This window comes from Lemur catta, chromosome 9, assembly GCF_020740605.2.
Source record: "Lemur catta isolate mLemCat1 chromosome 9, mLemCat1.pri, whole genome shotgun sequence".
NCBI lineage: Eukaryota > Metazoa > Chordata > Mammalia > Primates > Lemuridae > Lemur > Lemur catta.
Window position 1 is genome coordinate 62770365 of NC_059136.1, and position 53433 is coordinate 62823797.

A 53433-nucleotide genomic window follows, 5' to 3' on the forward strand; every position below is an offset into this window, starting at 1 on the left:
AATGCAGAAAAATCACAGCAGGGAAGCCTTGACTCTGCTCTACAATGTCTGAGTCCTCAGCTGGGATTATTTGAGTGCTGGAGCCTGAACAGCTGAGTGCTATTTGGCACTTTTCTCTCTTTCTCTATATAGTCAGGCCTCTGTATCCTCGAGGGATTAGTTCTAGGACCCCTTTGGATGCCAAAATCAGAGGATGCTTAAGTTCTTTATATAAAATGGTCCAAGCCCCCATTCTTTATAAACTTCTGTACCTCATTGAGGAAGTTGAGTCTTGATTCTGAAGGCTCCCATGTACACATGTTAAATAAATTTGTATGCCCTTTTGTCCTATTAATCGATCTGCTTCATGCCAGAGATTTCTCAGTGAACCTTTAGGGGCCAAGGGCTTAGTCCCTACAGTAGTCTGCTTTGGCGGTGTAGGACTCAGGGATAGTGTAGGGGGGTGGAGGGGAAGGTATTCTTTCTTGGAGATTGGGATCAAATTATGACAGGTCTTATTTATTATGCTAAGCTTTAGGGAGTAATAACTTTTTTAAAAAATGTAAGTGGCATTTCAAATTTGGTAGACTTTTATGAGCATTGACAAACAAAATGAGTGACTGAGGCAAGGATCTCAATCAATAGAGGTTTATTAAGCCAGCTTTAGGGTATGTCCAGGAAAAACATGAGCCACAGATGTATCTGTGATTGTTTTTCCAAAGAAGTTTTCAGTAGTATTTATTTATTTATTCTCCACACCAGCACACCCCCCCACCTTAGTATTTATACATTTCCTTAAGGGAGGAGGGAATGTAGGAAGAGGGGCAGGTAGGCAGTAAGGGAAATGGTTACAGTCTTGTGAGACTTTAGTGAGTGCCCAGGAAATCTACATTTTATATAAGGTAGGGTAAATGTTTGAAGAGAAAAAGAGAGTAACTTGGAAGAATCAATCGTGCAGCTGTTTCTGGGTAGGTGGAAGAATGATTGATCTTGTCTGTGTTCTGCACCTGGAAAGATAAGCTTCTAATCAAATTATCAGTGTGGAATCAAACAGATTTTAGTTCTAGGAGCTAGACTTAGACTGTAGACCTGAAGTTACAGTGGTCATGTCCTTGTTTATGAGAGGCTAGCTAAGAATTTCCTTATGATGATCTGTAGGTGCAGTCCTTCATAGATGGCCAAAGCCTTTTACCTTTCCATGGGGTTCTGGCTAATGCATAATGTTAGTAACAGCTATTCATTTGGAAGAGGACGTTGCATGACTCAGTCTCCAGGCTTGACCTCCCCTTTTGCATAAGGAGTTTGGGGGAGCTGGTCCTGCGATCTCTGTTTTCCTTTATAAGCTTATACTTTGGTTTTAAGACAACTTGGAATACCATCAAATTCATGGAAAATTTCTCAAGCCTGTATTCAAATGCCACCATTATAACTGTAGAGCAATAGCAAAGTGGGTCAAAGCTTCACTCTGGACACTGATGTTAAAAGGGAAGTTGTTGCCAGAGAGAGAAAGCCCCTTTAAGCAGAGGATGTATGCTTACCTAATATAAGGTCCCTCTTTTACAAGTAAAACTGGAAGGTGTGTGCAAAATGCCTGAGTTTTAACACAGACTAGAGATAGCTTTCATTCTTGTAGCACCAAAGGTTTTTTTTTTTTAAGATAAACATAGCAATTAATTCAGTTGCAGCTGGAAGGAAGCATTAGCTATCTACCTAGCATTTATTGAGTGCCCTTTCTGTGCCTGGTACTGCAACATGACATGTAGTTTAAATAAGTTATCTTTTATCCTCATAATATAGTAATTTCTATTGAGTCCAGAGTCTGGCTCATTCTGAAAAACTTGAAATTGCCACCTAATCAAGACATCGCAATATATCTTCAAGATCTCATAAGAGGGTAGTTATTTTTTAAAAATGCTAAAATAAGTTAAAAAAACAGGTACAACCCCATTGTCTCATTAAATTCTCACTTAATCACAAGACAGTAGACACTAAAAATGAACAAACAGCAAAAACAAAACATACAGAAATCCAAAATGCAGAAACCAGAGAAAAGGTAATTGGCCTTGAAAAATGATCCCCGGCCTAAGTTATTAACACTTTTTGTTTGCTCAGACTTTACCAGTCAAGCCTAACAACCAGACTAAACTAGCTTCTCCACAGGACTCACCATCCATCACCAACAGCTGATTCTTGAATCAGACCACCTGAAGACCCTATGACTTCAAACCCCATGCAACCTGACCTACATTCCACAACCCACTATAAAAGCCCTTGCCCTTGGTTGGTCAGGGAGACAGATTGGAGTTTATTTCTCCCAACAGGTATCTTTTGCATTAAAATTCATTTCTTGGTAATCCTTCTTGTCTCAATAATTGGTTCTTTGTGTAGTGAGTGATGGGATCTAAGCTGGACCTCCTTTTGGGTTCAGTAACAAAAACCCCTGCCCTAAATGCAAGGAATATATTGGTCTGAGAACAGCGAAGGCTGGAGGGTCCCTGCCATGTCCACATATATGAGAAAAAGGAATCTTCCTTGCTGTCTTATCTTCAGGGCCCGGGTGCAATGGGGGTGACACTCCTGGTCAAACAAGGCCACTCTGACATGCCAGGTTGCAATTGGCTTTGGCCTGGGGCCACCCTCAGTATCCCTTCCTTTCCCTCCTTCCCTGAGGGGTCATGACCTTTGTTGCCACTGGATCAAGATTCAGCTGGACTGCCAGGTGGCAACAATTATGGAAAAGCATCTGTTGTTCTCCCCAGCTAACCCCACCCCTGCCACAGGCACTCCTGACCACCCGAAGTCCTGAAGAACGGCCTAGTATAGTGGTTTCAAAATGTGGTCTCTGTACCAACAGTGGCAACATCCCTGAGGACACATTAGAAATGCAAATTATCAGCTGTCCCAGACCTACAGTATCTGAAACTGTAGGTGGAGCCCAGCCATCTGAACAAGCCCTCAGAGGATTCTGTTGCTAGTCCTGGGGTGTGAAAACCTGGGTGCTAGTCTTCTTCCTCTACTAGGGAGCAGTCAGTAAGACCTGCTGATTTTCACACAACTCTTTATTCAACAAATACTTATTGAGTGCATTCTATGAGACTGATAATGTACTAAACACTTGGGTACAGAAGAGAATAAAGTAAAGATCCTGTCCTGATGTTATATTCTGGGAGGAATAGAAAGAAAATAAATAAGCATATGTTAGGGAGTGGAAAGTGTGATGAAACACTATGAAGCTGGGCAAGGAAGACAGAGTATGAGACAACAGAGTAATGAGCAGTCAGATAAGGCCTCCTTGACAAGGTGACATGTGAGTAATGATTTGGATGAAGTGAGGGAGGAAACCAGGTGCAAAATCTGGAAGAAGATTGTCCCAGGCCACTTTAGCCAAATCTGTTTTAGGCTTTCTGAACTTCCCAGATAACATTAAAGTGGGCTGTAGACACTCTAAGGGCTGGTTTGTTTCTTGGTCACCCTTACTCTTTCTGTGTCCCAGCCCAAAGAAAGGAGTGGTGTGGTTTACTAGGGTGCCCAACCTTGGCAGGCCTCTGATTCCAACTCTTGTAACTCCGGTCCCTGGGAGCCGCCAAAAGCACAACTCAACCTTAAAAGTGGCTCTTTATGACCAGAAAAAGTCCCCAGGGTAAAAGCTCCTTAAGCACATTTTTCCTTTTGCTAAATGTTGTCAAATTACTCTTTTAGATGACTGTACCTATTTACATTCCAATCAGCAGCAAAAGATTTCCCCTTTGTTTCACATCTTCATTAAACCCTTGATATTTTTTAACTCTTAATTTTTGTTAAACTGTTGTGTACAACTCAATGAACAACCTTTGAACATTCTCTTTTCAGACTTTCCTTTCTAATTTAATATTTCTCAGGGCTAGCAGACTGTGTCATGGCCTAGCACTTGGAAGGTGGTCAGTAAATACCCATTGAATAATGTCATGTCCCTGCTTAAAATCCTTTAATGCTTTTCCAATTCCAGAGGAGGCTCCCCCTTTTTGAGAGTCCAATAATTACTTATTTATTTTTATCTTCCCAGAATCTAACACAGGGTTTGGAAAATATCTCGCAGGCAACACTAAATCAATGATTTTTGAAAGAATGAGTATCAGAATAACACGCACCTCTACAATGCACATATTTTTATTATTTGCCCACACCGAGTCATAACTTGTGTATTACTTGTTCACGTAAATGGTGAAGTCTGTAGCCTCAGCGTTTACATCAGTATTTGAGTCTGACTGTAGGCAGCAAATTAGTTAAAAAAACTTTTTTGGCCGGGCGCGGTGGCTCACGCCTGGAAGGCCGAGGCGGGAGAATCACTTGAGGTCAGGAGTTCGAGACCAGCCTCAGCAAGACAGAGACCGCCACCGTCTCTACCAAAAATAGAAAAATTAGCCAGGCGTGGTGGCGTGCACCTGTAATCCCAGCTACTCGGGAGGCTGAGGCAGGAGTTTGGGCCCAGGAGTTTGAGGTTGCTGTGACCTAGGCTGACGCCACGGCACTCTAGCCCAGGTGACAGAGCGAGACTCCGTCTCTAAAAAAAAAAATTATTTTGAGACAGGGTCTCGTTATGTTGCCAAACGGGTCTCGAACGCCTAGGCACAAGTGATCCCCTCCCGTCTCAGCCACCCAGGTAGCAGGAATCATAGAAGCGCAACAGCACTCCCCACAAAAACTACTTTCCCCAACTGAGCCGTAAAGCGGAACTAAACTTACAAGCCTCTCCAGGAAAACGCAACAGCACATGCGCAATGATGCTGTAAGGTCGTCCAATCAGAGTCGGGCTGAGCCAGGCGCCGCTGAGCCAGGGGAGATAGTGCGCACGCGCGGCGTGAACGCCCGCGATTGGCTGCGCGGAGGCGGGAGCCTTGAGCTTTTGCGGCGGCGAAGGGAACTCTGTCTACTCACGGTTCGTGTCTGGGCCAGCGGTTTCTGTCAGATTTTCGCAGGTGTGTCCACGGAGCCGAACGCTCGGGAGGACAGCTTGTAGGCTCGTGCGGGTCAGAGCGGGGAGTGGGCGCCGGAACAGGCCTCCGAGGGAGGAGGGAAGGAAGGCGGCAGGAACGACCACGGCCGCCTGCGGGGCTGGAGCAGTGAAGCGCGAGGGACTCTCTGCTGCTGGCCGCGGGGTGGCCTGGCGCAGAGGGCGGGCGGGCGGTGCGGGTGGGGGCGTGGGTGCTTGCGTGGGAGGCCCCGGGAGGCGGCTCCGGGTGGTGGTGCCTGAGCGCCCGTTTTGTGGTCGGTGCGGGCAGGCTCCTTGGCGTTTGGGTTTCTTTCCCTTTCCTGCACTGTGAAGCTGCTTCCCCCAAGGCCAGGTGGTGAAGGCTGTGCTAGTGCCATGGAGGGGGTCAGTGCAAAAGAACTAGGAGCTCCTATAGGGACTTTCACCTCTTCTCTGGCCAGTGGTTTTCCCCCCATTAACCTTTTAATTAATTAATTAGTCACTTATGGAAGATTTTCTAGGCTGGTACAGGTGCTCCTTGATTTATGAGGGAGGTTACCTCCCCATCAACCCGTCCTAAGTAGAAAATATCTTGTCAAAATGCATTTAAAACACCTAACCCATCTAACATCATGGCTTAGTTTAGCCTACCTTAAACATGCTCAGAACACTTCCATTAGCCCACAGTTGGGCAAAATCATTAAACAAAGTCTATTTTATAATAAAGCGTTGAACACCGTATGTAATTTATTGAGTACTGTAGTGAAAGTAAAAAAGAATGGCTGTGTGGGTACTTGAAGTACAGTTTCTACTGAACGCGTATGGCTTTCTGTACCATGGTTAAGTTGAAAAATGGTACATCTTAAGTCTGTGTTTTGGGGTCACAAAATCAAAGGAGCAACTAAAGGTATGACATGAAATAATTACTACCTAAATGTAGTTAGAAGTCGAAAAGCAGAAACAGCAGGGGTTTCTTAGTAGAGTTTTGTTTAGATTGTGGCATCCTAGAGGTTTGATGGTTGCACAAAGCCCAACCAGACCATAGATTCTGTTTATGATTGTGTGGGTTGAACTACATCCTTCTCTATCGCCCTCACAGGGCCTTTTATCATCTCTACTCTCATGGGACCTTATACATTAAACACCCAATCAATAATAATAATTATAGAATAGTAACATTATAGATAACATTGAATGCTCTTTGTCTAGCTTTGTTCTAAGTGCTTTAAGTATTTCACTTAATCCTCCCAATAGTCTTGTGTGTAAGTATGATTATGGTACCGCCCCCCCGCCCCCCTTCTATAGATGAGAGGAAACTGAGACACAGATCAAGTAAACTCTTTGTGCAAGATCCCTTGCTGGGAAGTGTCAGTGTAGATTTATATCAGGCATTTGCCTTCAAAGCTGTGTTTTTAATTACTGTGCTGTATTGCCAAGTCTTCAGGCTATCTGATGTGTTGCAGTTGACAGCCTGGTCTGGCCATTTTACTTGGACTGAAGCAGATAGGTGTTATATACCCATCATGGAAGTTGTAGCATCACAGCACAGCTGTCAAAAGGCTTTATTCCTAGAGCCTGGGAAAAGGGCCCAAACAGCACTAATTTAAAAATCAATGAGGGTGCTGAGGTATTTAGGGGGAAATGTACTGATCTCTGCTGTATCCTTTGAAATGAGTCAATAAATTAGGTGGCATGATGGATAACCAAGGACATATGTAATAGCAGAGTTAGAATTCTAGCCATGGCAGGCTGGGTGGCTTTGGAGTCTTGTTTCCTTAACCACTACTCTGTGCTGCTTCACAGTGAATTCTCAAATTCACTTTTTTATTTATTTTTGCTATTTATTTATTTATTTATTTTTTGAGACAGAGTCTTGCTCTGTTGCCCAAGCTAGAGTGCTGTTGCATCAACCTAGCTCACAGCAACCTCAAACTCCTGGGCTCAAGCAATCCTTCTGCCTCAGCCTCCCGAGTAGCTGGGACTACAGGCATGCGCCACTATGCCTGGCTAATTTTTCTATATATATATGTTTTTAGCTGTTCAGCTAATTTCTTTCTATTTTTAGTAGAGACGGGGTCTCGCTCTTGCTCAGGCTGGTCTCAAACTCCTGAGCTCAAACAATCCGCCCGCCTCGGCCTCCCAAAGTGTTAGGATTACAGGCGTGAGCCACAGTGCCTGGCCCCTCAAATTCACTTTTTTAAAAATTAGTTTACAAAATAAATAGGGTTGAAAACTTAGAAATCATGTATTAAATGATTTTAGGGTTTGGGGTGGTGATTCGTAAAATTTAGTGTTGAAAAATTTTAATGTCTAGTCTATTCTTTATTTTACAAATGAGGAAATTGGTGTCCACAGAGTTTAAATAGTTTGCCCAAAGTTAATCATCCCTTAAGTAGCAGAATCGGAACTGTACTCTGGTTTCCTTTGTTTCTACTGTTGGTATTTCTAGCTACTGTATTTTTCTAGTGTTCTTTTAAAAAGATGTCAGTTAGAATTTTCACAGCTTTACAGGGGAGTCTGGCTAATGTAGAGAATAGAACCTATTACATTTTGTGATATAGACATTTTTATTAATGCTATTTAGAATTTATTAGTTTAAGAAGGCTCATCATTATCTTATTTTAATTGAGCAATAGTCAACTAAAAGCCTTAAGTTTTCTGTTTGGTTTTTTTGAGGCAGGGTCTCGCTCTGTTACCCAGGCTGGAGTGCAGAGGTGTCATCATAGCTCGCTGTAACCTCAAACTTTTGGGCTCAAGTGATCCTCCTACCTCAGGCTTCTCAGTAGCTAGGACTACCGGCTAAGTTTCATATTTTTTGTAGAGATGGGATCTTGCTATGTTGCTCAGGCTGATCTTGAACTCCTGGCTTCAAGTGATCTTTCCACCTGGATGGAGCTCTCAAAGTGCTGGGATTACAGGCATGAGCCACAGCCCAGCCTAAAAAAGCCTTACTTTTTTGATCTGAACTTCTCATTGTTCTATTTCATTTGACCATTAAGTAACTGAGTCTAAATGCAGGGTCTAACATTCACCTTATCTTGTTTTAGTTAATTTGTGTCAACTTCAAACTTGTGGCCAGGTGTGGTGGCTCACGCCTGTAATTCTAGCACTCTGGGAGGGTGAGATGGGAAGATTGCTTGAGGTCAGGAGTTCGAGACCAGCCTCAGCAAGAGCAAGACTCCGTCTCTACTAAAAAATAGAAAGAAATTAGCCAGGCAACTGAAAATAGAAAAAATTAGCTGGGTGTGGTGGCACACTCCTGTAGTCCCAGCTACTTGGGAGTTTGAGGCAGGAGGATCACTTGAGCCCAGGAGTTTGAGAGTGCTGTGAGCTAGGCTGATGCCATGGCACTCTAGCTCTGGCAACAGAGCAAGACTGTCTCAAAAACAAAACAAAACAAACGTGTCAATTACATATTTAGTGACGTGTAATATTCTGCTTACCCATTATAAAAAGGAAATGAGTTTAATGAAGTTGTTTTGGCATGACTTGTTGAGACAGAATATGTATTGATTTCTGGTATTGGTCAATACTGTTTCAAAAGTGGTCACAAACCATCTGTTTCATAGTTTGCTCTGAGATTAAAGATAATCCTAATAGAGATCTATTTTGTCCTTGAATAAGAAACCGAAGGGTGACTTCTGCTAATCCTTCAACTTATGTAAGGGCTTGTTACTTATGTATTTCATAATTTTAAGATTGCTGATATTGGGAAATGTCTAACCATCGATATCATGGCTGTACTTTTTTTCTTGGATACATAAAATAATGGTACATTTTATAATTGATCGCATTTTAGATTTTATGAAAGATGATAATTAAAAAAGCTAATTGATGACACTTTCCCTATTATTATTATTTTTCTTTTGAGACAGAGTCTTGCTCTGTTGCCCTGGCTAGAGTGCAGTGGCGTCAGCCTAGTTCACAGCAACCTCAAACTCCTGAGCGCAAGCAATCCTTCTGCCTTAGCCTCCCAAGTAGCTGGGACTATAGGCATGCGCCACCATGCCCGGCTAATTTTTTCTATATATTTTTAGTTGTCCAGCTAATTTCTTTCTATTTTTAATAGAGATGGGGTCTCGCTCTTGCTCAGGCTGGTCTCGAACTCCTGCGGTCAAACGATCCTCCCGCCTTGGCCTCCCAGAGTGCTAGGATTACAGGCGTGAGCCACTGCTCCCGGCTGACACTTTCCCTATTATAAAAGTAACATTTTCATTGTAGAAAATTTGAAATACATGGAAAAGAACTCAGAAGAAAATAAAAATTACCAGTTATTCTAACACTTAGAAATAATTAATGTGGCATGTGTTTTTCTCATCTTTTTAAAAGATTGTATATTATAATGTATAATATATATCTACTTTATGATGGTATAATTTACAGTGTACAGTTAGGTATGTACATTTTGATGAGTTTTGATGTGCAGATGTAGATACACTCCTGTAACCACACTATAGTCTTACGTAGTTTATTTCTATCAACTGAGAAAAATTCCTTCATGCCCTTTGGTTTCTAGTCTCTTAAAGTGTACATACTATAATTTTTCTTTTTTTTTCATTTTTTTCCCTGTTTTTTTTTTCCTTTTTTTTCTTTCTTTTTCTGTTTTTCTTTTTTTTTTTGAGGCAGAGTCTCACTCTGTTCCCGTGGCTAGAGTGAGTGCCATGGCATCAGCCAAGCTCGCAGCAACCTCAATCTCCTGGGCTTAAGCAATCCTCCTGCCTCAGCCTCCTGAGTTGCTGGGACTACAGGCATGCACCACCATGCCCAGCTAATTTTTTCTATATATATTTTTAGTTGTCCAGATAATTTCCTTCTATTTTTTAGTAGAGATGGGGTCTCCCTCTTGCTCAGGCTGGTCTCGAACTCCTGACCTCGAGCGATTTTCCCGCGTTGGCCTCTCAGAGTGCTAAGATTACAGGCATGAGCCACCACGCCTGGCCCCCTCTTATCTTTTTAAATACATAGTTGTAGTGACGAGCTATTTTTATATTTGGGGATGATTCTAATCATGCTTATTGATGATTTCTGTTCTGGGTATTTTTCAGGTCACTGCTGCTCAATATGAGACGATCTGCAGCACCAAGTCAGTTGCAGGGTAATTCCTTCAAGAAACCAAAATTTATACCACCAGGAATAAGTAATCCACGTCTGAATGAAGAGATTATAAAACCAAAGCCAGACATAAAATTATTTGAGGTAAGAAAAAAAAGGACTCATAATGTAGAGAAACATATATTTTTTAAAATGCCATTTAAAGAGTTAATAATACTTACTGCCTATGAGAATTTTCAGTATCTCATAGTGTCTTCCAAAGACCTTAGAAATAAAGATTACATGATTTTTTAAAAAAGGAATGACATGGGCCAGGCGTGGTGGCTTACGCCTGTAATCCTAGCACTCTGGGAGGCCGAGGTGGGCGGATCGTTTGACCTCAGGAGTTCGAGACCAGCCTGAGCAAGAGCGAGATGCCGTCTCTACTAAAAATAGAAAGAAATTAGCTGGACAACTATATATAGAAAAAATTAGCCGGGCATAGTGGCGCATGCCTGTAGTCCCAGCTACTTGGGAGGCTGAGGCAGTAGGATTGCTTGAGCCCAGGAGTTTGAGGTTGCTGTGAGCTACGCTGATGCCACTGCACTCTAGCCTGGGCAGAGCGAAGATTCTGTCTCAAAAAAAAAAAAAGGAATGGCATGCAGTTGGGTCTATAAAATAAACTTTTGGTAACAGTAAATAAGTAAATAAATAAATAAAATTTAAGAGAAGGGGTGGAGATTCTTATAAAAATTATTCTAATCAGTGTTCTTTTTAAAGTTATTGCATAAATAAGTGAAAACTTCTTTAGATAAGATGATTTAAAGAGAAAATACATAAATAATGATTTGTATCACTATTTCAAATATTTATTTAAATTTTATCTATAAAAAATGAACACTGGGGGTGAGAGAAGAGGTGGAAGGGGAATAAAATATAAATGTATGTATTACCACTGATCTGTACACTTAAAAATAGTAAATTATATATATATGAAGGAAGAAAACATTTTTTTTTTTTTTTGAGACAGAGTCTCACTTTGTTGCCCGGGCTAGAGTGAGTGCCGTGGCATCAGCCTAGCTCACAGCAACCTCAGACTCCTGGGCTTAAGCGATCCTACTGCCTCAGCCTCCCAAGTAGCTGGGACTACAGGCATGAGCCACCATGCCCGGCTAATTTTTTTTTGTATATATATTTTTAGTTGGCCAGATAATTTCTTTCTATTTTTAGTAGAGACGGGGTCTCACTCTTGCTCAGGCTGGTCTCGAACTCCTGACCTCGAGCGATCCACCCGCCTCGGCCTCCCAGAGCTAGGATTACAGGCGTGAGCCACCGCGCCCGGCCAAGAAAACATTTTTTAATGAGGATTGGGAATTGCTATATCAGCTTGTTTCTGCTGAAGATAAGATGATTTGCTTGCTTTGTGATACTGTAATATTAACATTAAAGAAATTCAGTGCTCATCAGAATTATAACACTTTTGTAAGGACCACAAATATTTTAAATTAGAGGGAGAGGTGCAAAAGGTTGTATTGCAGAAATTAAAAGATGAAAAGCAAAAGCAAAGACAGTTCTTTCAGGCAGTAATAAGACCTGGAAATAATTCTATTGAAGCAACTTTTAAAGTAGCTTATATACTTGGGAAAAAAGGGAAACCATTCAGTAATGTAGAAATTGTGAAAGAATGCGTTGTTGAAGTTGTAAGATGCTTCGTAGACCCCGATAATGTTTCAAAGTACAAAGTAATGTTCCTCTTTCAAGGAAAACCATAACTGATTGACAGCATGAATTAGCTTTCAACTTAACAGAGCAAATTCATGCATACTTCAAAAAGAAAGTACATATTATTTAATTGCTTTGCATGAATCAACTGATACTACTGACTCGGTGTTGGTTTTATATTTCATTCGAGTCATAACAATATTTTCTTTGCTACAAAGAGTTCCTTGCTTTGGCACTATTGTGAACAGAACACCAGGAATAGATACCTTCAACAACTTTCAAGATAGATGTGACATTGGGCTGAATTTGGTAAATTTAGTGAGTATATGTACAAAGGGTGTACCTTCTGTGACAGGAAAACATGAAGCGTTTTTTTGCATAGATTAAAAAGGATTAATAAATCCTGATGCTCTCATTTCTTTTATCTTACATCAGCAAAATCTCTGCTAAATCTACTGTTTTTTTTTTTTTTTTTTGAGACAGAGTCTCACTCTGTTGCTGGGGCTAGAGTGCCATGGCGTCAGTCTAGCTCACAGCAACCTCAAACTCCTGGGCTTAAGTGATCCTACTGCCTCAGCCTCCCGAGTAGCTGGGACTACAGGCATGCGCCACCATGCCCGGCTAATTTTTTTTTCTATATATATTTTAGCTGTCCATATAATTTCTTTCTATTTTTAGTAGAGATGGGGTCTCGTTCTTGCTCAGGCTGGTCTCGAACTCCTGAGTTCAAACAATCCGCCCGCCTCGGCCTCCCGGAGGACTAGGATTACAGGCGTGAGCCACTGCGCCCCGCCAAATCTACTGTTTTAAGTGACACTTTGCAACAAGGTATACGTATTGTTAACTATATTAGTGCAAATGCGACATGGCATCATTAGTTTTATAACATGCTAAAGTTGAACTATGAGGTATTCAGTGTGGATTTGCTGTATAGTTCTAAAGAGCATTGGCTATCGCAGGGACAGGTGTTAGCCAAAATTTTATCTTTGTGAGAACAGATAGTTAAATTTTATGAACAGAATCAGCAATGTGAAATATTAAAAGAAGGTGCAGCATTTCTGTGTGATATCATGTGAAATCAAAACGTGAATATTTCTTTGCAAGGTAAAACTGCCTATATATTATATGTGGCCAAAAATCCAAGTATTGAAAAAAGCTATCCTTTTTCAAAACACTTCTTCAAAAGGAAATTTCAGATGAACATTTTCCCCAGTTAGCAAAGGTCATTGATAAGCAGGATGATATATGGGAATCATTTGAAGAATACACAGCTGTTATAGACCTATTAACTGGAGAATACAACAGAAGTTTCACTGACTTTGAGAATTATGACCTCACACTCAAATTACCATTTGAGCCTCACCGAGTTGATATCGCCAAGGCACCTACAGAACTACAGATGGAATTGTTTGAGCTCTCAGTAGATGACATTTTAAAGTCTTTGTTTGGTGCTAAGAAAGATCCAGTTGAAATATGGAAAAATGCAGTAGAATGCCCATGCCTTTGGCAACATGCCTGAAAAATGCTTTCTTGCTTTTCAACCACTTATTGTGGTGAATCTACATTCTCCTACCTAACCCAAATCAAGATGCCCTTAAGCTCACAAATGACTGATACCCATTTAGAGGATCAACTCAAACTGCGGACCTCATTGCTGCAACCAAATATTCAAATGCTTTCCAACAAAAACCAGACATAACAAAGTCATTAAAGGGTTAGTTAACTTTAAAATTAACAGTTTTTATTTTTGGAAATTACTAGGTACATAATAGTTAGATTTTTACAAAATAATGTATATTTTTAAGTATATCTAATTGAAGTTTCTTGAATGCAGCCTTATCTGATTACAGCTAATTAATGTGGTCTTCCAGAATGAAAAGGTTCCCCACCCCTGGTTTAACCTCTTAATGAACTGCCAGATTTCTTTTCAAGATGGCTGTACCATTTTCATTCCCACTATCAGTGTATGAAGATTTCAGTTTCTCCACAAATTTGTCAACATTTGTTATCTTTTAGATTATAGCCATACTAGTGAGTCAGCTAGTATCTCATTATGGTTTTGATATATGCATTTCCCTGTTTGATATATGCATTTACATGTTTTTGTTGTCCATTTGTGTATCTCTTTGCAGAACTGTTTATTTAAATCCTTTATCCTTTTTTTTTTTTTGAGACAGAGTCTCACTCTGTCCCCCCGAATAGAGTGCAGTGGCTTCATCATAGCTCACTGCAACCTCAAACTCCTGGGCTCAAAGGATCCTCCTGCCTCAGCCTCCCAAGTAGCTTGGACTACAGGCGCTTGCTAACATGACAAGCTAATTTTTCTATTCTTTGTAGAGACGGAGTCTCAAGGCTCTTGCTCAGGCTGGTCTTGAACTCCTAACCTCAAGTGATCCTCCCACCTTGGCCTCCCAAAGTGCTAGGATTACAGTCATGAGCCATGGTGCCTGGCCTCTTTATCCTTTTTTAAATTGAGTTATTTGCTTTCTATTATTGAGTTATAAGAGTTTTTTATATGTTCTATATACAGATGTCTTACCAGGTGTATGATTTACATATATCTTCTCATTCTGTTGGTTGTTCTTCCTTTGATGATCTCATTTGTAGTACAAAAGTTTTTAATTTTGATGAAGTCATTTACCTATTGTTTTGTTGGTGGTACTTATGCTTTTGGTGTCCTATATGAGAAGATCATGAATATTTACTACGATGTTTTCTTTTAAGAGTTTTGTAGTTTTCTTACATTTCCGTATATGATCCATTTTGAGTTAATTTTTATGTATAATGGGAGGTATTGGTCCAGTTTCATTATTTTGCATGTGAATGTCCAATTGTTCCAGGATTATTTGTTGAAAAGACTATTCTTTCCCTATGGAATTGTCTTGGTACCCTTGTCTTGAGATTTATTTTGGATGTAGTTTCTAAGGACTGATTTCAGGTTAAAACACTGCTTTACTATTTTTTCTTTTAACTGTATCAAGAAACGAGTTATTTTACTTTTTAAAACTAATGAAGTTTGCATTTTTGAAGTTATACAGCAATTTTAAGCAAAGTAACATGAGAAGCCTAAAAGTATTAGGCTTAGCAGTCAACTTTACCTTCTTTTTACTTTATTGCATTCCTAATTTTTGTTCTTAAATTATTTCTTATTTTAGATTGAATTAAGAAAATTTTGCTTTGGTGACTTCAGTGATTTTTACTTGATTTTGTCTGATAAATACAAAATATGGGACAAACTGAACATCAAAATAAATATACTAATGGATTATAACCCATTGAATAATATAGGAGTCTGAATCCATACTAATATATGTAAATAAATGAATAAATAAATAAGTAGGGAGAAGAGTAAGCTCTTTCTAACAATGGAATGCCAAATCATAAAAATAGAAGTAAAGATGGTATTATAGAATATCAGTGAATGCCCAAACTAGCGGATGAATGTTTGATGAGGAAATGGGATATTTGAATAGACTCAAGTATCTCCTTACAACATCCTTTAAAAAATTATAAAGGGAAAAACACTAACTTTGCCAGAAGACCTGGCAGATACCACCTTAGTCAAGTGATCAAAGTTAATATCTTTAGTAATGGGACAAACTGATATTATATGTCTCCTGATATGATAAACTGTGGTATTCCTGCCCAAAATGCACAATCTGAAACTAATCATAAGGAAATATTAGACAAATCCAAATTGAGGGACATTCTACAAAATAACTGGTCTGTACTCTTGAAATTTCAAAGCCACAAAAGATGAAGGGAAGGTGGAGAATAAGGAAGACTAAAGGAATATGCTGATAAATGTAATGTGTGATCTGAGATTGGATCCTGGCTTGGAGAAAAAACTATAAAAAACATTATTGGGATAAGTGATCAAATTTGAATATTGACTGTGGATTAGATAATAGTATTATACCAATGTTAAATTCTTGATTTGATAATTTTACTGTGATTATGGAAGACAGTTTTGGAGTCACACTTTGAAGTATTTAGAGGCAAAGGAGTTTAGTATCTGCAGGTTAATCTGGGTAAAGGGATATAGGAGTACTATTTTTGTAATGTTTATGAATTTGAAATTATATCAAAATGTTGCATAATGAAATTTGTGACCTTCATAAGTTGACTTACTTTAAAATCTTAATCAGGTTCTTTTTTTTGTCTAATTACTAACCATAAAATTTATTATGATAAATACTTATGGTAATATGACAACTTTGTTATTGTGAGTTCTTATTTTAAAAAATTTCCAACATATATTCTGGTAGGCAGAAACTAGCCCTTCCAAAATGTTCCTATCCTAATCCTTGGAATCTGTTAGTAAGTTACCTTACGTGGCAAAAGGGACTTTGCTGAAGTGATTAATGGTAAGGACCTTGAGATGGGGAGATTGTCATAGTTATGTGGGTACATCCAATATTATCACAAGAGTCCTTAGAAGTGGAAGAGAGAAACAGAAGAGGGTCAGAGAAAGAGATGTGACACAACATAGCTGGCTTTGAAAACGGAGGAAGAGGGCTAAAAGTCAAAGGAATGGCTTCTACTTGGCTTCTAGAAGTTTGAAAAGACAAGGAAATGTATTCTCTACAATGTCCAGAAAGGAATGCAGCCATGTTGATAACCTTGATTTTAGCCCAGAAAGACCCAAGTGAGAGGTCTAACTTACAGAACTATAAAATGATAAATATGCATTGTTTTATGCCACTAAGTTTGTGTTAATTTGATATAGCAGCAACAGAAAACTCACACGCAAACTCAAAATTAGTGAAAATAGCACATAACAAACTCCCTTGTCTGTATTACCTGACTTCAGGGATCTTGTTTCATCTTACCTCTCCAATCCCTTCCCCAGTCCCTCGTTACTTATTTTGATACAAATTCTAGGAATATCTTCATTTGTAAATTTTTAACATATGTCCTTAAAGTAGAAGGGCTCTTTTTAAAAAACCCAACTTAGTGACAATACCATTATCATATGTAAAAAACGAACAGTTTTTAAGTGTTGCTTTCAGTACTGAGATATTTAGCAAGAAAAAAAATATTTGGCTATGAGAATGGCATGTAATGATTTATTTAAAAACTCTTCTGAAATGTTTAAAATACACTGTAATTATAAGCATAATTTTCATTCTGTCATGTTTTTCAGCTTTGATAACAATTTCAAATAGTTCTAAAAATCAAACAATAAAAATTAGATTTTAATTTATTTTTAAATATCTGGTTGATTTAGATATATAGAAACTGGTAGCTCATATTTTAATTTGGACTCTATTATATAAAAATATGGGGAATTAGATTTAATTTTTGCTTTAAATGTGTATTTGGTTCTTTTAGGGTGCTGCAAATAAAAACACCTTTCTTGAGTCACAAAATGATCCAAGAATATGCAGTTTAAATCTTCTGCCTACTGAAGAAAGTACTAGAGAAATTAATCACAGGGATAACTGCAGTGGAAAATACAGTTTTGAAGCATCTGCTTTGGCAACATTAGATCCACCTCATACAGGTAAGACTGAGCTTTTTATTGACTAGGTTTATACTTGGCCAGTCATATTACAGTATTTTTTTAAATGATTATTCAAGAATGAATATATTTGAAAATTTTTTGTATAATACGATTAGATTGTTGGCAATTCAGATTTTTTGTCATAATTTATCTTTAGTGCTTGGATTGATAACGATGTGATTAAAATATTATACTTTATAATAGGTGTATATTTAAGACTGTTAAGTGTAAATTTGTTGGTCGAATATGATCTTTTCCTTAAGTACCAAGATTGTGTTTTAAGATTTGATTTTTAAAATTTTTTCCATAAGACGTGTGAATAGCACTAAAGTTGGAGAGCTGAACTTGAAATGAGTGAATTCTTAATTCATTATAGTCTGGAGTAACTTAAAATCAATTAGTTTCAAGTTATCAAGGTATGTACTTGCAGGAAAACCAAGCACATTTCTCCATTGTTGAATTGAGTTAAAATAATGATTATGGTTCTTTTTGTATCTGTAAGAGACCATTATTTTTCAGGTAACTAAAAAAAACAATTAAGATGGTTCACAGATGTTATTTGGCCTTGTGAAAGGCATCATTAAGACTACGGTTTTCCAAATTACATTTTATTCATTTTTTGGTTGAATGAACAGATTCAGGGAGCCAGCCCCATCTGTTGGACTACAGGATAATAACTGCCATCCTTGTGATACCAGTGTAAATCAACAAAGTGCCTTAAGCACTTAACCTTTTTGATGGAAGTTCTTAGGCTTTGTGATGATTAATGAATTTTATCTATGAATGCGTTTATATCTTGTTGGGGCAGAAAGGAATTTGAATTTTCCTAACTGGCCATTATCCTAGTGTTATTTATGTGCTCCTCATAACTTTTCAAATGCTGTAACTAGTGTGGGGATGGGGTTGAGAGGGACTTTTGGAGCCGGTGTAAATTTAGGGAGATTCCTAGAGATAGCTGTGGGCATGGCAGTTTAGCTGCTGCCCTTTCTCACTGACTTGGTCTCCTTTTTTTCCTCCTTGATTTCCTCCTTTCCTCTTTCCTTCCTTCCATCTTAGGTGAATATCCTGTTTTCCCAGGCTTTCTTCTCTACTTTTAAGCCTGAGGCAGATAATGATCCATGTATGCTCATTTCTTTTCTAATCTACTCACTGGAAAATAATATTTAGACTCTGGAATATAATACATTCTGTGTTAATGATTTTCGGCTTTATGTTTTACTATAGTTTCTCATTCTCTTCCCTGCTAAATATGAGAAGGGAGTTAAGAGTTAAGATAAATTGAAGAGAGAGTTGATTTACTCAACCCCTAATCCCTTAATCCTTTCTCTGATTTAGTACATTCACTGGACTGTGGAATCTGTGCCAACCTCCAGATACCCTCCTGCCTCTCCTTCAGAGAGAGGTTAAATTGGGGAAAAGAGCTTTGTGAGAAATGTTTTGTTCTCTATGGTGGATTGCCGGAGAGGGATGTGGTACATAGAAAAGTGCAGAGATGAGAAGATGAGAGACCTATATAGTATACACTCACCTTTTGACATCCTTTTAATTCTAGATCTGAAATCTACCCTGAAATGAGGTGCAGACTTGTATGTGCAGTTAAAATATTAATATATCCCCATTTCCCCCATCACCTTTTGATTTTGAAAAATTCCTACATATAGGGAAGTTGAAAGAATAGTCCAGTTAACATCCTAAATTCAACAGTTACTAACATTTTGCCTCATTTATGTATTCTTTCTCTTTGTATATGTGCACTCCCTCCCCCCATGTTTTGAAAATAAGTTGCATATATCATGCCACGTCACCTCTACTTCAGCATGTATTTCTTATAATAAATGTCTTCTCTTACATGACCATACATTATTATTATACCAAACATGATAGTAATTTGTAATATTTAATAGTCAGTTCATTAATAATACCATTTTTGCTTTGGTTTCTTTCTCAACTGAAAAAGCCCTGATAAGTACATTTTCACTCTCTTGAACTTCACTAGGTCTCTTCATAACACATGTTTGTAGACAATATTGCTTGTTGAAAATGAAGGTATAGGTCTACCACTAATGACTTACCCCAAGGCTCAGGGAATGTGACTTTTTTGGAGGTTATGGTAGAAGGACCCACTTCTGTCTTTTTTTTTGTCCAAGATCCCACAACTGCTTCTATTCGTGAACAATCCAGCTCAGTACTTTTGAGCCCTTGGTGTCTAAAACCAAATCCTGGGAGAGAGGAGATACAGTAGCTTGAATTGTGTCCTTTAAAACGATATGTTGATGTCCTAAGCCCCAGTACCTGTGAATGAGACCTTATTTGGAAATAGGGTCTTTGTAGGTGTAATCAAGTTAAGATCAGGTCATACTGGATTATGGTGGACCCTAAGTCCAATGACTGGTGCCCTTACGAAGTGAGGGAAATACAAAAACACAGAGGAAAAAAGGCCTTGTGATGATGGAGACAGATTGGGGTACTACAGCTACAAGCCAAGGAACACCAAAGATTTCTGGCAATCACCAGAAGCTAGAAAGAAGCAAGGAAGGATTCTCCCCTAGAGCTTTGAGAGAGAGCATAGCCCTGCTGACACTGACACCTTGATTTCACACTTCTGGTCTCCAGACCATGAGAGAATAAATTCTGTTTTGTTTTTTTTTTTTTTTTTTTAGAGGCAGAGTCTCACTGTGTTGCCCGGGCTAGAGTGAGTGCCGTGGCGTCAGCCTAGCTCACAGCAACCTCAAACTCCTGGGCTTAAGTGATCCTACTGCCTCAGCCTCCCCAGTAGCTGGGACTACAGGCATGTGCCACCATGCCCGGCTAATTTTTTCCTATATATATATTTGAGTTGGCCAGATAATTTCTTTCTATTTTTAGTAGAGACGGGGTCTCGCTCTTGCTGAGGCTGGTCTCAAACGCCTGACCTCAAGCAATCCACCCGCCTCGGCCTCCCAGAGTGCTAGGATTACTGACCTCAAGCAATCCACCCGCCTCGGCCTCCCAGAGTGCTAGGATTACAGGCGTGAGCGACCGCGCCTGGCCAAATTCTGTTTTTTTTTTTTTTTTTTTTTTTTTTTTTTTTGAGACAGAGTCTCGCTTTGTTGCCTGCGCCGGAGTGAGTGCCCTGGCATCAGCCTAGCTCACAGCAACCTCAAACTCCTGGGCTTAAGCGATCCTACTGCCTCAGCCTCCCGGGTAGCTGGGACTACAGGCATGTGCCACCATGCCTGGCTAATTTTTTCTATATATATTTTAGTTGGCCAGATCATTTCTTTCTATTTTTAGTAGAGACAGGGTCTCGCTCTTGCTCAGACTGGTCTCGAACTCCTGAGCTCAAACGATCCACCCGCCTCGGCCTCCCAGAGTGCTAGGATTACAGGCGTGAGCCACTGCGCCAGGCCAATTCTGTTGTTTTTAAAGCCACCCAGTTTGTGGTACTTTGTTACATCAGTCTTGGAAGTTAATACAGTAAGCCCTAAACCTCTTGGATATACAGAGCTATACTTTCTTTAGAAAAAGAGAAATTCTTTCATTCTTTCTTTTTTTTTCTCATTCTGATGAACTATCAAGTGAGACTGCACTATCTGCTGTTATGTTTTGTCTATTTGCCTGACTCTCAGTAAACTGTGAGGTACAAAGGCAGGAATTTTCTTTTGTTGAGGTTTTAAATCAAATAGTGTGGATTCAAAAATATTTTATGACTGAATTAAGGACTCTCGAGAAACTTGTAGTTTTCTGTAATTGAGTCCCTTGGCTAAGTCTTTGGCTTCAAAGTGCTTCAGAGAAGTCAAGTAGTCAAGAAGAGGCTGCTGGAACATTATAGTTTGTAGGTTTTGATAATATTTGACAGAATAGTTTCAGAAGTGTTTGGAACATGTAGTAATGGATAGGTGATGAGTAGAAATAGGCAAATGGAGGAAGTGAATGCAAGTAAAGTATGTAAATAAAGTGTATAATTAAATAAATAAATTTGGTTGTGAAGGGAAGGAATAGTATCTTGGGGGATAGCAGGGGACTAGAGAGGGATTTTTTTTGTTTTTTTTTTTAAAGGTAGTGTGTTGTAGGCTAAGGGCTGAGAGAAAAGAGTCAGTGAAGAATAGAGGATTAAAGATACAACAAGGAAGCGATAAAATCTTTCTTTGGTGTAGAGATTAGGTAAATGTTTTTCAAGTGATTCTTAGGTCCTTGGAGATGGTTTGACATATTCTCAGGGGTTTATAAGTTCTGAGAGAAATTAGAATTTTGTATTTTCTTTTAAATTATATAAATAAAAGTATATATACATGATCTTTTGAATGGCCACCTTATAATTTAGTACTATTAAAAGATTTCATACCTCCAAACGAAAATAGGTAGATAGAATGTGTAAGTGGTATACTCTTACCAAATGAAGGTTTTCCATATTCAATAAGGATGTTGAAAGAATTGAGCTATAATATTCTCTACTGGAGAAAAAGTTTGTTGAATACAAAAGACCTCTGTCGAATCTGTTGGTATCATATTTATATTGTAATTAGTATTTTAATTTCAGTAAATGACTGCTATCAAAATATGATTTTTGTGTTTTATTGGTTTTATTTATATTTAATTCATAAATATGTTTGTTTTTGTTGTGATAAAATATATATAATACAAAAATTCACAATTTTAAAGTGTATAATTTAGTGGCATTTAGCACATTTGCAGTGTTGTACAACAATTACTTCTATCTAGTTCCAGAACATTCTTATCTCCCTAAAAAGAAACCTCAGACCAATTAAGCAGTCACTCTCCTTTCCCTTCTCTCTTTCTAGCCCTTGGCATCCCTAATCTACTTTCTCTCTCTATGGATTTACCTATTCTGCATATGCCATATAAAGCAAATCATACTATATGTAGTCCCTTCTGACTTTAAAAAAAAATAAGTAATGCATGTGCATGGTAAAAAATTCAGAAGGCATGAAGAATATAGTAAAAAGTCTCCCTCCTCTGATCCCTAGCCATCTAGTTCTTTTCCCCAGAGTAAGCCAGTTACCAGCTTTTTGTGTATCTTCTTTGAAGTATTCTACATATTTGGAAACATATTTGTATAATATATTTTCTCTGTATAGATAATTGTTCATTAGCTGCATTGTTCTACACATTGCATTTTAAAACAAAATTTTATTTGAAAATATTAAGGGGGTACAAGTGTTTTTGTTACATGGATACCTTGAATAATGCTTAAGTCAGGGCTTTGGGTATACTCATTCAATAGTGTTCATTGCAACCAATAGGTAAGTTTTTATCCGGTATCCCCCTCCCCTTTCTTGATTTCTTGATTTTTCATGTCCTTTATATTACTTTGTGCCCGTGTGTATCCATTGTTTAGCTACCACTTATTAGTGAGAACATATGGTGTTTGGTTTTCCATTCCTCTGAGATACTTCACTTAGGATAATGGTTTCCAGTTCCATCCAAGTAGCTACAAACGACATTATTTAATTCCTTTTTATGGCTGAGTAGTACTCCATGGTGTATGAGGGCTGTCCAGACTTCAAGGGCCATTGAGCATTTTTTTAAATATGTTTTTTGGCCATTTGTCTATCTTCTTTTGAAAAACTTCTGTTTGTCTGTTGCCCACTTTCTGATTTTTTTTTATGCTGATTTGTTTGTGTTCTTTGTAGATTTTGGATATTAGAACTTTGTTGGATGTATAGTTTGTGAATATTTTCTACCATTCTGTAGGTTGTCTATTCACTCTGTTATTTCCTTTGTTGTGCAGAAGCTTTTTAGGTCCCATTTATTTATTTTACATTGCATTTTTACTGTATATCACAACAGCATATCATTGAAATCTTTTTTTGTCAGTACATTTGGAACTTAGCTTATTTTTTTTTTTAAAGCTCATTTCATTGTATGGATGTGCCACATGTATTTAACTAATGTCTTATTAATGGATATTTAGGTTGTTTGGGATCCTTTGTTATAACAAACCTACAATGAATATATATTAAATACATATATGAGACTATGTCCATAGGATAAATACCTTGGAGTAGGGTGTTCATTGCAAGGTATGTGCATTTGTCATTTTGATGCCCTCTGCAGAGGTTAGTACAGGTTTATACTCCCACTAGCAATGCATGAGCAATGCATGTATCATTTACTGTGATGTTCAATCTGTATTTAAGCATATACTTATATTTTTGCTGTTTGATAGTCTAATAGTTATTTTGTTATGCTTTTTAATTTAAACTTTTTAATCTTATATTTTAAGATTTCAAACTTACAGAAAAATTTGAGAATGGTATAAAAAGCTTCTACAAATTTAAGATTTTTGTGTGTGTTGTGTGTCTGTAATTTTTCTGAACCAGTTGAGAATAAATTGCTGATATGATGCCCCGTCACCCTAAATTCTTCAGTACGTATTCCCTAAGCAAGGGCAGGCTTCTATATAATAAAGTTTAAAATTACAATGGTTAAAATTGAGAAATTAACATTGATATAATACTACCATCTATCAGATCCACAGCTCCAACTCAGATTTCTCCACTTGTTCCAATATTGTCTGCTATGGTCTGAAAGTTTGTCTCCCCAAAATTCCTATGTTTAAACATAATCACTAATGTGATGGTATTACTATTAGGAGGTGTGGCTTTTGGGAAGTGATTAGGTAATGAGGCTGAAGCCCTGATGAATGAGATTGGTTCCCTTATAAAAATAGGCCCCAGACAGCTGCCTTGCCTCTTTTCTACCATGTTAGGATATAGGAGATGGTGCCATCTATAAACCAGAAGGGGGACCTTCACCAGACCCCAGATCTGCTAACACCTTAATCTTGGACTTCCCAGCCTCCAGAACTGTGAGAAATATTATACATTTATGTTGTTTATAAGCTGCCCAATTTATGGTATTTTGTTATAGCAGACTGAATGGACTAATGCAATGTCTTTTATGACAGAAATAAATTTGAAAATGAATATACTTTTTTCCCTGCTAGTCCAGACTAGTCCAGGATTATGTGTTGCATTTAGTCATCATGTCTTTTAGTTACCTTCAATCTGGAACATTTTCTTAGTCTCTGCTTATGTTTTGTGACTTTAACATTCTTAAAGAGTATAGGCCAATTATTTGTACAATGTTTCTCAATTTGGATTTGTTTTATTTACTCATGGTTAGATTCAGTTTATACATTTTTGGCAGGAATATCACAGAAATAATTCTTAGTATATCATCAGGAGGCCCATGATGTCAGTTTATCTCATTACTGTTGATACTAAGTTTGATTACTTGAATAAATTGGTGTCAGCAGGGGTTTTCACTATGAAATTATTTTTACCTTTGTAATTAATAAGGATCTATAGGAAGTTACTTTGAAACTATTGATTTTTGCCTGAAATTTATTACTAAGATTGTTGCCAAATGTTGATTTTCTAATTTCATCTATATTTATTGGTTGGCATTAAGGAAAAGCTTTCCCTTTTCTCCCACTTATTTATTAATTTTTATGGATTCATACATTTTTGTTTTATTCAGCTGTTATTATTGTTTACTGTGATGTTCAGATTGTCTCAGTTTTGGCGAATGGTAGGCCCTTTACAAGGGTTCCTGTTTCCTTTTGACAATCCCCATTAATTTTTTAGCACTTTTGTGCTTTCTGGCACAGTAAGATCTTCCTTGCCCCAGCTCTTGAAATTAGCCAAAGGCCCTAGTTTCTTTTAGTGGAGAGTAGTATTTAAAAACCAAGATCTGAGCACTAGGTGTATTCATTGAAACTGTGGTGTTATTATTAAATACTCTTAGCCCTTCCTGCAGTCAAAGCTAGGACATATATGTGTGTGAGATACACACACACACACACACACACACACACACACGTTTATATAGTGACTTCATACTAATACCTCCAATTTCAGTTCAGTATCCCAGGATTCATTCTAATCTTTACCCTTTCCATATTTGCATTCCTTGATAGTGAAAAACTATCCTGATTTTGATAGTTACTGTTATACTAAATATATTTACCTGTGTATTAATTTCATTTCTTTGTAGCCAGTCTATCAGAAAGGGACCAAATTTAATAGTAAATGTGAAAAAAGGAGTTTGATTGAGATTTTTGAACAAAAGTTAGATTATGCTTTTTCTCACAGAAATTATATGATAAAGCTTTTTTTGTGTATACATGATTTTTTTAGTATCATCTTAAAAGGATTATTTTTAGAAAATATTTGTGAGTTTTTTAACTTTTCCCAAGGGCCTAAAATCCTTTGATATTCAAATCAGTCTCTTTCCAAGTACCTATCATGTCAGCCTTTTGCAAGATTTGCAGTTTCATCTGCCAGTTGATTATATTGTCATGCAGTTCTCAAAAAGACTTTGATATTACAGTTAAACCTTTTATTTTTTTTGAGACAGAGTCCCACTCTGTCACCCTGGCTAGAGTGCCGTGGCATCAGCCTGGCTCACAGCAATCTCAAACTCCTGGGCTCAAGCAATCCTACTGCCTCAGCCTCCCAAGTAGCTGGGACCACAGGCATGTGCCACCATGCCCGGCTAATTTTTTCTATATATTTTTAGTTTTCCAGCTAATTTCTTTCTATTTTTTAGTAGAGATAGGGTCTCACTCTTGCTCAGGCTGGTTTCGAACTCCTGAGGTCAAACGATCTGCCCGCCTCAGCCCCCCAGAGTGCTAGGATTACAGGTGTGAGCCACTGCACCTGGCCTACAGTTAAACCTTAAACGTATGAATGGGAAATAATTTTTTTAAATTTGTGACCTGTTGATTGGTGAATTTTTTTAATAGTGACTTATTTCTTTATATAACAACTTCAGACATAACTGTAAGGAATCAGACATTGAATATTCAGTGCTACTAACTATATCTTTTTCCCCATAGAAAGTTCCACATAGAAATTTAAGAATTGAAGAGATCATCCTTTGTCCTTTAAGGCTCTTTTATGAAGATTTGGTTGAGGGGAAAAAGTAGGTTTTATGATTTTGGGGGTGTTTGCATTGGGGTGTTTGTATCGTTTTCCAATCCAGATTATTGAACAGTTGTCAGTACTCCATTCTGCTAGAGGGGAGACATGATAGGTATATCCCTTCCCCCTTTAAAAAAACACCATAGAGAAGATAATTCTCCTCTAACTAGTTTGCCTTTAGTTCTCAGGATAAAGAATGGCTTTTGAGGAAACCTGTACTGGGACTGTTCTTTTCAAATCCTGCCTCAGATGGAGGTGAATAAATTTGCTCAATTTTGTCCTGCAGTCAGGCCAGTAAAAAAAAAAAAAAAAGATCCTGGTCATTAGAATATTGATCGTTTCATATACATCCTTGCAAATCATCTTGAAGCATGTTTGAAAGTACTTAGGTATTATCCAAGGCCATTTCCAGGAGCATGGATTATCAAATTCTGTCCTGAGTATAGAGCATTGTCTACTTTTTCCCTAAGATGGGGCACTCATGGGAAGAAGCAACAACCAGATGATAAACATATGAGCAGTAGTTCTTAATTAACATGAGTTCTAGAGGATTGTGTGTGTGTGCAGGGAACTATTTGGTGTAAGACCTGAAATTAAGGCTCAATTTTTGAAAAAATATATTTTAATAAATTTTATTGTGTGTATTTGAGTTTTAGAACATGATATGGGATATTTAGATACATAGTAAAATGGTTACTATAGTGAAGCAAATTAACATATTCATCATCTCATATACTTTTTTGTGTGTGGCAAGAGCAGCTAAAATACACTTATTTAACAAAAATCCCTAATACGATACAGTTTTACCAACTATAGTCTTCGTATTGTATATTAGATCCTTAGACTTGTTAGTCCTACATATCTGTTACTTTGTATCCATTGACCTATACCTCCCCATTTCCTCCCCTAAAACAATAATATTCTCCTATAGGGCCAGAAGGCACCTCACCCTCTTAATACTATTAATACAAAGTCTGCCTTCCACAGTTCCTGGTTGTTCACTTTTTCCAAGTGCAACTCTGGTGTGGCTTTCTGTCAGTGGGGTATCCTCCTCCTCCAGGCTGTGAGTAGTTGTGACTAATAAACTGCTGTCAAGCTCACCTGTTTAGTGTCAGCTATCATGTGTTTGGCCATTCAATAACCCTAGAATAGGAATACTTTCCTCACCAATTGAATAAATGGGAGGCACTTAAAACAGAGGGGCACACAAATACGTGCATTTTTCTAAGGAGAGGGGCCATGGCTTTATTGAGTTTCTCAAATAGTCCTGTAACATTTGCCATCCTTCCTCACCAAGGCTAAAAACTACTGCTGTATAAACTTTGTGAGATGTATTCCTTATGCTGTCTTTTGGAAAATTTTTTTCATTCCCTAGCATGTAATTTAGTGTAAGACTTCCTCACTTACCTGGATTGGATGAAAATGGGAATATGTGTCTTTAGGCAGTGCTTTTATCTAGAAATCTGCTTTATGCTTTTTGGAGGGCCGGTGTAAAATAATTGAAATACTAATGGCATTATCAGTTAATATGCTTTTGGTTCAAGTCTTAGCAAAAATACTGGCTTATATAATTGAAGGTTTTTTATTGGTATCTGTAACTGGAAATTCCAGGCTTCAAGGTTGACTGGTTTAGCAGTTTAAAGGATGTCATCATGAGCCCAGTTTCTTTCTGTGTTTCCCATCTGTCATTTACAGGATTGGCTTCATTCTTACACTGGCTTCCCTCATGTTAAATGATAGATCCCAGCTACCATTGGGGCCACATATTTTCTTTTTCTCATGTATTTGACGACAGGCAGATGGTTCTTACCCAGAATCACTAAATAAGATTTTTAACTTTATACCATTACTGGGGCATTTTCCTGTGACCAGGGAGTTTCCTAACCTCAGACTTAGTTTACCACTGTGAGGAGGAATCCTTACTGATTTCTGAGAATCCTTAATGTACCAATTAGGCACATACCTTTCATCTTCTTCCTTGGAAGTGGGAATTATTTCACCCAAATTTCCTGGCTGCTACACAATAGAGGAGGGAAGGAATAAATGTCGTGAGATACCACGAACAACCATTATGTTAACTATACTGATAGTTAGCTAATTGCTAGTTTTTTGCCAGCCAGTTTCTGAGGCTGAAGCTCCTTTACCTTGAATTTTTTTGTTTGTTTGTTTTTGAGGCACAGTCTCACTCTGTTGCCAGGGCTAGAGTGCCATGGTGTCAGCCCAGTTCACACAGCAACCTCATACTCCTGGGCTCAAACGATCCTCCTGCCTCAGCCTCCTAGGTAGCTGGGACTACAGGTGTGCACCACCATACCCGGCTAATTTTTTCTATTTTTAGTAGAGACGGGGGTCTCGCTCTTGGCTCAGGCTGGTCTTGAACTCCTGAGCTCAAGCGATCTTCCCACCTCGGCCTCCCAGAGTGCTAGGATTACAGGTGGCTCATGCCTACCGTGCCCGGCTGTCGAAATATTTTTATACCAAGGACAGGACTTGGGCAGAGATCCTTAATAGATGGCTGGGAGCTATGCTATGAGGATGTATATAAATTTAGATTGTATGGAGTAGGCCTGTGATTCATATAGCATTGGTGGAGTAAATTTTGTAATTTGACTCCTTCAGTTCTGTAAGGGTTTTCAAGGTCCCTGAATCCTAGGTTTTGATTGTCTTGACTGCTTACATCACAGAATATCACCACCAAAGCACAGTGATGAAGTGTGAGATATTTAAATGCTTTAACTGAGAATAACTCTTAGGGTCTGGATTTACCCTAGTTTTTGCCCTATTTTTATGCGGCAGATTTTCTTTTTTTAAAAAAGTCTTATCTTCCTGTCATGTTGCATTTTGATTATATTGAACATAGTCTTAGGTGCCTCTTTGGATTTCCTTGGCACCATGTGCCTCATAGACTGCCCTACTGCCCCTGGAAGCCAACCATTTGCTTCACCTGAGTAATGAGGGACCTATTCCTTGGTGGCCACCACCCAGCCAAGCTGATGAACCATATGCCGGGAGGGTCTGGCTCCTTCTGTGCCACTTCTAATCTTAGATGAAGCACCACACCACAGGCTTGTGGGTAGCTCCTTGAGCATCTGTGGAGGCTAGATGACACGGTCTGGAATTGCAGTGTAGTTCACTCCTATTGGAATGAACTTCGACCAGTGGGAGATAGGAGACAGGAGAGAACCTGCCAGATAAATTCCTCTTTTTCTTTATGGACTACTCTTAGGTATAGTTTCTTTCTGTAGCCTATCAGGAGACATTCCAAGGAGAGTACCAAGTGGGTGCATTTGCCAAGCGACCTGCTAGATTTTTTTCATAGCTTGTTGTAAAATGGGAGCCAGCACTTTGATGCCTCAATTTACCTTTTATTCATCCTTGATACCGTGTGTATGTACCTCCCAAGTAAAGCACCAGCATTTTAATCAGGCTCTGTTTGCCAGAGGACTGAGCTAAGACAAATATTAATAAGGCATATAATTATTACCTTGTTTTTTGTGGACTCTTTCCTAAAATACAGAAATAGTTTCAGTAGGCTTTTTTTTGTCTAAAAAAAAGCTTATGGAAAAAAATTATACCTACCTTACAATTATTCCTTATTATTAAATTTAGTAGATCTAATTATAAAAATTTTATTTTAGAAATTTAGCTTTGTTCACACTTTACACATTTTAATGGCTAAAGAGTTTAAAATATATTGACTGCTGTATTTATTTTTATTTTCTTATTTATTTTTAAAGACACAGGTATTTCACTATGTTGAGAGTCTCACTCTGTCACCTTGGATAAAGTGCAGTGGCATCATCATAGCTTGCTACAATCTCAAACTCCTGGGCTCAAGTGATCCTCTTACCTGAGCCTCCCGAGTAGCTGGGACTATAGGCTCGTGATGCCTGGCTAATTTTTCTATTTTTAGTAGAAATGGGGTCTTGCTCTTGCTCAGGCTGGTCTTGAACTCCTGGCCTCAAGGGATCCTTCTGCCTTGGGCCTGCCAAAGTGCTAGAATTGTGGGCATGAGCCACCGAGTCTGGCCCTATTTTCTTTTTAAGGATAATTTTTGAACATTTTATTAAAATAATTTAAAAAATACATAGAAGTTGAAAGAGTTTTACATTGAACACCCACCTTCAGGCTACAATTAAAATTTCACTATATTTGCTCTATTACATATCTATTTATCTGTCCATCACTAATTTTTAACAATAGATTCTAAAGTTGCATATGTTAGTATGTTTTCTTCAATATAATATGCAATTCCTTAAGATTAATGTACCTAAATACATTCTCCCAATAAAAATATCTAAGACCTGAAACTATGAAAGTACTAAAAGAAAACATTGGGTAAACGCTTCAGGACATTGGTCTGTGCAAGGACTTCTTGAGTAATATACCCCCAAAGCACAGGTAACCAAAGCAAAATTGGACAAATGGGATCATATCAAGCTAAAAATCTTCTGCACAGCAAAGGAAACAGTCAACACAGTGAAGAGACAACCCACCGAATGGGGAACATATTTGTAAACTACAAGGAGCTCCAACTACTCAATAGGAAAAAAATCAAATGATCCGATTAAAAAATGGACGAAGGATCTGAATAGACATTTCTTAAAAGAAAACATACAAATGATCAACAGGTACATGAAAAAATACTCAATATCATTAGTCATCAGAGAAATGCAAATCAAAACTACAATGAGATATTATCTCACCCCAGTTAAAATGTCTGGAGAGAGAGGAAGAAGAGCGAGAGGGGAGAGATCGAGGGGAGAGAGGTACCAGGCTCTTTATAACAATGAGTTCTCATGGGAATTAATAGAGTGAGAACTCATTACAAGGAGGACAGCACCAAGCCTTTTTTGAGGGATCCTACTCCATGACCCTAACACCTCCCATTAGGTCCCACCTCCAGCATTGGGGATCACATTTCAACATGAGATTTGGAGAGGGCAAATATCCAAACTATATCACATTTCAAAGGAATGGCTTGCAGGTCCTTGAGAAAGATACTACAGAGTTACATGCACATCTCAAAGGGACAGAGGAAGGATTCACAATTTATACCCTTTTTAGTAAGTGCCCTAAGAAAGGAAGGTCTGGGGCCTATAATGAGGTGCTGACTGGAACAAACCGTAAGTTCTTTTGACAGCCCTGAACTCCGGACTGGAGCTCAAAAGGAGGCTGGGTCATTCCAGGGGGAACTAGGCTATTACAAGCCATGCTAGGGTTGGTAAAGGCCCTTAATGCAAGGGTTTGGATGGAGTAGCTATTTGCCAAGAGTTCTTTACAGATTTCGCTACTATGCCTTGGATATTTTTGTTTTCATATTAGAGCATGTAGATCCTACCTCATTTTTTTTTTTTTAGTTGCTACAGAGTATACATTGGTCCAAATACGTCATAGTTTATTTAGGTTGCTTTTAGTGTTTTAACTATTAAAAACAACACTGCAGCGAACATCCTTGTGCATATGGTCTGGTGAACATATGCAAGTATTTTTCAAGAGTAGTCAGATCATAATGTGTTAGTGTTATATTTTAATATGGTCTGCCAAATTGCCTTCCAAAATGGCTGCCATCAGTGTATGAGAGAATTTATTTCCCCAGCTTCTTCAACACGTGCTATTAGACTTTTTAACTTTTGCCAATTGAATGGCAAAAAATTACTGTTGTATTTAAATTGGTACCTCCTTAATTAGTTAGGAAATTGAGTTCTTTAAATGTTGGATGTTTCTATTTTACTCATTAAATTCTGTATTCTACATCTATTTCATTGCATTTTTAAGCATATAAATTTAATATAAGCTTTATAAGACATAGAAGCCTTCATAAATAAATGAAGACCCAAAGAAATGGGTAAAGCTATGTATTTATTATTTTTATAATTTTTAAAATTAATTTTTAATTTTTTATTGATACATAATAGCTATCATTTTGGGGGTATATGTGATATTTTGATATATGCATACAATGTGTAATGGTTAAATAAAGGTAACTAAGATATCCATCACCTCAAACATTTATGTTGGGAACATTCTAATTCTCTTTAGCTATTTTGAACTACACAATAAATTATTGTTAACTATAGTCACCCTACTATATTATTGAACACTAGATCTTATTGTTTCTAATTGTAGTCTTGCACCCATTAACCAGCCTCTTTTCATACACAACACATCCAACTCTTTATCCGCTATCACCCTCCCCACCAACCTCTGGTAACCACCAATTGACTCTACCTACATATGATCTATTTTGTTAGCTCCCACATATGAGTGAGAACATGTGATATTTGTCTTTCTATACCAGGCTTATTTCACTTAACATAATGACCTCCTAGTTCCATCTATGTTGCTGCAAATGACAGGATTTCATTCTTTTTTATGACTGAAAAATATTATGTTGTATATATTTATCATTTTCTTTATCCATTCATCCATTGATGGGAACTGAGGTTGATTTCATATCTTGGCTATTGTGAATAGTGCTGCAGTCTGCAGTAAACATAGGAATGCAGGTATCACTTTGATGTATTGGTTTTCATTCTTTTGGACATATACCTAGCAGTGGGATTGCTGGATCATGTGGTAGTTCTATTTTTAGTTTTTTGAGGAACCTCCATACTGTTTTCCACAGTGGCTTTACTAATTTAGATTACCATCAACAGTGTATGAGTTTTTCTTTTTCTGTGCATGCTCAGCAGCATTTGTTATTTTTTGTCTTTTTGATAAAAGCCATTTTTAACTGAGGTTGGATGATATTTTATTATGGTTTTAATTTGCATTTCACTGATGATTAGTAGTATTGAATGTTTTTTTTTTGTATACCTTGTTGGCCTATATCTTTTGAGAAATGTGTATTCAGATCTTTTGCCTATTTTTTTTTTTTTTTTGAGACAGAGTCTTGCTCTGTAGCCCTGAGTAGAGTACAGTGGTGTCATCATAGCTTATTGCAGCCTCAAACTCCTGGGCTCAAGTGATCTTCCTGCCTCAGCATCCTGAGTAGCTGGGACTACAGGCGCCATGACGCGCGCCTGGCTAATTTTTCTGTTTTTGCTCTTGCTCAGGCTGGTTTTGCCTATTTTTTAATCAGATTATTTGGTTTGTTTTTGCTATTAAGTTGTTGAGTTCCTTATATTAATATATTCTGGTTATTAATCTCTTGTCAGATAGTTTGCAAATATTTTCTCCCCTTTTGTAGGTTGTCTCTTTACTTTGTTGATTGTTTCTTTTGCTGTGTAGAAGCTTTTTAGCTTGATGTAATCCCATTTGTCTATTTTTGCTTTTGTTACCTGTGCTTTTGATGCTTTACCCAAAAAATCTTTGCCCAGACCAGTGTCCTGAAGTGTTTCCCTAATGTTTTCTTGTAGTAGTTTCATATATTCAGATCTTCGATTGAAATCTTTAATCCATTTTGATTTGATTTTTGTATGTGGTGAAAAATAGGGCTCTAGTTTCATTCTTCTGGGTATGGTTATCTAGTTTTCCCAGCACCATTTGTTGAAGAAACTGTCCTTTCCCCATTGTATATTCTTGGTGCTTTTGTTGAAAATGAGTTGGCTGTAAATGTTTGGATTTATATCTAGGTTCTCTATTCTGTTGCATTGACCTGTGTGTGTTTTTATGCCAATACCATGCTGATTTGGTTACTATAGCTTGGTAGTATATTTTGAAGTCAGATAGTATGATGCCTCCAGCTTTCTTCTTTTTGCTCGGGATTTCTGTGGGTATTCAGGGTCTTTTGTGGTTCCATATGAATTTTATTTTATTATTTTATTATTTTTTATTTTTTTTGACACAGTGTCTCACTCTGTTGCCCGGGCTAGAGTGCCATGGCGTCAGCCTAGCTCACAGCCACCCCAAACTCCTGGGCTCAAGCAATCCTGCTGCCTCAGTCTCCCGAGTAGCTGGAACTACAGGCATGTGCCATCATGTCTGGCTAATTTTTTCTATATATTTTTAGTTGTCCAGCTAATTTCTTTCTACTTTTTTTAGTAGAGACAGGGGTCTTGCTCTTGCTCAGGCTGGTCTCGAACTCCTGAGCTCAAATGATCTGCCCGCCTTGGCCTCCCAGAGTGCTAGGATTACAGGTGTGAGCCACGGTGCCTGGCCTCTGTATGAATTTTAGTATTGCTTTTTTTATTTCTGTGAAGAATGTCATTGGTATTTTGATATGGATTGCATTGAATCTATAGATCACTTTGGATGGTATTGAGGGTGTGTGTGTGTATGTGTATTTTACTTGCCACTTGGTAACAATATATTTTAACATATTAATTTTTTTAATTCAAAAGCATGGAATATCTTTCCATTTTTTTTTGTCCTCTTCAATTTCGTACATTAATGTTTTATAGTTTTCCTTGTAGAGATCTTTCACTTTGGTTAAGTTTATTCCTAGGTATTTTATATTTTCTGTAGCTATTGTAAATGTAAATTGTTGATTTCTTTTTCAGATTATTTTTTGGTATATATAAATGTTACTGATTTTTATATGTTGATTTTGTATCCTGCAACATTATTGAATTCATTTATCAGTTTTAAGAGTTTGATGGTGGAATCTTTAGGTTTTTCTAAATATATAATTGTGTCATCTGCAAACAAGGATAATTTAACTTCTTCCTTTCCAATTTGTAAGCCCTTTATTTTTCTCTTGCCTAATTGCTTTGGCTAGGACTTCCAGTACCATGTTGAATAAAAGTGGGGAAAAGGAACATCCTTTTCTTGTTCCAGATCTTAGAGAAAAGGCTTTCACTATTTCCCCAATTCATGTTGTTAGTTGTAGATTTGTCATGTGTGGCCTTTATGGTTTTGAGGTAAGTTCCTTCTATACCCAGTTTGTTGAGCATTTTTATCAAAAAGGAATGTTGAATTCTGTTGAATGCTTTTTTGGCATCTATTGAAATTATTGTGTGGTTTTTGTCTTGCATTCTGTTAATGTGATGCATCACCTTTATTGGTTGGTGTGTGTTGAACCATCTTAGAACCTTGGAATGAATTCTACTTGTTCATGGTGCATGATCTTTTTAATGCGTCTTTGTATTTGGTTTGCTAGTATTTTGATGAGGACTTTTGCAGCTGTGTTCATCAGTGATATTTATTGGCCTGTAGTTTTCTTTTTTTTTCCTGAGACAGAGTCTGACTCTGTTGCCCTGGCTAGAGTGCAGTGGTGTCATCATAGCTCACTGCAACCTCAAACTGCTGGGCTCAAGCCATCTTCTTGCCTCAGCCTCCCGAGTAGCTGGGACTACAGGTGTGTGCTGTGCCACCTGGCTAATTTTTCTATTTTTTTTTTTTTTTTTTTTTGCTGCTGCTGATCTGACAGGAGGTGGAGCTCAGGAAGTGATGTAAGTGATAGGGAGTGGCTGTAAATACAGATGAAGCTTTGCTTGTTTGCCTGCTGCTCACCTCCTGCTGTGTGGCCTGGTTCCTAACAGGCCACAGACCGGTACTGGTCCGAGGCTGGGAGTTGGGGCTGCAGTATTATAGGTTTGTCCTTTATGGTTACCATGAGGCTTACAAAAAACATCTTATAGATTACATTTCAAACAGATGACAGCTTTGATAACAAAGAAAAGAAACAAAGGAAAAACTAAAAAAACTTTAACTCCATCTTCCGTGCATTTTGACTTTATTGTCTCAATTTACATCTTTTTATATTGCTTATCTCTTAACAAGTTGTTGTCAAATTATTATTGATAGATTTCTCTATTGGTCTTCATACTAGAGATACGTGTGGATTACATACCACAATCACAGTGTTAGAATCTCCTGAATTTGACTGTGTCCTTACTTTTACCAGTGAGTTGTATACCTTCAAATGTTTTCTATTTACATGTTGGCCTCCTGGTTTCAGATTGAAGAACTCCGTTTAGCATTTCTTGTAAGATGGTTGTCGTGATGAATTTCTTAAGCTTTTGTTTGTTTGGGAAGGACCTTATTTCTCCTTCATGTTTGAAGGAAAGCTTTGCTGTGTGAAGCATTCTTGGTTGACAGTTTTTTTTCCCCCTTTCAGCACTTCCAATGTGTCTTCTTACTCCTTCTTTCCCAACCTGTATGGTTTCCACTGAGGAGTCTGTTTCTAGACTAATCAGAGTTTATGTGTTATTTGCTTCTTTTTTCTTCCTGCTTTTAGGATCCTGTCTTTGCCCTTGACCTTTGAGAGTTTGATTATTATGTTCTTGGTATAGTCTTATTTGGGTTGAATCTCTTTGGTGATCTTTGACCTTCCTGTATTTGGATAATTATATACTTCTCTAGGTTTGGAAAGTTTTCTGTTATTTTTTTGAATAAGCTTTCTATCCCTTGCTTTTTCTGTACTCCCTCTTGATTACCAGTCACTCTGAGATTTTCTTTTTTGAGGTCATTTTCTATATTTTGTAGGCATTCTTCATTCCTTTTCATTCATTTTTTCTCCACTGACTATATTTTCACATAGGTCATCTTTACATTGACTGATTCTTTCTGCTGCTTGATCCATTCTGCTCTTATGAGTCTCCAATTCATTTTTCAGTTCAGCAAATGTATTTTTCAGTTCTAGAATTTTTGTTTTTTTTATTATTTCAATCTCTTTGTTACATTTTTCTGATACAGTTCTGAATTACTTTTCTTTGTTATGTTGGAGTTTGCTGAGTTGTCTTAAAACTACTATTTTGAATTCTTGATCTGAGAGGCTCACGTATTGCTGTCTCGTTCAGGTCAGTTACTGGCTTCTTGCTTAGTCTGTTTGGGGTTGTCATGGTTCTGTGTTTGCTGTTGTTTCTTGTGGATGTACATATATGGCTTTGCATTGAAAGATTAGTTATTTGTTCCAGTCTTTTCTGTCTGGATTTTTTTTTTTTTTTTTTGGAGAAAGGGTCTCGCTCTGTCGTCCAGGCTAGGGTGCAGTGGCATGATCATTGCTTACTGCAATCTCAAACTCCTAGGCTCAAGTGATCATCCTGGCTCAGCCTCCTGAATAGCTAGGACTATAGGCATGCACCACCATGCCTGACTAATTTTTAAATTTTTTGTAGAGATAAGGTCTTGCCATGTTGCCCAAGCTGGTCTTGAGCGCCTGGCCTCAAGTGATCCTCCCAGCTCCTGGCCTCAAGTGATCCTTCCATCTTGGCCTCTCAGAATGCTAGGATGTGAGCCACTGTACCTGGCCTTGTTTTGGTTTTTATTGGATATGGTTGCTTAGAGATTCTTTGCTGTTTGCCTGTTGAATACCCTTAATCCTAGATTGCTTTTTTAGGGCTCTAGATGGTGCCTTAATCCCAGTTTTGCTTTGGCTCTTGCAAACATTTGAAGTGCTGGCTGTCCCAGATGGTAGGGTCCAAAAGGGGATCCCCCTGCTGTGTGGGAAGTCCAGTTTATGCCTCCTACAAGATGGTACTACTGTACAGCTACTCTGATTTGTCATCTCCTTTGGCTGAGATAAAGAGCAAAGTTTTGTGTGCTGGGGTTGCTAGTGTTATCTCCCAATTGTCTCTATCTGCCTTCAGAGGTTTTTCTTGAAATACTTCCTGTGGGTTCAGGCAGGAATGGGAGTTTTCCTGTAAGGGAACCCAAGATGGTAGAGAAGCTGGCTGTTCATCTTGATCTTTTTCCAAAGTAGAAACCATAAGTCTTGGGTGGGGTGGGATTTTCTACATGTGGTGCCTGACAGATTGTGGAAGGGGCATTGCAAATAGAGAAGTCCATTCTCTTACAGTCTGCTTGGTTTTTAACTTCTCTGTGGCTCCAGTGATCGTCTCAGCCCCAGATTTGAGTTCTGGGATATTGGCAGTGATACTCTTAGTGTTTGCTATATGTTTTTGATTTTCTGTGAGGATAGTGAAGTCAGATTGCTTTTAGTCCATCATTTGGTGACTGCATTGCTTTTCTTAGTTTGTAAGAGTTATTTATAATTTAATTTTGATATCACAAGTAATACATGAATATATTTTTGTAAACTTTTTAATAATATACTTAAATGAAAAGTTCTTAACTGTTCCCCTCATACTCAGTCTCTTTGAGTAGTAGGTGTTGTCATTTAGTTTGGTGTGTGTCCCTGTAGACCAGGATTGTCCACTAAAAATATAATATGAATTATATATGTAAATTCAAAATTTTATAGTAGCCACATAACAAAAGTAAAAGGGAAGCAGATTAAATAATTTTTATAATACTGTATTATCTCATTTATATGTGGAATGTAAAAAAGTGAAACTCATAGAAACAGAGAGTAAAGTGATGGCTACCAGAGGCTGGGGTGTAGGGAGCTTGGGAAGATGTTGGTCAGAGGATATAAAATTTTAGTACAGGAGGAATAAGTTCAAGAGATCTATTTATATGTACATCAGAGTGACTATAGTTAACAACAATATATTTTACACTTGAAAATTGCTAAGAGTAGATTTTAAGTGTTTTCACCACAAAAAATTATATGAAGCAATGCATATGTTAAAGAGCTTGATTTAGCTATTTAATTTTTTTTTTTTTTTTTTTTTTTTGAGACAGAGTCTCACTCTTGCCCAGGCTAGAGTGCTGTGGCATCACCCTAGCTCACAGCAACAACAGACTCCTGGGCTCAAGTGAACCTCCTGCCCCAGCCTCCCAAGTAGCTGGGACTACAGGTGCTTGTCACCACGCCTGGCTAACTTTTTGTTTCTATTTTTTATTGGCTGGCTTATTTTTTCTATTTTTAATAGAGATGGTGTCTCACTCTTGGTCAGGCTGGTCTCAAACTCCTGACCTCAAGCAATCCTCCCAGAGTGCTAGGATTATAGGCTGGAGCCACCATGCCAGGCCTGAGTTGGCCATTTCATAATGTAAATATATATCAAAACATGTACACCATAAGTATATACAATTTTTACTTGTTAATTTAAAAAGACACAAAAGCAAAAATGTAAATTATCTGTCTAACTAGGTCTCTTATAAATAAGCCCTCCTTTTCCTTGGAGCATCCCATTTACTTCATACATACGCAATGTGATATTGATGACAAAACATAAATTTCATTTCGATTTTTTGCCTTTAATTATTGAATGATTGGCACGCATTCCTTTTGTTTCAAAAAAATCTTGAGTTGGAGTTATGATATTGTGAAATATTTATTTGGTCTTTGATCCTGTTTCCTGGATACAATTCCTAAAATCCTTACAAGTTCCAGAGTGATGTCTTTTTGTATGCTAAGGAATGATTGATGGCTAGCAGCCCCTAGTTAGCTTCAGAATGGGAGCTGATCACCTGAAAGACCAAGGCATGATTAGAGAGTTGTGACTTTCAGCCTCACTCCCCCCAACCTCCAGAGAGGGGTGGGGGAGAGAGACTGAAGGTTAAACTGATCACCAATGGCCAGTGATTCAATCAATCATGACTATATAATGAAGCTTCCATACAAATCCAAAAGGACTGGGTTTGGAGAGCTTCCAGATAGCTGAACATGTGGAGGTTTCTGGAGGGTGGCATGCCTGTAGAGAGGGCATGGAAGCTTTGCTCTCCTTCCCCCATACCTTGCCCTATGCATCTCTTACATCTGGGTGTTCGTTTGTATCCTTTATAATATCATTTATCATTAACCTGTAAACATGTTTCCCAGAGTTCTGTGAGCTGTGCTAGCAAATTAATCAAACCTGAAGAGGGTCATGGAAGCCCTACTTGAAGCTGATTGGCCAGAAGTTTAGAGTCCTGGACTTGTGATTGGTGGGGGCAGGCAGTCTTGTGGGACTTATCTCTCAATCTGTGGGATCTGATAGTATCTCCAGGTAGATAGCATTGAAATTGAATTGGAGGATACCCAGCTGGTGTCTGCTGCAGAATTGATTGCTTACTTGGTATGTTGGGTGAAACCCCCACACATTTGGTTACAGAATTCTTGTGTTGATTGTTGTGAGAGCAGAAGAAAAACAATTTGAGTTTTTTCACTCTTAGACAGTATAATAATTCTTTAGAAAACTCTGTGACTAAACCACAAGCATTGTCAAAGAACAAAAAAATTATTCTATTTCTTTTACCACTTCATAAACTGGCAGTGATTGAAAGCATTTGCACACATATTCCTAATGTTTTTAACAACTACATCCATGACAGTTTTCATAGTCTCCTTTAAAAAGTTGAACACAGTATTTTCTACTCAATTCTTTTTTTTTAAACATTAAAAAACTTTAAAATTTACTTTTTGTGGAGACGAGATTTCTCTATGTTGTCCAGGCTGATCTTGAACTCCTCGCCTCAAGCATTCCTCCTGCTTCAGCTTCTCAAAGTACTGGAATTACAGGGGTGAGCCACCAGGCTTGGCCATTTTCCACTTAATTTTGCATCAGTAACATACCTTCTTTTAAAATTAAAAACTTGTCCATTCTAATTTTTTAAACTAGAAAGATAATATGATTAGAACAGCAATAAATACTTCAGATTAATAATTATAATTTACATAGGGTGTCACTAATTTGTGCTGTCTGTATGAAATATTCAAATAAAAACATTACAATGTTATATCAGTGCATAGAAGAAAAATCATTCAAACTGAATCAGTTTGTTAAGATCTACTATGCTGGTGAAGTGTTTATGTGTAATGTCAAAGGAAAATTGCACCAGGCAGGTTAAATAGGCAAGGGAAGAGTTTATTCAGTACTATTGCTGTAGGGGAGAGATTGAACTCAACTCCCAATGCAACAGGGATTTATAGTCAACTTGTAGGGTGAGAGAGTTAGTGCATGAAAAATTACCATTGGAACTTGGTTAAGTATTAGGAGTGGGTGAGAAGAGGAACTTGATTAGGTATTAAGGGTGGGGGGATTCAATATAAACTGGCCTCAGCAGACCAAGGACAAGGCCTGATGGAGAAGAGGGCTCAGAGGAGCCTGACTAATGTTTGACCAAGGAGGGAGTCCTTGTCAGTAATATTAGAAACAAAATATTGTCAAATAAAAATTTTGGGAGGCCACTGTTTTGGACTGAGCTCCTGCACTAGGCTCCAGCATATCAGACAAAACCAAAATAAGAGTCACTCATACTAAATGCCACATAATCAAACTGAAGCTTTAAGGAAGCAGATCCCAAAACTCACCAGTTTTTCCTGAAAAAAGGAGATTTGTAGTTTACCTGTGCTGGAGTAATAAGGAAGTTCCCTTTGCTTTAACTCTCACAAAAAAGTAAGCTGAAGTAACCTCATGTTAACTAATCAGCTTTTTCTTCTATTGTTCTGTTTCCTTGTTTCTACCTTACAAACCCCACTCTTCTTCCACTGCCAAGTGGGAGTTTTCATTCAATTTTATAGAATGAATTCTGCCCTAAATCATGAATCTCAAATATAAGCCACTTAAGATTTTTAAACTAAATTTGTTGTATTTTTATCTTTTGACATTATCATATGCAATGAAAAAATTAAGGTAAAATGTAATCCTAACAAAACAGTAAAATTGTTTTTAAGGGAAAACCATGCTGCCTCAGTTTATAAATTTTGTTTAAATTCATTACAATTCAATAAAATTTAAAATTCATTTCCTCAGTCTCAGTAGCCACATTTAAAATGCTCAATAGCTACATGTTGCTCATGGTTACTATATTGGATAGCAGGGTTCTAGTACTGTTTGGAGTCCATTTTCATACATATGTGTGTATCTGCATTCTCTACAGCATAGATACATTCTGTAAGTACAGAAATATTTAACTTTGGGTGGTTATTATTATTATTTTTTCTTTGGATACAGAGTTTTACTCTGTCACCCAGGTTGGAGAGCAGCACTGTGGTCATAGCTCACTGAAGTCCAGAACTCCTGGGCTCAAGTGATCCTTCTGCTTCAAGCCTCCTGAATAGCTGGGACTACAGATGTGTGCCACCATGCTTGGTTAATATTTTTTTTTTTTTGAGAGATGGGTTCTTGCTATGTTGCCCAGGCTGGTCTTGAACTCGCCTCAACTGATCCACCTGCCTTGGCCTCCCCACTACTGGGATTACAGGCGTGAGCTTTTGTGCCTGGCCCAACTTTGGGTATTTTTTGTAAATATAATGGGATCATGGGTATATTTTATATATTTTTTTTGTTTGCTTTTTTGTTTTTTTAAATTTGCTCTTTTCACTCACCATATGTTTTGGAGCTTGTTCTACGCTAATATTTAGAAATCTGCTTCTTTCATTTTAATGCTGCTTGAAGTAGACCGTCATATGGATGTACTCTGGTTTTAACTAGACCCTAGCTCATGTGCTTTTAGATTGTTTCCAGTACTATGCTTCTATATAAAATGCTTCATTTCACCTGTGTGCATTTGAGTATTTTCCTAAGATAGATTCTGAGAAGTAAAATTACCAAAATTTTAGATTTTTTTACTCATGTAACATTCATAGATACTCCCAGATCACCATACAAAATGCCATATTCCATTTCCTTCAACAGTGCAGAAGTGTACTCTTTCCCTTATCCACTCTTGACATTACTTAAAAAATTTTGCCAATGTATGGATGAAAATGATTTTCAGTGTACATTTCCCTGATAATTAGATTGAAGGGTTTTTTTTTTAGTATTTCCTTTCTTAACACAATACCTTTATTTGTTCTGAAAATAACAAAATATCTAGATAAAGTATATATCCTGTGTTCTTGCTTTCCTTGATTCTCTTTGAATGTTTTAAAAGCTCAGAAAAAGCTAGAATGACTTTGAATACCTTGTTTTTGGGGTGGGCCAATTTTTAATTTGTATGTCTACGACAAGAATCATTTGCATTACTATTAGTTTTCTACAATTTACTGTAAAACTACTCAAAAACAATGAAAGGGGTAGGACTAGTATAGAATCACATTTCCCAGTAGGGTATGCCAGACAACACAACACCTAGCATTCCATGGAATACTCAACAATCTTTCACTTTTTGTCTGACAGACGATACATTTAAAATTTCTAGAACATTGTCTGCCTTGTAAAGAAAATTAAAAAAATCTCAGGACCCCTTATGCAAAAAGGAAAGCTAAGCTTGGAGGATGAGTCATGCAACACCCTTTTCCAAATGAATAGCTATTGCTAACATTATGCTTTAGCCAGATCCCCAAGGAAAGGTGAAAGGCCTCATGCACTTATGAAAGACTGCCCCCACAGAACATTTGTAAGTAAATTCTTTGCTGGCCTCCCGTAGCAAGGAAAGGCCAATTGTAACTTTAGGTCTGCAGTCTAAGTCTAGCTCCTAAAACTAAAGTCTCTTTGATTCCACACTGATAATGTTGATTACAAGCTTATCTTCCCAGGTGCAGAGCACAGACAAGAGGAGCTGAATCATTCTTCCACCTACCCAGAGATGTCTGCATAATTGATTCTTCCTTTACTCTCTTTTTCTCTTCAGACATTTACCTTTTCTTATATAAAATGTAGATTTCCTGGGCACTCACTGAAGTCTCACAAGAATGTAACCATTTCCCTTACTGCCTACCTGCCCCTCTTCCTACAATTGCCCCCCTTTGAGGGAATGTATACATACTAAACCTCCTGAAAACCTCTTTGGAAAAACAGATACATCTGTGGCTTGTGTTTTTCTCGGAAGCCCCCTAAAGCTGGCTTAATAAACCTCAATTGATTGAGAGCCTTCCCTTAGTCACACATTTCTGTTGTTGGGCTCATAGTGAGAATTCAATAAATTTAATTTGCATCTCTTTTGTTAAAAGAATGGGGGGAAAAGGCAATTGAGAATTTATAGCATTTGTGTGAAACTGCAGTTCCCTGGATAGAGGCTGTATCTAGACTCACCTTTGATTTCCTTGGGGCTTGCACAGTTCTTGGGGGCATTTTTATAGGTGTTCAGTAATTGTTTGATTGAATTGAACTCTGTTCAAGTATGTTCTAATTCATTCTCCTATCTGGAGAAATGTGTATCATGAAAAAATAGGCTTGCTTTGCTTACATTATTTATCATATATTTTCAGATTGGGATTAGAAAATACATTGTAAGCATTGAAACTGGTGGCCTTGAAAATGGCTAGACTAGTTGTTTCCCTTTCATAGTCCGAATTGTGTGGATATAGCTAAATAAAAGTCCTGCTCTATTATAGCAAATGTGATTTTGTTGTGTGGAGTCTTAAGGCATGATTATGCTGTTTCTCACCATGAATAGTGATTTTTTACACATGATGAAGCAGGCTAGCATATTCACGTACATTACAGCTAGAATAATCCATTGCTTTAAAAACATAATTTTTATCTGCCTTTTAGATTTCCTGTTCAAAAATTTCCTCTTAAATAACTGAAAAAAATATGCAGGGGCTAATGTAGATTGCAAAATGAAGGAGAAGCTTAGCTTTACTGTGGAGTCTGAGTCTGGGTGTAACCTAACTAGCTAGAGGATATGCAATTCCTGATTGACAGCAGGACCAGCATTATGCAGATTTTGTAAGGGAGAATACTCAGCTCAGAAACAGTGATGAAGGGCTCTGTTAGGAATTACTATATTCACCACTCATATCTTTTAGTTTTCTGTCACTGGATTTGTAAACAAATAGCACAAAACAGTTCCTCTTTTGTTTTTATTAAAGTGATACTGCAATGCAGTTTCAGTCTATCAGCTAGGCATACATGGGTGGAAATTCAATATTTTCACTAAATTAGCTAATTTTTAGCTGTGTTCCATGCTTATCTCTATACCTTTGTGTATTAAATCCTATCTCGAGCTGTTTCTTTTATACACAAGTGTGTTTTGCTTGTACCTTCCTGTCGTCTTCAGTGCGAAGCTTTATGTAGGTCAGGCTTGGCTTAAGCAGATTTCCTGAACCTGCGTCAGCTTAAGCTGGAGGAATTTTAATAAACCCTCCCCTGTAGGCGTGGGCCTAAATGAGGCTAGCCTAGTTAAGCCTGATCTTTTTTCTGTTTGTGAAAAGAGCTGGGCAGAGCTGAAGGCTGCTTGGTGGTTTCTGAAACTGCCTACTTAATTTGAAAAGAACAATGGTAGGAAAGGCTAGATCTTCCAATTTTACCTTATCTGAAAAGCTTGATTTGCTAAAGCTTGTGAAGCCATATGTGAAAATTCTCGAAGAACACACTAATAAACATTCAGTAATAGTGGAAAAGAATAGGTGTTGGGATATCATAGCAGTTAACTATAATGCAATTGGAGTAGACCGTCCTTCTCGAACAGCGCAGGGCCTACGCACCCTTTACAAAAGGCTCAAAGAATATGCCAAACAGGAGCTATTGCAGCAAAAAGAGACCCAATCAGATTTTAAAAGCAATATTTCTGAGCCAACCAAGAAAGTTATGGAGATGATACCCCAGATTTCCAGTTTTTGCCTGGTAAGAGACAGGAACCACATAAAAAGGTAAGCTTTATTTTATTTTGTTGTGGAAAATTATGGCGCCTCCTATCTATTGAGCTTTGGCTTAGTTGTGATAGAGATATGCATAGTAAGCATCCCCACAAGGGGAGCAATGAATAGTGTCTTTGTTTTGCATTCTTAAAAAAAAAAAAAGTGAGGCTATAAGGAATTTTTCTGCTGCATTTGATTTAAGCTACTTTTTTTTTTTTACTGTCTTCCCCTCCCCCTTCCCTCCTGTAGTTTCTAAAAGTAAAGGTTAGGGAGGAATAAATGGCATGAAATTTGTGACATCACTTCATAAAGTTTTTAAGCTTTAAAATTAAATTATTTAATTAGTTTCTGAGAGATACCTTTTTCTTATTTAAGATTACATTTCATTGGAATTTTTGATTTTACATAACATTTATATAAAGTTAGCAGTCTCCAGAGAAATGGAACCTTTGCTTTTTTATGAATTGTCAGTGTCTGCACTGAATTGTCACTGTCTACACTTTCTGAGCATGCACTGAACTAACAAGTAGAATGAAAATCAATAAGTAAACTTATTAATGACATGATTGTTTATATGAAAACAATTTAAATTATTTTTCAAGAACATTTAAAATAAGTTGAACACAACTAAAGGGAGTTAATGCTTAATTAGGAATCCAGATTACTGAATAAAATTAAAAGTTTTTGTTGTTGTTTTTATTTATTAATGCTCTAGTTTCACTTTGATCTTGGGCCATACAGGAAAGAGTAAGCTTTCTCTTACTACTTTGCAAGGATATGAAACTCTGAATTTTAATAAATCCATAAGGACAACTAGGCTCTTTTAGGGTCAGACACAATTTTTTGGTTAAATTTGTGCTCTGTATAACTACTTGCTTGGGAATCTTCAAAACTATTATCTTGCCCCTAATTCAAATTATAACCCCTGGCAAAAGATAAAAATGGCAGCTACATTCTTCTGAACCATTTAGGGTGATTTAAACAAATTATAAACTCGTTGTTAAGGGGCTTTTCAAACAAAGCTTTATACAATGTGCTTTTCTATTACTGGATATATAAACAAATTATTGATCACCTGTGAAATCCCTTTGAAATTTGTAAAGAAGCAGAGAAAATTTTTTAGCCAAGTGTATCTGTTATTTTGGTAATCTGTCTTCTTGCCATATACTGCTTATTTCTACTTGATTGTACAGTAAAAAAAAATACCACCAGTAGGAATCCAGGACATGGATACACAGTGGATTAATTCTTGGGACCACTAGTTAAAATGTTCACTGTAATGGCAAATGATGAAATCCCAATACCCTGGATATTAAAAAAAGCTCCACAGTAAAATTGTTATATGTTGTTACTTATTCAGAATTTTCTCCCTCTAGGACCATAGAGAAGTGTTTTTTGCATTACAGGTATAAACATGTTAGGTTTTAGGTATTAAGTATAGTTTTTTTATAATTTGAAAACTACACATAGAAACTGTAATTTTAGTTGTGTATTTTAAAAATGCAGAGAGTATAGAAGAGAAGTAATAAATAAATATACAAATATCTGTTTACATTTTTATCATTTGTATGCATATACATACAATATACATATACACAAAGTCTTTTGGGACACCAACATTTTTCTGATAAAAATGAGTTGATTTATGCCTTTCTATACCTACTTTTTAAATAATACCAATTTTTTAGATTTTTAAAGGGAAGAATGTAAGAAACATGCCATTTAAATTCTTACGTTAGTGTGTTTACCCTGCCATTAGCTATATATTATTTATTTGTTCGATTATGTATTTAATGTGCTTCTACTTATTTGAATGACATCATCTTGAATCTTAATATCTCAAAAGTTTATGATTATTCTGTAATCTTAATTATGCTTCTACATAACATGCCTGCTAATCTCAGCAAACTCTCCGTTGATAAGGAAAATATTACTGTTTGTATTATTTAACATATTTAAAAATATATACCTATTTTGTAAGGCTATTTATTTCTACAACTCACATTGATTTGTATCTTTGTTTTTGCCTGTCCCTAATATCAGATTATACTTTGTGGTTTTTTTGTTTTTGGCAAGGCCAAGGCTAAGAAGATATACTTTTTGTTTTTGTAAACTGTTTGATCCTCAAAGTTCAGACTTATAAATTTTAGAAGTCTTTCTTTATTGATCATTTTTGTGATCTTCTCCAAAGCTTATTTTTTAAAAATTTTGTTATGCCTTCCTTGAAATGTTTTTAGTAAAATGTAATGGAATGGTCCAGATATAAGGCATATTTTTAATTTACTTGAGAATATAATGTCTATGTTTATATTCTATCATACATACTAATTTGGAATAGTAATTGAGTGGAGTTTTAAAAACTTAATTTTCATATGTAGCTTTAACCTTTCCCATTCCACGTTTTAGCAGAGATATTAATAAAAGCAGATCTTGGTAATTTGAGTTACATTTATAACCCATTGTTTTATTTTTGGAAATCATAAAATGACAAAAAAAGACAACAAAAATGAAGGAATTTATATAATCTGTAAATAAATTTTTATTATGTACAATATATGTATTTCATTTTATCTGTGAAATAAATATCTGCTATTTCTGGCAATTTAATGCCATTGGTAAGTGACATATGGAGAGTTTTAATTTTTTTCCATACATTCTACTTGAACTTGTTCCAGCATTTTAATCATCTACATAGAATGTATTTTTTTAAACTATGTTACTTATCATTTGTAAAACGTTCCCTAAATAATGTTAAATACTTCCATTAGTGTTCCAATAGTCTTTCCTCTCTAAAACTTTTAAAGTTAGAAGCATAATTAAAAAAAAAAAACTCAAGAAACAAGATTATATATTCTTCATGTTATACATGAAATTATTTTTAAAAAACACCTTCATAGTATATATGAAATTATTTTTGAAACAGAATTTTCGGATGTGTTGCATTTATAATGTCATAACAAATATTATTGCAAGGTTTAAATTATGCTAAAATTATAGTTATCTCTACTAGGAATCCATATCTTATGGAAATTGTGTGTAGATTTGATAAACCTTCAATATACCTATAGGCCATTTAAAAACATTTCATTAAAAATTATGTCATTTGTTCATTTATGTAATCATTCAACATATAACGAACACCTAGTAGGTTTCAGGTACAGAATTATGCTAGGTACTGGCTATATAGTGGTAGAGAAAACCCCTTGTTTTTGTGAAATTTACCTGACCAATAGTTGAAAGACATAAAGAGAGCAGCTGAGTCACATGATTCAGGCTAGGTGTAAAGATGAAATGCTATTGTATTTGAAATAGGATAGTTAGAATGATACTCTATAGTTGGGCATACCTCAAAGCCATACAAAAATCTGTTTTTATTTTTTGGGCAAATGCAGAAATCAATACCTCCCATAGATGCCCTTCCACTGTCCTTCTAGAAGACATGGGACTTGGTGGTTTTTAGATCAGTCCAGAAGAGCAGGAGGAGGAGTTCTAGGGCTAAGGTATGAATATAACAAGGCTGAGAATGCATTAAATGGCTCTTTATACCACTGGAGAACCACAGAGTTGTCGGGACAATTGGTTTCTCTTTGATAGCATTAAAATGGCTTTTCTTTTTTATTTACTTCATTGACTTTGTATAATATTTGTAGTTTCCTGCCCTTTTAAAAGCCCAGTTTTGGCTGACATGGTGGCTCACGTCTGTAATCTTAGCAGTTTGGGAGGCCAAGGTGGGAGGATTGCTTGAGCCCAGGAGATTGACGCTGCAGTGAACTGTGATCACACAGCTGTATTCCAGCCTGGGCAACAGAGTGATACCCTGTCTCAAAAAAAAAAAAAAAAAAAAAAGGCAGCCCAATTTTAAAGTTAAGGATGTGGGCGAGGGACGGGGGAGACCTGTATATATATACATTATTTAAATCCCAATTTTAGTCACTTTCATTTGTTGTTCCAAGTGTTAACATTTTTTTGTTTCATGACTTTATAGTTTTAAAAGTTTTATAATTTAATGTATATTAAATATGAAATTATGCTATAAATATACTCTTGTCTTCATTTGATTTACATTTTATAATGCTTTTTTGTGTGCTATAGTGCAAACTTGGATGAGGAGGCACAGGCTGGTACCAGTTCACTACAGGTAATGTTGGATCACCATCCTGTTGCTATTACAGTGGAGGTGAAGCAAGAAGAAGACATTAAACCACCTCCTCCACTGGTTTTAAATTCTCAACAGAGTGATATTTTAGAGCAAAGAGAAGAACATGAATTAGTACATGTTATGGAAAGATCCTTGTCGCCTTCGCTTTCCTCTGTTGATATGAGAATGACATCGTCTCCATCTTCTATTCCAAGGAGAGATGATTTTTATCGCCATGAGAATGGAGAACACTTTAGGTCACTGTTAGGTTATGATCCTCAGATCCTGCAAATGTTGAAAGAGGAGCATCAGATAATTTTAGAAAATCAAAAAAACTTTGGATTGTATGTTCAGGAGAAGAGGGATGGATTGAAAAGAAGGCAGCAGCTAGAGGAAGAGCTACTAAGAGCAAAAATTGAAGTGGAGAAGCTGAAAGCAATTTGCTTACGGCATGATCTACCTGAATATAATAGTCTGTAAGATTTTTTTTCAGTCTTACAATTTGATAATTTTAATTTTGGCCAAATTTCTTCAATTTTGGAATATCCTGAAGCAAAATACATATTCTTGAAAAATGTTATTAATCTCTATAATGGAAAGGCATTTTAAACATGATTTTCTAATTATTTAATTTTCTTTTGAGACATTAAAATTTACGGATCAGTTGGCATGGTTATATCTTTCATTGTTTTCTCCTGTTTTTCTTCTAAGAAGTTTAATAGTTGGCCTTACAAAAGATGTTTTATTTTGATCATTAAAATGTATACAGATAGGTATACAAACATACATATTCTTTCAATGTTTTGAGTCCTTAACATTTTTAGTTAGAACTTTGAAAGCTGTAGTTAAAGGTTATTAAGTCAGTTTAGTTTAGAAGCTATACTAACCTAATAATAAGAAGCTTGTCTGTATGTCATTGGTTTTTATGCTTTCATCTTTTGAAGGAGTAAGTCCTAGGATTTTAGAGATAGAAGATATTTGAAGAACACTTTTTTCTACCTCTTCAATTTAGAGGTAGTGAAACTGAGGTCCGGGGAGAACTTACTGACTTAATTAAGGTAACAAAGCTATTTATTTATGGCAGTGTAAGGACTAGCACTCAGTTTTTCTTTGTGTAATTTCCCCCCTTGCTATTCCATAGAAGTAAAAATCCACTAAAATATTCTCCAGATTTAAATATTAGAAGCATTTATTTCATTAAAACTGCTTTTAAAGATTGTTAGGTTATGAAATCAGGGGGATTGTATTAATTACTCCTATTCCACATCTTTTTTTTGTTCTGGCAAAGTATGATAAAGTATCCTATTGAAGCTATTATATATTTTGGCTGTGTGATTTAATTTCATAATTCATTTTAAATGTCTTATTCTGAAAGACATTTTTTCATAGTAAAAATCAGAATGAACAAAATTAAGATTTTACTTAGAATAAAAATAGCAAAGAAATCATGTTTATAATTTATGATATAATCTATAGTCTTTGTTTTTGTAAATATTTTAGTTTTCGTGGAAATAAGACTTTGATTCTTAAAGCATACATACTGAATTTATGTTAAATCTTTAATATGTATATTACTTAAGGATTTCTATTATATTTTTTGCTGTGGTTTTTTTTGAGAAAGGATTTCTAAGCCAAGTTTTAGAATGGTGTAGGTAGAATTTCAGCAGTATATGGAAGAAGGGGTGTTTGAAGTCAGTGAGCAGCTGGCAAAAAGACATAGAGAATGGAAAAAAGTGGATCAGGGCACGTAAGCACAAATTCAGTGCTAAGCCAGTGATTTTAAGTGAGTGTAGAGAGAGCCAGTTTGAGCTGTGGTAACCTGGACCAGGACATCTCACTGGACTAAATGGGGTAGCTGCTGTTTAATTCCAGCAGAATTTTTACATGCAGGAATAAGCCAGAAATCTGCATTTTTTTATGTGAAATTTTCTAATTTTAAAATGTTTGCAAATAATTCTAAATACTTTTGAAACACTATACAGACAACATATGAGTGGGCCTCATTGAGCCATTGGGCTTCCAGTTTGTGGCCTTTGGAGTAGAGCAATGGTTCTTCAAGTGTGGGTCCTGACCAGCAGCAGCAGCAGCAGCATCACTTGAGATTGAATCAGAAACTCTTGGGGGTGGGGTCCAGCAGTCTGTCTTAATAAGCCCTTTAGAGGTTCTGGCACAAGCTAAAGTTTGAGAACCAATGAAATAGAGTATTTTGGAACAAGTCATGGTGCATAAATCATACTAGATTGTTCAAAATTTTTGTTGAAGAGTGGTTGAAGGTTAACTGGGGATATCAATTTGGGTATTGGTTGCTGCCAGAATTTGAATTACATTAAATACAATTTTTAAGGGGTCAGATTTAACTGAATGTACAATGAGAAGCCATTGAAGGCTTTGGATTAGGGAAATGATATGGTTAGAGCCGTGATTTAGGAAAAGTGACAGGGATAGGCATTGTAGTGAGAGGAAATTAAATCAGAAATTTAGGTTAAGGCTATAGAAATAGAAAAAATAAACATGAAACGAACTCTTACAGTACTATTTTAGCAGTTGATTCCTTAACTTCAAAAAGAGGGCATTTTATACCTGAGATTAGAGTTACATTTTTTGTTATAAAAGTGTCTTGAATATATAATTTGATATATCCTTTTGACAATTTTTATCATCTCTCTTCTATGACTTTTCTTTGCATCTAATGATTCTTATAATTCTAATTTGAGGTAATGTTTTTACAATATAATTCTACTAAATATATCTTTGTAATATAAGCTTTATTTTTTCAAATTATTGAAAGCAAATTACTAAATGAAATGTAATTCATATTGCAGTTGCAGCATGCTACCAAGAACTGATAATGAATTTTCAATTTGAATGTTGACTTTGTACACTGAATCAGTTTTCCCAAATGTGTTCTGTGGAACAGGACCTATGAGATGTTTCTAGAAAAGAGAACTGCGTTCAAAAAATGCAACATGCACCTTTTTTGGTGGTTAGGTTCTAAAACTAGTGTGGAAGGTAAAAATTATGTATACACAAAATTGCCCTTGAAAATTCCTTTGCTGCCCATAAAATAGCACAAACATAATCTGCTACAATCATATTTTTCCCCAGCATTGTTCAAGATTGCTGTTTTCTTTAGTTGTGTCAGGTGACACAATTCATTAGCATTTAGCGGCTTTGTAGAATAAGAAACCTATTTTCACTTTTTTTTTTTTTTTGAGGAGAAGGAAAGATAGGTTTATTAATTTGCTGGCAAATGAGGAGGTTGGCAGACTGTCTCAAAGTACCAACATCTTATTTTCACATATTTTTAAACATCAGAATTATACTCCTTGCAGTGAGTTTACTGCAGCAATTTTTGTAAGTTTTGTTTAATTTTAATTTACAAAAGTTTAAATGCATATAATTCTGTGCCATTGTCAAACCACCTCTCCCATATAATCGTGATTAGCATAGTACAATTTATGAGAATTCCTATATAAAGAAATTTTTGGAGGCTATTTATTATCTTGCAGAGTATCTTAGGGAAGTTCAGAGGTAAATCTTTTTTTTTTCCTTTTTAGTATTGAGACTTGAGTTTGGAGACTACTTACCAAGTAATATTAGCAGCTTTTGCTGAGGACAAGTTTCACTAAGGGGAATGTATAGGGGGAAATTTTGCTAGTACCAACGGAATATAAAGTTGGCCTTCTATCTGTAGGTTCCACATTTGAGGAGTCAGCCAACTGCAGATTGAAAATATTTGGGGGGGAGAATTAACTATACAACAATAAAAATAATACAGATTTAGAAAACACAATATAACTATTTATATAACATTTACCTTATGTTAGGTATTATAAGTAATCTAGAGATAATTTAAAGTATACGGAATGTGCATAGGTTACATGCAAATACTACACCATTTTATATAAGGGACTTGAGTATCCGTGGATTTTGCTATCT

General features: G+C 36.8%; 2 protein-coding genes across 2 annotated transcripts; both read left to right on the top strand.

The window, feature by feature from the left end:
• The first annotated feature begins 4813 nt into the window (after window positions 1–4813).
• On the top strand, window positions 4814–50164 carry LOC123644586 (DNA repair and recombination protein RAD54B-like). Its single transcript, XM_045560759.1, has 4 exons — window positions 4814–4934; window positions 9973–10123; window positions 17015–17186; window positions 49449–50164. The coding sequence occupies exons 2-4, from the start codon at window positions 9989–9991 to the stop codon at window positions 49496–49498; spliced, it is 357 nt and encodes a 118-aa protein (XP_045416715.1). The 5' UTR covers window positions 4814–4934; window positions 9973–9988; the 3' UTR covers window positions 49499–50164.
• LOC123644588 (fibrinogen silencer binding protein) lies at window positions 44949–50164 on the top strand. The gene is made up of 2 exons (XM_045560760.1): window positions 44949–45368; window positions 49449–50164. Exons 1-2 carry the CDS (start codon window positions 44995–44997, stop codon window positions 49972–49974), a joined length of 900 nt encoding a protein of 299 aa, XP_045416716.1. The 5' UTR covers window positions 44949–44994; the 3' UTR covers window positions 49975–50164.
• Window positions 50165–53433: the final 3269 nt, after the last annotated feature.

Coding starts and splice junctions, on each gene's coding strand:
- LOC123644586 (XM_045560759.1), top strand. CDS start 9,989: ATGAGACGATCTGCAGCACCAAGTCAGTTGCAGGGTAATTCCTTCAAG. Junction 10,124..17,014: donor CAGACATAAAATTATTTGAG/GTAAGAAAAAAA, acceptor TGGTTCTTTTAG/GGTGCTGCAAATAAAAACAC. Junction 17,187..49,448: donor ATTAGATCCACCTCATACAG/GTAAGACTGAGC, acceptor TGTGTGCTATAG/TGCAAACTTGGATGAGGAGG.
- LOC123644588 (XM_045560760.1), top strand. CDS start 44,995: ATGGTAGGAAAGGCTAGATCTTCCAATTTTACCTTATCTGAAAAGCTT. Junction 45,369..49,448: donor GACAGGAACCACATAAAAAG/GTAAGCTTTATT, acceptor TGTGTGCTATAG/TGCAAACTTGGATGAGGAGG.